Source organism: Lemur catta, chromosome 9 (assembly GCF_020740605.2).
Source record: "Lemur catta isolate mLemCat1 chromosome 9, mLemCat1.pri, whole genome shotgun sequence".
NCBI lineage: Eukaryota > Metazoa > Chordata > Mammalia > Primates > Lemuridae > Lemur > Lemur catta.
In genome coordinates, this window is record NC_059136.1 from 96,490,415 (window position 1) to 96,562,503 (window position 72,089).

The 72,089-nt window shown below is 40.9% G+C and overlaps 1 protein-coding gene across 1 annotated transcript; it reads left to right on the forward strand.

The window, feature by feature from the left end:
* Positions 1 to 27,948: 27,948 nt before the first annotated feature.
* On the forward strand, positions 27,949 to 49,732 carry OPRK1 (opioid receptor kappa 1). Its single transcript, XM_045560439.1, has 3 exons — positions 27,949 to 28,586; positions 43,220 to 43,572; positions 49,116 to 49,732. The coding sequence occupies exons 1-3, from the start codon at positions 28,330 to 28,332 to the stop codon at positions 49,646 to 49,648; spliced, it is 1,143 nt and encodes a 380-aa protein (XP_045416395.1). The 5' UTR covers positions 27,949 to 28,329; the 3' UTR covers positions 49,649 to 49,732.
* The last annotated feature ends 22,357 nt before the right edge of the window (positions 49,733 to 72,089 follow it).

Genomic DNA, 72,089 nt, shown 5'->3' on the forward strand with positions numbered 1-72,089 from the left:
ATATTAGAAATAATGAATTATATAGTTTAAATTTATTTCTATTAAGAAGACATGCATTGTCTTGGGAGCCTGAGTACTCTGGATGGATTGTGCACACTGGTGAAAATCACAGATTACTGCTGAGTCCTTAATTTCACTGTGCCTTCTTGAAAAAGGCAGTGTAGTCACAAAAGGCTGCGTATATAGTTCTGTTTTTATTTTCTTTGTGATTTATTTCTTCTCTGCAATTACTGTATTTATATCATCATTAAATTAAAAAAAATCATAGTCGAGGAAAGAGCACTGTTTAATTTCCTGCATGGGCAGGTGGTATTAAATGCCAAAAATAATTGGCCCTGCAGGAATCAGCTTTAGATTTGAATTTAACATCCCTATCAATTTATTTTCAACTCTGAAAAAGTGGTATATCACCTGCTAATTTTAAATTATGTATGATATCTAATTGGCAGTGAAACTACTGAGTCAAAAGCAGCTAAAATGCAAAAGTGCCAAGAAATTCTAGGAATATTTGGAGACAGAAAAGTGAAAATTATAGATATTCACTGCCTTGGAAAAATTAAAAAATATATATGTATATACATTTACAACATTATTGGCTGTAATGTCACAAAATAATGATACATAAATATAAGTTTTCAATGAGATAGGAAAAAACTACATACTGTATCGACATGCTTGTTTTTTCTATGGCCCTTCCCTTACCCAGGAACTAATTGGTGTGCTTTAGTTATTGGCCCTGAATGCCATCTTAAAATGGAATTACTCTCTCGTTATGATTGATTCCTATGCCAGAAATACTGAAATTAAAAACAAGACATTATTGCTGAAAGGAAGCAATCAGCAAAACCCCTAAATTCCCACCCCCCAACACACACACACACACACACACACACACACACACACACACACACAGAGGGGGAGGGATGGAGAATGCATTCCAACTGTGGTCACTTGGACTGCCCCCTCCCCCAAAAGGAAACAAAGCAGCAAAGCCTAGGACGAGGGCTTGCGTCCTGGGTAACGTGGGAACAAGCCTGAGATGGAGATTTGCGCTGAGCGGTTTGTCATGAGCTCTCAGTGTCGACACAGCAAAAGAAGTGGGAGAAGCGGATTTGGACAAAGGGAGCAGTTGACCTGTGATGTGACGCCGCAGGGCGCCCGCCAAGCCACGGTGAGCTCGGACTGCCAGCTGGCCTTGCAGAGTCGCCCCAAGCTGAGGCCAGGCGCTGGCCAGGCCTTTGTACACCCGCCAGCACTGACCAGGCACTGGCAGCCTCTGGCCCCAGGATGGTGGCATAGACTTGAGTGACTCCGCTTCTTCAGTCAACAGCAATTCTCAGACAGCCACCAACAAGCAGCACTTCCAATATCTGAGGAAAGAGGCTTTCAGCTCAAAGGAGGGCTGGGTGGGGTTCCTGCATCCCCAGCGGGGAGGAAGGCAGACGATTTCAGAAAGTGATCCACAAGGGAAAGGATGGGTGAGAGACTGGGGAGAATGAAAGGGAGAGGAGGAGGAAGTCAGCTGCAGGAGGCAGAGTTCCTAGCTGAGCTGGTTACTGCTGAGAACAAGGACTCCTACTGAGAACCCTCCAAGCACTTTGGGGAATGCACAGCACCGTCCCTCCTCCCCATCCTTTGTCCCTCAGAGGCATGGAAGGAGGAGCTCTTAAGGATGGCCTTGCCCAGTGGATGAGGGCTGCTCCGGGGCTGATGCCCTCATACTTCTGGGGATGTGGTTGTGACAGAACAGCTGAGCAGGTGCCTGCAGGGCTCCCCTTGATAGTAGTGAAATGATTAGGGCCGGAGGCAAGAGTTCCGTGGTTAATGGACGTGAGGTGCTCTGAGGCTGTATCTGATGGCAGCTGGTGGCCAGAGCAGGGACCGCAGCAAGGCCAGGATGAGACAGTATCAGACAGAGAGTAAATCATGGTAGCTTTGTCCTTTTTATGCTAAATAACTGCCTAACAGAAGACTTGTAGTCTTTCTTGCTTATCTGGCAAACTCATAACCAGGAATCAATATTTATTGGCTTTACATCCACCTGCCTTTTGCCACATATATTACCACCAGAAATAATCTAGCATATTTGAGCCAGCTGGATAGAAGTTTTTGGAACTATGTTGCATTATGATCTAAGAACTTTAACTCCCCCCCTATAAAACAAAAGAGATTTAACATGAAGTATTAAGGTTTTTGTATTGTTAGTTGTAATGAGGAGGTTGGTAAGTAAATATTCTTTCATTTATTCAGCATCCTCAGGGAAGTATGTAGGGTATATACATCAAATTTCCAAGTAACTAAAATTTATAGAATTTTAGAAAAGGATGGCATATTAGAGAACATGGAACAAAATTCGCTTTATTGACAGTTGAGTGAATTGATGCTAAAATAGAATAAATCCCTTTGACAATGGCACACCCATCACTGGTGACGGGATGAAGAGTAGAATCCAGGCTTTACGACTATGGTTCAGTGTTCCTCCCACCAAAGTCTTCATTTCCTCCTATGCTACATTTCCCCGAATTTTTACTCTGAATCCTAAGTGCATTATTTACTTTCTTAACTTTTAAAGCAGAGCATACCAAACATAATTTACTAATTATATGAAATATTTTAACTGCAAGAGGATGAACTGAGCATAAGCTGGTCTTCATTTTCTCAACCAAATAACAGAAACAATGCTTGTTTTGTAGAAAGTAAATACAAAGCTTTGCTCGAAAACAAAACAGGATTCTTCAGGAGTTTGTAACTATGAGTAATCTCTGAAAGACTGACGCTGGTGGAAGTGGCTGAAAGAGGGAACCAGCAGCTCTGGATTGAAAAGTACTTTTAATTTTTTCCTTCTGGAGTCTTTGTAACCCTGAAAATGCCCTTACATATGCTTGAAATTTCAATTATGTTACCTTTGTGCTCCAGAAAATTACAAGCCAAAGATTAAATTTAAATACCCCCAGAATTATAGTGTCCTAGATATCTTAGGGAAAAAATAGGGTGAAAATACTCTGATTTTAGCCTCCTTTAGGGTTACCCTCAATTACATTCTGCTGGGCAGGCTCTCACAGTCAAAATGACAAAACATACCCGCTGGGGAAAATGGCAGAGTGAGAATCTTAGGAACAAAGACAATGGAATTATAAGATACAGACCATGAAAATAAAGCAATTCTTAAAAACTTTAATAAAGCAAAGGAGAAAATAAAAATATTAGTAAGAAATAAGACATCAAATAAGAAAAGACCAATCTAAAAATGATAGAATAGAAACTTTAGAAATGAAAAACTTAATGAAATCAAAATGTTAGTAGATGGTTTAGACAGCAGATCAGATACAGCTTAGAGAGAATTAGTAAACTAGAAAAGTAATTTGAAAGTACTTAGAATATAACACTAAGAGATGAGAAAATGGAAAATATGTCAGAGACGAGAGATCGAGGAGAATAGGAAAAGGTGGTTTAACAAACACTCATCAACATTCCAGAAAGAAAGAATAGAGACAGCGGAGAAGAGGGGATAGTTAAGGAAAGCACAGCTGAGAAGTTTAAAACTTTTATGGGAGCTATGCAAACTCATATTCAAGAAGGACACAGAATTTTCTAAGATGGATAATTTTTTTAAAAAGAAAATACTGAAATAATTGAAAGGACAAAGTCAAAGATCTTACAAGCAGATGAAAAGCTATACTGCCTGCAAAGGAAGGTCAATTAGACCAGAGCTGACTTCATTATAAGACAATGGACACATTTATAGCCCTGACTCAAGCCATGTACCAAAAACATTTGTATTCCCTTAATATTTTGAAATAATAATTTTAAAAAAGACAATTGAAGCCAGAAACAAGTGTAATAACATCCACAGAGGACTGAGGGAAATAATTGTGACTGTAAAATTATTTGGTCAGCCTAACTTTCATCACAAAATAAGGGCAAGATAAAGACATTTTCAAACAAACAAAACCAAGGGTGTTCCCAACCACCATGCCCTCACTGAGAGAAATGTTGAAGGCACTTGAAAAAGACAATTATGCACAATAGAAATCCTGGGGTGCAAAAAGAAAGTGTTCAAACCCATAAATGATTAAAAAAAGAAAGCAGCAGTGCTAATTTTGGGGGGTGAAAGTACAGCTAAAATGCTGGGAGTAATGTTACCTAAGTTATAAAGGAGTGGTTGGAATGAATGCACCTTCGGGGTCCTGTGTGATGTGGGAGAGAGCAGAGTGGTGGATTCACTTCAGAATTCACAAGTTTGTAGATTTTAATCTAGTGTTTACTCCCAGGCCTCCCCTGGTCTGAACCCAGCAAGGCTGCTCCCTGGGTGCCCTGCTTTTCGGATTGCTGTTGGCCCGCTCCAGGCGGCCCTGGAGGTGAAAGGGGAGTGAGGTAGACTCATTTTTACCCCTGGCTCCCTCCCTGCTGGCTCACCACAGGTGGTCTGCTTTGCTTTTGCAAACACAGCTTCTGTTGGACATCCTCTTTTAAGCTCTTAGAGCTCCATCTACCCTTTGTGGTTTGGAAACTGTTCTTCTAGCCTTGCCCTTTCAAACCCAAGTGTGATAATGACCTCTTGCTGTTCCTCACAAAACCCAGCTAAACCCTGAGTGTACCTTAGGGAAGATCCCTTTATTAAAATGGACTCATGTACTCTATTAATTTCCTGCCAGCTTGTTAACCTTTATAGAGACTTGTTAACATTCTAAGGACATCAACTAGTAAACAACAAAACTGGGTATAACTCCTGAAACAGTAAAGGTTGGGAAATGAAAAGTTAAAAACCAAGTCAGTCTAAAAGAAGGGAGAAAGAAGAAGAAAAATAGTATAGGAAAAGCTGGAAATATAGAAACAAGTAAAATAATAGATACATTCAAATAGATGAATAATCACGATAATAGAAAGGGACCAATCTCAACAATGAGGAGAAACAGAATGTCATATTGGATATAAAAACAGGATCCAACTCTTATTATATCCTTACAAGGATCTAGAGATACAAGGGTATCTCTTCTAACTATTTTGAAAAATACAATAAATTATTAACTATTGTCACCCTATTGTGCTACTGAGCACTAGATCTTATTCCTTCTGTCTAATTGTATGTTTGTACCCATTAACTAACCCCTCTTCATACCCCTCCCAACACCCTTCCCAGCCTCTGGTAACCACAAACTACTCTCTACCTCCATGAGGTCCACTTTTTAAACTCCTGCATATGAGTGAGAATATGTTATATTTGTCTTTCTGTGCCTGGCTTATTTCACTTAACATTATGACTTCAAGTTCTATCCATGTTGCCGCAAATGACAGAATTTTATTCTTCTTAAGGCTGAATAAGAGTCCATTGTGTATATATACAGCACATTTTCTTTATCTATTCATCTGTTGTTGGACACTTAGGTTGATTCCATATTTTGGCTACTGTGAAAAGTGCTGCAATAAACATGAGAGTGCAGTTATCTCTTTGATATACTGGTTTATTTCCTTATTCTATACCTAGCAGTGGGATTGCTGGATCATATGGTAGTTATGATATAGGAGCCTCCACACTGTTTTCCATAGTGGCAGTACTACTTTACATTCCCACCAATGGTGTGTAAGTGTTTCCCTTTCTCCACATCCTCACCAGCATTTGTTATGTTCTGTTGTTTTGACAATAGTCATTTTAACTGGGGGCTGGGTGAGACGATAACTCATTGTGGATTTGATTTGCACTTCTCTGATGATTAGTGATGTTGAGCTTTTATTCATATGCCTGTTGACTATTTGTATGTCTTCTGTTGAGAAATGTCTATTCAGATCTTTGGCCCATTTTTAAATAGTATTTTTTGTTTTTGCTATTCAGTTCTTCGAGTTTCTTATGTTTCTTGTTATTAATCACTTGTCAAGTGTTTTCTCCCATTCTATAGCATGTCTCTTCAATTTGTTGATTGTTTCCTTTGCTGTGCAGAAGTTTTTTAGCTTGATGTTATTACATTTTTTTCAATTTTTGCTTTGCTTGCCTGTGCTATTGAAGTTTTACTCAAGAAATTTTTTCCCAGACTAATGCCCAGAATTGTTTCCTCAATATTGTCTTCTAGTAGTTTCATAGTTTCAGGACTTAAATTTAAGTCTTAAATCTGTTTTGAGTTGATTTTTGTATATGACAAGAGATAGGGGTCTAGTTTCTTTCTCATATCTATGGATATCCAGATTTTCCAGCACCATTTATTAAAGAGACTGTCCTTTTCCCGGTGTATGTTCTTGGAGCCCTTGTTGAAAATGAGTTGGCTGTAAATGCATGGATTTATTTCTGGGTTTTCTGTTTTGTTCCATTGGTTTATGTGTCTGTTTTTATGCCAGTGCTATGCTGTTTTGGTTATTATACCTTTGTGGTATATTCTGGAAAAATTAGAGTTCAAGCTTAGTCAGGGTGGAGAGAACTTTGTGAGAGATATTCACCCCAGGCCTTCAGTCGAGACCCTAGAAAGACCACAACTTAGGAGAAAAGTTCACACACTAGGAGTTAGGGGTACGCCTTAGGAATAAACACAAAACCACCTTCAGCCTTCCTTAGCCTGATGGTATATATGGGATCTGTCCATAATTAACCTGCCTGTGAGAACAAAGTTCAACATTCTTTAGAGGAGGATAACATAATCCACAGCTTCTACGTGTATCATCTGCAATATCCAGCCTTCACTTACTAGATATGTAAATAAGCAGGAAATGCTGACCAACAGTCAATAATCAATAGATAAGTCTGTCAGTAGAAGGATACCAAAGATGATCTTGATTTTGGACAGAATAGACAAGGCTCTAATATAACTACTATTAATATGTCAAAGAAAATAGAGGAAAAACTAGACAAAAATGGATTTTAAAAAGGAGCATTTTAACAACAAATTAGAATCTACAAAAAGAATCCAATGAGCATCCTAGAACTGACAAATTTATATCTGAAATAAGAACTCACTGAATGGATTCCACTACTAATGCTCAGGAGAAGATAGCATTAGTAGTCAGGAAGACAGGTATATTGAATACGTCCGAAAGGAAGCAAAAAGAGAAAAGAGCACAGAAAGAACAGGACAGAGCATGCAAGAGATGTGGAACACAGGCAAAGGTGTAATATCCATGTCGTTGGAGTAACATCTGTGTAGACCAGAAGGAGAGAGAGGAAAAATGGGGCAGAAGGAAATTTGAAGAAATAATGGCTGAAAAATTTGCAAATCTAATGAAAGTCCTGCTAATGACAGGAAGGCCTGAAAACAACAGGAAGAAGACTCTGGGCAGCCAGTCGCTAATGTATTTTACATGTGATAAACGCCCAATGTCCCTTCAACTAGTGCTCTACAATGTACGCATAGAAAGACACTCAGATATGGGGGTATCTATTCCAAAGGTGCTCCATGTATCCCTCAAACAAGAGGGTTTTATGTTGAATTTTTCATATAAGCCAACCATGCCCCTTCCAGGGTGACACAGGGTCTATCTACGCTTTCTGTTTTGGTGATCTTACCTAACCCTATGGCTTTACATTACCACTGAAATGTTAGTGCCTCCTAAATTTATATCTCTAGCTTTATTTTCAGTGATTTAGTACGATTCTATTTCCAATGGAATGAATACTTTCATTTGGATGTTGAAGAATAATCCATAAGTTAGCATGCCCACAGCAGCCTTAGTGATATTCAGACCTTGAAGCTTTGTGAGATCCCATCTTCCCCATCTTAGTGAATGGCACCCCCATCTTTGCAGTTATTCAAAGCAAAATGCTAGGACCTACTCTCGTTCTCTTCCTTTCCCTCATTCCCCACGTTCATTCCATAAGCATTCTGAAAGTTCTAATCGTGTTCAGATTCACCCCTTTCTCCCTGTTTCCATCATGACCCCATAGTCCATCCACACACTATCTTCTTTTGCAGACCACTAATAGGCCTTCTGAATTCACTTTGCTGCATTCACTCTTGTCCCCCGACCTCTGTAATATTATATTTAGCGAATACAGCAGTATGAGCAATATTTTTGGAATAACAAATAAGATCTTGTTACTTCTTGATTAACTTTTCTTATTGCTCTCAGGACAAGATACCTTAACAAACCCTCTGAGGCCTATGTCATCGGCCCCTCCTTCCTCCCCAGATTGTTCTGTCCCCATTCTCTCCTCCAGCCACGGTGCTCCAGCCGCTCCGCCGTGCTGCTGCTTTCTGTTACTTGGAGTGATGAGGCTGCCAGCCTGCCCACAGCGGGCCCTGCCTGCCTTTCAGACCTCAGTTCACATGTGAGGACCTCAGCGAGGCTTTCGCCCAACAGCCCTTCTCATCACGCACCTTGTTTCTTTTTGTAGTTGTGTGTTTATTTGTGTGGTTTTTTTTTTTTATCATCTGTCTTCCTCATTAGCAGGTGAGCTTTCTGAGGCAGGAGATGTTGTTTTTCCTCCGAGGGCCTAGAATTGTGCCTGCATGTAGTATGTGCTTAATTTATCAGTGGAACAAATGTACAGACGGAGAGAAATGCCAAACTCCACAGAAGACCTCTTTTCAAAGTAGTGCTTTAGGAGCTAACATTTGCTAGTTTTCTCAGCTGCATTCCATGCCTCCCATACATGTGTTTCCATGCTCCCAGGGGCTCAACCAACAGGGTCCCGGAGAAGCTTGGGTGCAAGAGGGGTGAAGAGGCCCTGTCCCCACAGCAGAAGGAACACACATATTTCCAAAATGCTATCATTGCTGGACACATATGGGGAATCTTCTTTTATAAAACTCATCAGGTGTTGCCACAGATACAGTGAAAAGGGAAGCCTCACACACTGTTCATGGGAATGTAAATTAGTACAACTTCTATGGCAAACAGTATGGAGATTCCTCAAAGAACTAAAAGTGGACCTATCGTTCAATCCAGCAATCCCACTACTGGGTATCTACCCAAAGGAAAAGAAATCATTATACCAAAAAGACACCTGTACCCAAATGTTTACTGCAGCACAATTTACAATTGCAAAGATATGGAATCAACCTAAGTGTCTACCTACCGATCAGTTGATAAGGAAAATGCAATATATATATACACCATGGAATACTACTCAGACATAAGAAAGAATGAAATTATGTCTTTTGCAGAAACTTGGATGGAACTGGAGGCCATTATTCTAGGTGATGTAACTCAGGAATGGAAAACCAGCACCACTTGTTCTCACTTTTAAGTGGGAGCCAAGCTATGGGTGCAGGGTGTACAGAGTGGCATAATGAACATCGGAGACTCAGAATAGGGGAGGTTGGAAGGGCAGAGGGATGAAAAGTTACCTGTTGGGTAACAGTGTACAATGCACGTTATTCAGGTGACAGGTACACCAAAGCCTGGACTTCAGCACTATACAAATTCATACATGTAACCAAAACCCACTTGTACGCCTAAATCTATTGAAATTTTAAAAATACATTAAAAACTTTTTAAAAATCACCTTCTGTTAAAAAAAAAAGTCACCATAACACGCTTATGAACCATCCTATCTTTGTGTTGCTATAACAAAATACTACAAAATGGGTAATTTATAAACAATGGGAATTTATTTCTCACAGTTCTGGAGCCTGGAAGTTCAAGATCAAGGCAGCAGCAGGTCTGGTGTCTGATGAGTGCCTGTTCTGCCTGTTTCCAAGATCACACCTTGTTGCTGTGTCTTCACATAGTGGAAGGCAGAGGGCACGAGGAAAAGGGCCTCAGCTAGCTCCCTCAAGCCCTACTGTAAGTCACTAATCCATTCATGAGGGGCCACCATGACTTAACCACTTCCCATTAAGTTTCAATGTGAATTTTGAAGGGGACATATTCAAAGCATAGCACATCCAAAACATCAGTCTGATTAGTTTGACTCACCATACAAACCAGAGGAGCCTTCTCCAGGAAACTATGCACTTCACCACAAGAGGCTTCTCAGGGATCAGAGACAGCGAAAGTCACACTGAAATACTTGCTGGAAAACATTAATTTACATGCAAGACAATTCTTGGAATTGAATTCTTGGGTGCGTAATGAAATAATTCCCTTCACAAAAAAATCTATTTAGTCATCAGATCAAAGTCGGATGGTATAGTATTGTTTGTAATGTCTATAAAAATGTAAATCAAGCAATTGCTGACTTGATTTCTTACCTGTCCATCCACTGTGTGTCATAAACAAATTAAAATGCAATCCTTTGATTTAGAGACAAGCAGAGCCATTTTTGTGGAGGAAGTCCCTGAATTTTGAAGTGAAGCATTTTTCTCTAAATTCCGCCATCTGGGAAGGCCTTTCAAAACCTTGTTTTCTAACATATGCATCAATGAAATATAATACTTACATTGGATAATAAAATGTATTTATTTATTTGTATTTTATATCAATCTACACAATATAGCAGGAGGTTGTGTGTGTGTCGAAATTTCTTTTCCAGTATTTCTCTCCTACTTTTGAGTCTCACACAAGGCTAGTCACAGTCTAACCACAGAGAAATTGCTGCTGAGAGAAAGATGGGAGCAAAAAAGTGGATTTAATCCTTATGATGAAAAGGTATTTTAAATATATTGCATTTGTGATACTATATAGCTAAATGACATCTCTGAAGTACCCTACCCTGCTTGATTCGGGTTCGAATGTGAGGAGGCGGGGGGATGGTGAGAAGATAAGGGAATTAAATATGATTTCTTATTAGACCTAAAGGATTACATCTCTTTTCCTTTCCATCGTTACTTTTGTCACATGACAAATTTATTAGTTCTTTTCTTGATGTAACCTAGTCATTTAAATTACACGTCTAGAATGGCATATCCATGATTCCAAAATGCAAAAAGGCTCTGAAAACCTATTTCTTTCCCCAGAAATTTGCAGCAAATTCATAGGGAGCCAAAATCTGGTCTGAAGTAATGTGAGTCTTTATTCTACTTTGGTGGGATATTGATGTTTGATTATAAGAATAATGAATGCATTGATTACCATTAACACTGGATTGCAAGAGTGTTGCCCCAGAGCTCCCTGAGGAAGTGGTGTACAACATGATGTATGCACTGTATTATTTTTCTAAGATCTGAAAAGTGTTGAATGAGAAAATGTGAAAGCTCGAAGGTTTTGTGTATGGGATAGTGGACCTATAATTATAAAATCTGGTCTTACAGTGGTAGATGCTTTATATTACAAAATTGAAGAGGGATTGTGGAGGAACAATATTATGGGATGTTTTTTCTTTTGTAACAATAAAAGCACCGATGTAATATATATTGTAAGAGGTACCTAATAGAATTATTTTCACAACCTGATCTGCCATTGAAAGAAATAATTGGACAAAGTTAGACTGACACAGAAAAAAATGGTTACATTTAAATGTACTTTTGGTGCTTCTGGTGACCTGAATTTCTGTTATATTTGCAAGTTTAAATAAAGTTTCTTAAAGACTACAATTTGTCAACTGCAGCTTGCTTCCTGGGCCTAAATATTTACCATGAGCAGAACCCAGTGTTTAGGATGGAAAATGTTTTCTTACTTAATATAGGTAATTATTTTTTAAAAGCTATTGTCAGAGATACAACTGTTGTAGTTTGATTGCAATATCAAAATGGAGTGTCAATCATCCAGCCAGGTTACAAGAAACTTTGTGGAGTGGAATTATGGTCATGATCCACAGTCTGGTCTTCAGATTTGAGAGTCCAGAAACATTCTCCCGGACTCAGTCTTAAGGACTTATTCATAATCATTAAGCTCCAAAGACACTGGTCAATAAAAAATTAAATTTACTGTTATATAATGAGATATTCAATTGTAATATATGTGGTAATTGTCTTCTTAAAGTGATCAGTGACTTTTTTCCTACAGGAAAGGATATGGGGAAGTGAAATCAATGAAAAGGTTGCTCAGTGCATGTAGAATCAGTTCAAAGGGCGTGTCTGCATGCGCTCTGAAGTCTGATGCATTCGTATCCGAAACAGGGACAAACTCCCATCCTGACAGAGCACTGAGTTAGCCAGTTAATGTACACAGACACTTGGAATGTCCTGCCTCTCTTTATTCCTTGTTTTTATATTATTCCATACAAACTACGTCCTTTTGAGCGTTTCTTCCTCTAACTATTGGAGATAGCTGCACTCTCAGGCCACACAGATTGCTGTATTCATGATATCGGGTCACAGTCTGAAATCTCGGTTCTTGGTGTGCTCACGGGGAAGAATGGCCAGACACATCAAAGTAAGTTAGCATGGGGTGAAATTTATTGAGGGGGAGCAAGACAGAATTATAGAGCAAGAGCAAGATACAGGTTTACAAAGCAAGATACATACACCATAAATGACGACTGGACCCATTGTAGCAAAAAAGAAAGAGCAAACAAGGGCTTGGTTATGGCCTGGGTCTTGTTTCGTAGTGTCCAGATTGGGACCTCCCTCGTGGCTCAGACATCTCCATGAAACCACTTTGATTGAACAGCTGGGAGTTGTATGACCTGAGTCTTACTGCGCATGCAGATCTCCCATGAACATCTCTGAGGGCCCAGTGGGGGTAGGGGTGAACAACAACAGCACCCACTTTCATCCCTGGGAGACCTGGAATCCCTTGCTATGTAACTAACAATAAGATACGGTATTTTTTTCTTCTTCCTGGAAAGACACTGAAGACATTCTGTCTCTTTTCATTAAAGTATTTTTTTCTCTTTAAGCACCTTTATTGAGCTGTAATTCACACAACATAAAATTCAACCACTTAATAGTAAAAACACAACTTTTTAAGTATATTTACTGAGTTGTGCTATCATCACCACAATTTAATTAAATTTTCATCACTCCAGAAGGACACCCTATACCATTGATGGTCATCCATTATTACCCCTTCTCAAGACTAGGAAATCATGAATGTACTTACTGTCTCTAGATTTTGCCTGTTCTGGACATTTCGTATAGATGGAATCATGCAATATGTAGTCTTTTATAATGGTTTTTTTTCACTTACCATGATGTTTTCAAGGCTCATCTGTAGAGTACCGTGTATTAATTAATTCACATTCTACATTCTTTTCTTTCTTTTTATGGCTGAATAGTATTCCACTGTGTGAATATACAACGTATTATTCATCCACTCATTTGTCAAAGGACATTTCAGTTGCCTCCACTCATTGGCTATTATGAATAATACTGCTATGAATACTTGAATACTTGTGTGCAAATTTTTGCATGGATATATGTTTTCATTTCTTTTGGATATAGCTAGCAGTGGAATTTCTGGATCATATGGTAACTCCATGCTTACTATTTTGAGAATTTCCAAACTGGTGTCCAAAGTGTATGCATTATTTTGCATTTCCATAGTAATGTATGAGGCTTACAGTTTCTCTGCATCTTTTCCAGCTTCTATTGTCTATATTTTTTATTATAACCATTGTAGTTGGTGTAAAGTATTATCTTATCATGGTTTTGACGTGCATTTCCCTAATGACTAATGATTATGAGCATCTTTTCATGTGTTTCTTGGTCATTTGTGTAATTTTCTTTGGAGATCTGCCTGTTTAGATTCTATACCCATTTTAAAACTGGGTTATTTTAAAAAATTATGATTGATTTCTAAGTATTCTTTATATATCCTGCATATGTGCCTTATTATATATATTTGCAAGTAGTTTCTCCATTTTGGGGGGTTTTCTTTTCACTTTCTTGATGGCATCATTTGCAGCACAAATGTTTTTAAATTTGATGAAGTCCATTTAAATTATTTTTTCTTCCATTACTTGTGCTTTTGGTTTCATATCTAAGAAACCACTGCCTCACTCAAGGTCATGAAGATGTACTTCTATGTTTTCTTCTATCACTTTCGTATTTTTAGTTCTTACATTTGGCTCTATGATCTATTTTGAGTTAATTTCTTTGTAAAAGATACGAAGTAGAAGTCTAACTTCATTCTTTGGCATGTAGACATACAGTCTTCCTGGTACCATTTGTTGAAAAGACTATTCTTTCTCCTTTGACTAGTATTGGCAACTTTATGTGGAAAATGAATTCACTATAGGTATATTGCTTTAGTTCTGGACTTGCAATTCTATTCTATTCGTCCATATTCTTGTGCCAGTAGTACACTGCCTTAATTATTGAAGCTTTGTAATAAGCTTTGACACTGGGAAGTGTGAGTTTTCCAACTTTATCTTTTTTCAGATTGTTTTGGCTCTTGAATCCATTGCATTTCTGTATGAATTTTAGGGTCAGCTTATGGATTTCAGAAAAAATGTCAGCTGGACTTTTGATAGGAATTGATCAGTGTCTGGAATATTATCATCTTAGTAATATTAGGTCTTCTGATCCATGAATGTGGGATATCTTTACATTTATTCATATATTCTTTAATTCTTTCAACAATGTTTCCTAGTTTCATTGTACAAGTTTAGCACTTTTTAAATAAAATTTATTCTGAATTTTTAAGTTCTTTTTGATGCTATTGTAAATGGAAATGTTCTTATTTTCATTTTTGGATTGTTCATTGCTAGTGTACAGAAATGCAACTGGTTTTTTTTTAGATTGACTTTGTACCCCGCAACTTCACTGAACTCATTTACTAGTTCCAATAGTTTTTTAATGGATTTCACAGAGTTTTTGATATTCTTCAGTGCATAGAGATAGTTTTACTTCTTCCTTTACAATCTGGGAGGATTTTATTTGATTTTCTTGCTTTATTTGATTTTTTTTATTTCAGCTCATTATGGGGGTACAAAAGTTCAGGTTATATATATTGCCCATGCCCCCATCCCCCCGAGTCTGAGCTTCAAGCATGTCCATTCCCCAGACAGTGCGCATCACACTCATCAAGTAGGTATACACCCATCCCCTCCCCCCAGGCCCCACCTCTGTCTGATACCCAATTGGTGTTATTCCCAAATGTGCACTTAGGTGATGATCAGGGAAACCAGTTTGCTGGTGAGTACATGTGGTGCTTATTTTTCCATTTTTGGGATACTTCACTTAATAGAATGGGTTCCAACTCTCTCCAGGAGAACCAAAGAGATGCCATATCACCGTTATTTCTTATAGCTGAGTAATACTCCATGGTATACATATACCACATTTTGCTAATCCATTCATGAATTGATGGGCATTTGGGTTATTTCCACATCTTTGCAATTGTGAATTGTGCTGCTATAAACATTTGGGTGCAGGTGTCTTTTTTATAGAATGACTTTTGTTCTTCTGGGTAGTCCCTGGCTAAACCCTTCAGTGCAATGTTGAATAGATGCTGGCGAGGATGTATCTCCTGTCATGTCTTGATCTTAAGTCACAAGTGTTTGCTCTTCCACTATTGTTTGATTTCGGTTGTCAATTTTTTATTAATGAGCTGTATCACTTGTGAAGTTCTATCCTTTGTTGGTTGGCTTTATTGTGATAGGGTTTGGATTTTGTCAATTTTTTTTTCTGTCTCTTTTGACATAATAATATAATTTTGGTTATCTATTCTACTCATATGGTATATTACATTGACTGATTTTTGAAAATTATTTAATAAACCAACTTTACATCCCTGGAATAAATCCCACTGGGTCATGGTATATAATTTTCTTATATGTTACTGGATTTAGTTTGTAATGTTTTGTTGAGAATTTTTTATGTGCATTGATAACGGATAGGAGTTTGTAGTTTTTCTTTGTTATAATGTTTTTATCTACTTTGATATTAGTCAACATTGGCCTCATAGAATGGGTTGGGAAGTGTTTTCCCCCTCTTCTATTTTTTGGAAGAATTGGTATTAAATTTTTTTAATGTTTCTTACATTTCTTGGCAGTGGAAGGAGGAAAGAAACATGCTAATTTTTATGTTACTTATATAAGCAACTGTATTAATTTCTATTGCTACTATAACAAACTACCACAAACTTAGTGACTGAAAACCACACGAATTTATTCTCTTACAGTCCTGCAGGCCAGATGTCCAAAATCAGTTCTACTGGGCTAAGGTCAAGGTGTTGTCTGGGCCACTTCCTTCAGGGGGTTTCTGAGGGCAGAATTCATCTTCTTGCCTTTTCCAATTAAAGTGGCCACTTGCATTCCTTGGTTGGTGGCCCCTTCTTCCGCCTTCGAAGTGAGCCCCTCCAGTCTCTGCTTCTGTCATCACATCACCTTCTCTGAGGCTGCCTCTTGCCTCCCTCTGGTGAGGGCCCTTGTGATTACACAGGGCCCACCTGGACAGCCCAGGATGCTCTCATCGTCGCATGACCCTTACCTTAACCTAGCTACAAAGTAAGTACCTTTTGCCATTAAAGGTAATATTCGTAGAGTCTGGAGATTAGGAGATGGGCATATTTGGGGGGGCCATTATTCAGTTTGCAATAGTAACTAGTACATATTTTCTTAAGAAACAGATGATTAAAGTGATTTTATGTAATTGTAATTATGAAGATAACCACTTTACTTTTATAACACAGTTTTATGGACTGAATTGCTTCCCCACAGATTCATAGGCTAAATCTCTAGCCCTCAATATGACTGTATTTGGAGATCTTTAAGGAAGTAATTACAATTAAATGAGGTCATAATGGTGGGGCCTTGATCCAATAGGACTGGGGTCCTCACAAGAAGAGGAGGAATCACCAGAACTCTCCCTTTCTCCTCATACTCACAGAGAGAAGACCAGGTGAGGACAAAGCAAGAAGGCAGCCATCTAAGGGTGAAGGAGAGAGGCCTCATCAGAACCCGAATATGCTGCACTTTGATCTTGGACTTCCAGCCTCCAGAATTGTGAATAAATAAATTCCTGCTGTTTAAGCCACCAAGTCTGTGGTACTTTGCTATGGCAGTCCTAGCAGGCTAATACAAACAAATTCATCCTAAATATCACGGGAAGTACATGCAAAAACAAGGAAAAAATAGCAGCTAATATTATAAAAAGTAGCCCCCAAAATACATCAAAAACCCCTACAAAACCTAGAAAACTTTGTGCAAAATAATAGAAGAGAATTAGGTCAAAATATAATTGCAAAATCAATAAATACAAATGGGCTTAATTCACTTTAAAATGCAAAAATATTTTCAAATTCAATTACAAAGCAAATCTCAATTCTGTGCTACATATAAGAGACATTCCTAAGTGAAGTGATTCAGAAAAGTTGGAAATAAAATGTTGAAACATTACACTAGACAAATATAAAGAAAAAGAAAGCAGAGGTAGTGACTTTGTGCCAACACAAAGGATTGAATTTTTCAACTCAGTTCCATGACCCAAACCTACCCGACATCAAACTTCATTAGTAATTTCCAAGTGCGACAGCAGTGGAGTGTCCAGCACATTCAGCCTGCTCCTCAAGTTTCCTCGCACACTGGGCATACTCACTGGCCTATCTCATAAGATGATATTTCTAAGTGGGTGTTTGATCACCATACTACATAGCAGGGAGCACTTAGGTTATGAAATGCCTTCATTTAACTCAGATTTATGAACTTCTGTACTATTTTCCAGGGAGACATGGTTTATACATCCAAAGATTCTCAAGTTGTTTACCATAAAGAATCCTAGACCAGGAACACCCTGCTAAAAGCATTCCATGAATAAGGACTGTCCTCCTAGCTATTTCCATTAGTTTATTTTTTTAAGGCATCTTTTGTGGCATGTTTATAAGGTGATTGGACTGGGTTGCCTGCCTCCTTTATTTCCAAGGAGTTACCCCCACATCCTTAACTGAAGGGAAATGAATTGCCAACCAGCTGCTTGAATTCATCCCTCCCAGATGTTAATATTGGATAAGATACAATGTGAGCCACCAAGAACTAAATTAATGTTCATAAGTGAAATCTGCAATGAAAGCATATCAGTTATGAGTAGTAATGCATCAAAGAACATGGCAATAACATTCCTGAAACAGAAATTACAGAAGATACAAAAAATATACTTGTGGTAAGGGAATTCAAATCACCTCTTCTTATATGATACATCAAGTGGATGGTAAATAAATGTCATAAATGTCTAAAATAACATGATTAATAAAGTACATATGATTAATAGTTACCAAACATTATATCCTTAAGTTGGAGAAAATATCTTTTCTTTCAAAAGTTCATGGATCATTCTATCTTTTACCTTTTATCCAGCTACAGAAGTAAATTTCAATATACTCCAAAAAGAAAAAAAGAAAAAAAATGTTCAGGCAACATCTGGATCAAAGTGCCATAAAAATAAAAATGAACTTAAAAAAAATCAGAAAACAGAAAGCTTCTTTGTTATGAACATTTACCAAAAAAAATCTTACTTAACTCATGGATCAAAAAGGAAATACAAACCAAAACTGGAGAATTTTCTGAAAGCAAGAAAAAGAAAACATTATATTTAAAGATTTTTGGAATAAAATAAAATCAGAACTCAGAGGAAAATTTACAGCCTTAAATACTTTTATCTATTAAAAAAAGGAAGAAATAAATTATCCTCCTAATGGAAAAGTCAGAAGAACAAGAACAGATGAAACAAAACAGAGAAAGAAATTAGTAACGCTTATAGCAGAAATTATGAAATTTAAAAAAGGAAATACAATAGACTAAATTTAAATCAGATTCTATGAAACAATGGCAAGAAATAATAAAATAGGTAAAACACTAGCTAACCTATTTTTAAAAAGGGGAGAAGTTTAAAATATCAAAATTAAGTAATAATAAGGAGGGAAATAAGAAATTATAGGAAGATATAATTTACCAAAACTGCCACCAGAAAAGATTTCCCTATTTTTCCATTTTCTTCTGATTTTCTTTCCATTTACATTCTGGCAAATAGAAGGGCAGATTCTTATTAAACTTATGCAAAAACTATACGGCCATAAAACAGAAGGAGATTCAGTATCATAGTCCATTTGTATTGCTATAAAGGAATACCTGGGGATGGGCAATTTATAAAGAAAAGAGGTTTATTTGGCTTACAGTTCTGCAGGCTGTACAAAAAGCATGGTACCAGCATCTGCTTCTGGCGAGGACCTCAAGCTGTTTCCACTCATGGGTGAAGGTGAAGGGGAACAGACATCACATGGCAAGAGAGAAAGGAAGAGAGAGAGGAGGGAGATGCCAGACTTTTTTTTAACCAGGTCTCATGTGAACTAATAGAGCAAGAACTCTCATTATTGTGAGGGTGGCACCAAGACATTCATGAGGGATCTGCCCCCATGACCCAAACATCTCCCACTAGGCCCCACCTCCAACATTGGATTTGGAGGGGACAAACATCCAAACCATATCACTCAGTAAGAGAAGTGAATTCTGTGAAGAGGGAGAATCAGATGTCAATTAAAAATGTTATATTTCAGTTTACAAAAGTGGAGTCTACTAAATTTTTACAGGTTATAAATAGCTTAAAGACATCTAATTCATGATACATAGATAAATGTTTAACTACCAGCTCTCTAGAAGAAAGAAAACCCTGACTGATAGCATTTGCCCATTTCTGTGGTGTAAATGCTCCCCTCTGAAGGCTGACTCAGCAGCTAATGGGGTGCCACTGCGCGTGGAGCTGGGAGCCAGCGGGCAGTGTGTGGCTCACCGCTATAGCTTCTCCCAGATACCTAGCAGTTGTATAACAGATAACTTCCAAGCACAGATCAGAGTAAGACACATAAAATAAGTAGGAAGTGATTCATTTATTTGAGTATTTATTACCTTTACTTACAGCATAATTTAATTAAAGTTTACATAATTTAATTTTTAGTAGTATCTGCTTTTAACAACCAAATGGAAAGATTCCCGAAATTTTAACAGCTGATTTTAGAACACCACTCCATGTACCCTTTGATCAAATCATACCCTCTGGGAATTTATCTTACAGATACACCTGCCATCTTGCACAATGACACATACACACAATTGCAGCATGGGTTGTAATAGCAGGAGATGAAAACAATCCAAGTTTCTACCTGTGAAGGACTGGCTACATAAACCCATACATTCCCCAAAGTGCAGTGCTCTGAAGAAATTAAAATAAATTGTTTAAAAGAATAAGAAGATTCTGTCTCAGTATAGAAATATCTTCAGCATATACAACTACATGAAAAACACATGATGGGGAACAATGAATATTTTTGTGTAAAACATGTAGAGAAAGTAATTTAATTGTATTTGCATGAAGAAACACTATATATATATATATATATATATATATATATGAAGTATTAAAAGTAGTTTACTTATAAGAGGGATAGCAAGGGAGGATGAGGATAGAATTGGAAAGAGCAAAGCTCCTCAATACTTTTGTAAATAGTTTTCATTTTTGGTTCATGTGAATGTATTAGCAAAGTACTTAACAGTATTTTTAAACTTGATAAATTGTACTATATAATTTTAAGTGTTACTTTTGCATGTGCTGTATAATCCTGTTCATATCAATTAATCTTCCCCAAATAAAAAATATTTGCAGTATTCACTTATTTAATATATTTTTAAAATTGTGGAATCCGTCAGTCTTTCCTTCTACTTGCTTTAGTTATCTAAATATACCCCTTTTAGGGAAGTTTAACATAGTAACATTAATATAATGTTTCAAAATCATTTCCGTTGTGACCATTTGTTCCTGTTTCAAAGCATATATTAGTTAGCTCTTGCACAGTGAAGACAATGGAGCCACAGTTCGTGCTTCAGTATTAAAGCAAGCACTTGACATTCTGCTCACATTTTAATTTTATTCTCATGACTCATCTCTGCTTTCATTCAAACTAAAATTTCTGTGCAACCTGGGAAGGTGAAATGATCACTGAATTGGAATCAAAAGAACAATTTTATTCCTAGTTCTTCCATTTATTAAATGATCATGGTTACATAGCTTAACCTCTTCGAGCCTGCTTTTTTAATTATAAAATAGGGATAGTCAGGTCTTTCCTGCATAAAATACAAGGAAGTTATCACGACCAAATGAGATATTATTATGGGAAGTGCTTTGATGAAAGCAAAGGCTTGTACAAATTTATTTAATATGATATTATTAAGCCAATGATCACAGAAATGTAGTGTATAACATACTATGTTTATAACAGTTTTGATTTTGAAATATCAAAAACTTGATACCTTTGAAATAAAGCTGGATTCAAATTTTACCGTTATTGACAGTACTTATGTTAGGTGTGTCTTTGGTTATGTTTACTCTTTACCAAGAGTAATATTTATAGCACCTACTCCCTCTGCTGTTCAAATGTCCATGCTTTCACATTCTGTGCAACTGGGCAGTGGGGAGATGTAAACAGAAATAAAATCAAACAGAAGTCACCTCTATATTACCTGAAATGTGCTTGCAATTACCTCTTTCTTAGGGTAGATTATTCAAACATTCTCTATTCTTTTTTTAATTTGGTAGTTTGTAGGACTCTGCTTTGATCTTCTTTTTAAATATCACTCTTTGGGTGCAGCCTAAAGCTTTTAATTCTAATAGCACATGCTATGAAATGCTAGAAATTGAAGGAGATCTTTTTCTTATAAGACAAAGGAGTCAGTCAGAGATGGTATTATTAGATGTCATGAGCTATTGTGGCTTCTCTACTTGGGGGATTTTTGTTTCTAGACTCTGAGTGCTAACTGAATAATTGTGAAATTTATTGCAAAACAAGTAACATTTGGGGCAAGCTTTGCCTTCAGATACAAAACTTATTCTGAGTATGAATGCCTTTGGAGTCATGAACTCCTAAGTTTTGTTAAACTCAGTGAGTTTACTGATCTTAACAAATGTGCACAATGCTGTGTAGGACTCAAAAGAATCCACCAACGTTTTTTCTCTGGATTTATTATCCTTTGAGTCCTATCATGTTGGTCATAACTTTGCTTTAAGATGTGTGTAAGAAAAAGAAAAAGAAAATGCCGTCAAAGTTGGTAAATCAAATGTAACTATTCTCTCAAGGTAATGCTACTTTTCAAACACATGCTAATATTCTATGGCATCTTCTCTGGACCATTCATCCTCTTTTGCTTCTTTACTGTGAAATGTAACACATAATTTGCCATTATTTTTTATTCATCCAGTCAATATATGCTTTGCAGATGCCAGAGACTGTACTGGGGATATGAGTAATAATACCAATATGAATATTTATTAAGTCAAATGTTCTCTCTCTCTCTCTCTCTCTCTCTCTCTGCATATGGGACAGTGGGCTTAGTGAGGTTGAGAGTCATGGCAGAAAACTAGTGTGACCAGACCAGGTTCCCGGTGACTAGACATTCTGGGCTTGGTACAAAGACCCACCAATCGCAGGGAGAAGTTTGTCTTCCCTCTGCAGGAGCTGACAGCACCGTACACGCTGGCTCATCCGTGCGTTTTCACGCCAAGGACCAGGTGAGCGGGGAGGAAGTGTTAGGGACCACGGATTGCCCAGGCTGCGCTCTATAGACTCAGCACAGCCTCTCTAGGGCCATGCGACGGCAAGGCAGAAAGTGGCCATTCAGGGACTGGGGAGTCACTTAGCTCCAGGGGAACCAGTTATCCTCCAGACTAGCAGTCAAGCCGCCCCTCCACTGGCAGCGCTTCTCTGCATTCGCCTTAAATGTCCTTGCTTGCTGGGTGTGCATCAGTAATTATGATAATTCCCGAAGATGAAAACCTCCTGGGCTTCTTGCTCTGCTTGAGACTCCTATCTTTATACATAAACTGAAATTGTAAGACATGCATATGAACTCTGAGCAACACTTTCACTTAAAGAATGTGCTCATGCCTGTAAAATGGCTTTCTGATTTAGTTCTCAGACGAACTAAAGTGGGTACACCTCCATTCCAAGCCAGGGTTAGTATTTTCCAGTAGAGCGGGGGCAGTGATGATGGCAGTGGAGAAGCATCCTCCTGTCCTCCAGACCCACGCACGGTGGACAATATTAGAGCTGGAGGGAGGGGATCAGCCAACGTTTGTGAAAATATCCCTGGAGGGTCCCATTCTCCCTACCACGCTCTGCGAAGGCAAATGAGCACACACACTGGGGAAGAGAGCGGAATTCCCAGAAACAGTCTCAGCACGATTAATGCAAGGTACTGATAGGGGCTTGGGTAAGGTACCCTACTGGCATTAACAGAAAACATAAGCAAACAAAGAGGAAAAAAAAAATGAAAGAATCCTTTGGAGTTCTGTGTCTGCAAAAGGATTTAAACAAATAAAATGATTTGAGATATTCTATTACTGGGAACTTCATAAAAGTTTTCAACTTTCTACAAACAATGTAGAGAGTCTAGTTAGCTCAGACACAAGTGGCTTTGCCATCTGTGACCCCATGGCCTGGCAGCATTGGATCAGCTGACCATTGGATCAGGAGCCTTCTCTCTCCACAATGGCCAATACAGGTGCCCTTTGGCCAATGTCTGGTGTAGTCATGACCTATAGTGTGTGGAGCTGACTATGTTTTCATCTCAGTGGAAACGCTAAATTTCAGTGATTAAAGGCAGAGTAACGTCACATAAGCTGAAAGCCTGGGGGGACTTTGTACACCAGAGGGAGGGCACGTCCCTCCCCAGAGTGTCCAGTTCTCCCGCAGCCAGCCAGGTGGGCTTTTCTGTTCCCAGTTGTGATGTGAAGTGCAGAATGGCCTTGGGCAGGGGGAGAGGCAGGTGTCCCCCACACTGGCCACATGGTGAATCCTCTGTCCCAGTGCAGGAGGAGTTCCTGCAACGGAGACGCTAAAGCCAAGCGGGTCTTCACCCTGTCATTATGTTTTATTTTCTGTTCATTTCTGTTCAAATGCTCAAATCTAAAACATAATTTTGATTATAGGTAGCGCTGGGGTTCCCAGTGACTTTCTCTTTGCTAAATATCTTATTGAAGCTCTCGGCCATGTGGACACTGTTGATCACTTCTCCTTCCCGAAATCTCTCTTCTCTTGGTTTCTCTGACTTTCTTTCTCTTTCTCGCCCTTCATTTACGCCTGTCCTTCACAAGTCGTCTTTGCTGGATCCCTATTGAAGGGCTGAGTTTCCCCAGCATCTTCTCATCAGCTTGATTTTCTTGGCGTGCCCCCCTCTGACGCCCTCACTCCCTCCCACGGCTCTGCCTTTTGTGTCCCCAGCACCTGATGACAGCCCTGCGCGGCGCAGGCGGAGCGACGCCTCACTGGGTCCTCAAGCGCAGCCGTCCAAACCCGACGCATCAGGCGCTTCCCAAAGCTCGCCATGGCTTCTCCCGTGTTTCCTACTTCAGTTAATGGCACCGTCAGTTACCCGGTCACCCAGGCGTATTCCTAAAGTAGTTCTAAACCCTTCTTCCTCCCTAACTTCCATGTTCATTCAAACCGCAAGTCTTGTCAGTTTAATTTCCTAAACGGTTCTTAAAACTACCGTCTCCTCCCCATCTGCTCAGCAACTGCGTCGCTCTCGAGTGGGCTCATCTCTTCTCTGGCTTAGGCCCCCAGGAGGGCTTTATTCGCCACTGTGCTGGGTGCAACGCGCCCTCCGCACATCGCTCGCCCCCACTTGCGCCACAGCGAAGGGTTTTCCTGGTATTCTCTCCCCGGCGGGTCCCTGGCATCGGGTCTGCCCCAGGGCGGGCACACAGCGCAGGTGCCCCCGCCTGAGCCCGCACTGTCTCGCAGGCGCTTCGCGGATGCAAGGCCCGCTTGGATCCTCAGTGCCATTTGCTGACAGATGTAAGTCGTGTCTGGAGGAAGGAAAGCCATTTTTTAAACTTTGCACAAACGTGTTGCATTGGCTATCTGTGTTTATCAAACACTTTCCCTGTGTAACACCTACCAGAGTTGAATGCGATTGTTATTAACTAATTATTATTTAATTATTTATAACATTTTGAAAATTTAGATTTTATACCAGACTATATATCCCCTTTGGGAAGGGATCGCCTCTGTCTGGGTTATTGGTGCACCCTTAGGGCCTGCCTTTTCTGCAGGCACTTGGGGCCATTCAGCCCTATCTGCTGAGCAAAGCGAGCTGGGGCCGCCGCAGGCTGGCAAGGCCCCGAGTGGTAAGCAAACAAAGTTACTCCCTTCAGCTCTGCACTCCTTGCTGGTCTATGTCTGTGTTAAGCCACAAGAAAGCGAGTTAATCACAATTTGCTGATGGGTTATCTAGTCTGTCTGACAGAAATGCCAAAGCCAACCACCACCCAAGATGCTTTGTAGAATTAACTAATAAAAATTCCCACATTTTTGTCTTTAAAAGTGTTTACTTGTACGTAGTTATAAGCATAGTGTTTGTATTGAGTAGAATGGCCAAGTCTAACCACATGTGCTCTATAGCAGTGTATAATGGAGTATAGCATTTTAGCAGTTTATTTTTTCTCTCTATTTTATGACCTTTTATCTAATATTATGATAAAATCTCGTAGTCCCCAGAGCCTGACTCCACGACGCAGCTGAGCTCACTGCATTCAGCGACTTCGGTGGGTTCCCCTGGCAACCGGAGCCGCCTGGAGGCTTCTCAATGCTCTGCTCATTTTGGCTTCACTTTATTTTGGCCACTAATTTGGTAAAAAAGAAAAAAAAATAGGAGTGCTCAAATGAAACCAAACTACTTTTTATCATAATTGATATTGTTCCACCTTCAAAAGACTGTCTCAACTAGTAGAGGTTTGTTTTTAAGGTTTTTTTTAATCAATGATGAGATTTAGAACATTGCATTATAGCTTAGAAGTCCCAGGCTGAGTTCTGCACACTCCTTTAGTTATAAAAGGATATCCCAGAAAAATCCTTTCACACTCACTATAAATGTATGAGAAAGGGAGAGCAGGATTCAAATTGTTGGAATTGTACCAACTTGGTAACTTCCTTAAATTTTTTTTCCTCTTTAAAATTTTAACTAAATATTTTCAAGTAATAACTTTTCCTTTCCTGTTTTTCGTTTTTATTTTTTTAACAGTATATGACTTTCAGTCTTTCTTGTTTTTCTGTCTTTGCTAATATCCCCTCCCAAATTTGTTTTTTCTTGGGGGAAGAGTGATGCTGCATTTGTCTCCTTACATGAAACAGTTCACTCCATAGGTATATGGCAAGAGCCAGAACACCTGTGTTGGAACCCAGCACTGACATTACAACTGAGTGAGCCACCTGTGCACTAAATAAAGCAAACAACCAATGCAGTAAATGAGTGCAAAAGGAGGCTAGATAGGTAATGTAGATGCTTTCAAAAGCATGTGACACAAAGGCAGTTTTATCTTTAATGCATGAAATTATAGATAAATAGGTAACAGACAAAAAGATAGATGGATAATTCAGGACTTCCCACCTATTTTCCTTTGATACACTATTTTTACTTTCTTTTTAACTCTGATGCTGCTCAGTTTTTGATAATTTCAAGCAGAACATCTTTGCTGGCTGGTTTAGGGGTGGCATGGGATTACTCTGGCAGGAAGTAAGCCTCCAGACATGTGGAGAAGATTGTCTGCCTTCTTCCTTATGGAGAGGGTACCCTCAGACACACGGAAGTCCCAGTAGGTCCAGTGCTTTATGAAAGCGTCATGACCTTCTGATGAAAGTTTGCAATCAGACTTAAAAGTAATATGAGATTTGATAATATTATTTTCAAAACTCAGAGTTGAAGGGATTCATATCACACTGCTCAAGAGTTGTGCATTTCTAGGCCGTGGGAAGACCCTGGTGGCCATAACTCCCTTTGGGGTCATGGTGTCTTGAAAGAGGTAGGAACCGTCTTCTGCCTTCAGCTGATGGATGAAGGGGCTATTGTCAGCCGTTAGTGTGCCCAGGTGTGGCACAGATGTGCGCTGTGGGAAGCAGTGAGAACCCGTGTTTGTCAGTCTGGGGTGAGGAACCTATGGGCGGAATGCAGGTGCCCAACCTTGGTCTCCTCCAGTCCTGCCTCCAGTACCCAGTGGAAAACGGGAACTTCCCCACTCTCTTTCAGAATCTTCACCTCAGTGGTTGAGCCCTTGCTCCCCTCCTCTACCCTACCTTTGTGCCTTGTCCCTAAGGTCCCTTTGCCCGAGGCCTTCTTTCACCCAGCAGAATCTGACAGCTATCCTTGGACTGCCAGAGTTTTGCAAAATGGTGGTGACTCAATTTCTTTACAGGGGTTCAGATTCTTGGCGGTGTGATAGAGGAGGTGCTATGGTGAGGGAGAAGTGAGGAGAAGGTGATGGCTGCAAGGATTAATGTAAAGCAAAGAGACACTGTCACCTCCCAGGACAGGACTGAGGCCTGGGTAAGGAGAGTGTTTTGCTCGAATACCAGGAAATTCAGGCAATGCATGTAAGGTGCAGTTTGCATGCAGCTTGTCATCCCAGTTAGAACAGACTGAACGGGAGAGAATGCACAGAAATATTCTATTTACATATCTGAAATCATTAATATTTTATGACGTGGTCTTGTTCTAACTGAATCATTTTGCTACTTTATTTGGATGGGTCAATCAGATAGAAAAAACTACTATGGTTTTTCTCCTCACCCGAGAGAAGACATATCCTGCAAACTCCCCAGATAAGAAGTTCTAGACATTATGAATAATCCAGATGCATACTTGCACTAAGTAGGCACCCCCTTCCTTATTACTAAATCTCAATGTCTCAGTCTTAGGCCCCTGGGAAGGCTGCAGGACCACCCTGGCGGAGCAGCCTGCGGCTCCGGGCAGGGAGTGCACCTGGTGAGCCGCCCGGAGGTGGGGGGTGCTGGCGGAGGCGCGGGGCTGGGGGCTGGAGGATGGGGGGCTGGAGGACTGTGGAGCTGGGGGCCTGCAGGGCCGTCTCTGGATGGGCGGGGCGGCAATGGGCGGGCCTGGGGCGGGCGCGCCGGCGGAGCTCTCCGCCCGCGGACCCCTGCGCCCGGCAGCGTCTCAGCTGTGTCCCGCCTCGCTGAGCCGCCACCAGCAGTGGGAGCCGCGCTCTGAGCTGCAGACACCGCGCTCGGCTGAACAGACGCCCTGGGGCCAGAGCGCGGGGCCGGCACGAGAGCTGGCGACTCCGGGCTGCAGGTGCGCGGCGACCCCGAGGCTGAGAGGGACCAGGACGTGAGGTTCAGCGCTAACCAGGGCGCCCCCTGTTTCACCCCGCCTATCTCTGGGAGCCAAAGGTGAGCTTTAGGCTTTCGAGGCTCAGTTCTAGCTAGGCTCCGAGCTGCGGGGCGGGGGACTTGTTCCGGGGTGGGGGGGGTCAGATCGGCAATCTGGGGACAGTTCCACTAGGGGACGGTGCCTAGGAATGCGTGAGGGGGCATCTTCGGAGCTGCGGGAGAAGGAGCAAGTGCTCTTCGACTCCGTCCAGCACCCAGCGGAGCATCTGCTGGCCGGGATGGCAGTGAGACGTCTGTCCTCCCTGGTCCGCCTTCAGGGACGTGCAGCCCGGGTGGGCGTCCGAGTGCCTTAGGGGGTCCCCAGAGCAGCCGGCCAGGGGCGGGCAAACTTTGCCTCTCCGCGTCTAGCCTGTTTTCTCGCTCCCGCAGCCCCGCAGGTGCCGCCTCTCCTCGCCTTCCCGCCGCAGCCGCCCCACCATGGACTCCCCGGTCCAGATCTTCCGCGGGGAGCCGGGCCCCACCTGCGCCCCGAGCGCCTGCCAGCTCCCCAACAGCAGCGCCTGGTTCCCGGGCTGGGCCGAGCCGGACGGCAACGCCAGCGCCGCCTCGGAGGACGCGCAGCTGGAGCCCGCGCACATCTCCCCGGCCATCCCGGTCATCATCACGGCGGTCTACTCCGTGGTGTTCGTCGTGGGCTTGGTGGGCAACTCGCTGGTCATGTTCGTGATCATCCGGTGAGCGCGGGGTCAGGGCGCCGCAGAGGCAGGGCGGGGCGGGGCGGGGCGGGAGCGCCGGGCCGCCACCAGGATGGGCGGAGGGGCAGCCAGCCAGCTGGTGGGCACTCTATTCTGTGAGGGGTTCCGCAGACAGTCCGAGGGTCTCCTTTTAGAAGAGGTGATGGATTTCCTGGGAGAGTTTTTGGTGGAGGAATAGGGCCAATCCTAGTGACCAGAGGCGTGTTGAAGATTTAAGAGCGACCTCCCCAGCCCACCCCAGCGCCCCTTGCCCCTGCTGAAAACTCTGTATGGGCAGAGCAAGGACCAGGGTGCTGACAACAAGGTCAGTGTCTCTTGGTAAAGGAACGAGCCCATCGCCCGGCCTTTTGCCTGGTTGCCTGCACCAGTTTGGAGCACTTTGTTTTGTCGTTTGCAAATACTTCTTAGATAAATTTCAGGTCCACCGAACGCACTGAAGATAATTCCGAATTTCCTGTGACTCATCAGATTGGTGTTATAGCTTATGAAACAAAAGCTAATCCACTCTTTAGGGTTGTTAATATCCATATATGAGCCTTTTGAGCACTGAAATGTCATTCCATTTGTTTAGGGTGTGGGTGATAGCCATCTAATATTTACCCTCTAAAGTATGCGCCGTGGAGGTTTTCAAAAATTGCTTTGCTGGTTCCCCAACCCGGTGAGAAATTAAAGGTTTTATCTTATTATTCTTTCTTGGAATTTTCTTAAAGTCAACTTTCAACAATAAATATCCAAATATCCACATATATGCTAATTTTCTGGTGAGTGAAATGATTCTTATTTTTAAAAGAAAGAAAGAAAAGAAAAGAAAAACACAACTTGGTTCTGCATGCCCTTTAAGATATATGGATTTCACTCTTTGGGAGCTTTAAGCTGTGGAAATTTCCCTCTGAGAGTGAATAAGCAGCTTACATTCCTTTGAGAAGTCCCTATGCAGTAAAGGAAGGTGCAAGTCACCCTGATTAGGGACTTTGAAAGGATGAAAAACTTTTTTATTTAGCTCGATTAGCTTGACTTTAGTTTTAAAACAGGCCCGTTATTTATTATGAACTTCACAAACAATATCATGAACAGTAGCATGAATTTTTCTCTTGGGAAGTCACATAATAAAAATACCTCTTCATCTTATCTTTTTTTTTTTTGGCTTGAGAATGTCAGGTCTTTTAGCTTCATCTATGCTCTGAATTTAAAAACCATCATTTAAGCCTCCAAATATATGTTATAAAGCTCATTTCACCTATGATTAGTGTTTGTAGCTTGGTACCCTTGGTTTCACCATTGCTTATTGCATTTCACAGGAATTCCATTGGTGATGAGTAAAGGCTAGGAAGAGGGAATATTTTAAAAGTGACTTATTTATCCAAGTCATTAGTACTCTCAGGACTGGTCTCAGACAAAGAAAAGTCAACTGTATTCTAAATTATAATTAAAATTTTAGGAGATCAGAAGCCCTTTTTAAAAATAAGACATTGGTATACAAAAAGAGAACTCTAAGAAAAAAAATTCAGCTCTGTTTCTACTCTTACCATATTTAGATGCTTAAGTAAAACATCTTGTTATTTGAACGAGCACCTGAAGTCTTGAATTTGAAAAGAGCTTTGTAGTTGCTCTACAACTTTTAGCAGACTAGGATTAGAAAGAATCCTAAAATAGCATTTCGGTGCTATGTGAAAAGATAACTCCATAGGGAAGAGTAGACACATTATAAAGAAAAAAGAATTCTTGTAGATGAGCTAGGACTTTTAATGGATGGATTTTCTAAAGATATCCAGCACTACGATGTGTTGGATGGGGACAAGTTCAGCTGAAAATAAAAGAAGTTAGATAGGTCACATGACAATGTCATCCGTTTTGCCAGCCCGTTCTCAACTTAGATGTTAAGTTTGATGATACACGAAAAGTGAAGAGCTTTCCTGCCATCCTGGAATGCCAACCTACCAAAATCTGGCCAGTTCGCTGAAGGCTGGAAACTTAAATTTTAAGGTCTTCACAGTGAATATCTAGTGAACCTAGTTACCCTAAGTCTATAGTTAAGAGGGTAGAGGAGTATTCGTGATTTGTTCACATTGATAGATAGTCAGGAATTGAAAAATAAAACTTTGTGAAGAAAAGTTAATGGATTTAGGTTTGTTTAGCTCAGGCGAAGAAGGGACTGAAGATTAAAGAGGGCAGCACAGGATGGGCCGCGGTTTGCATGTCAGAGCCACGTGCAGAGCGGGAGCCAGCCGGCCACACACAGCTGTCTGACGAGCTGGGGGCTGGCCAACTTTGCTTGAGGACAGCTTTTGAGAAGGACACTCTTTTGAAATATTATACACGGAAAAGGGTCCTAGCATAGTTCCATCTTGTAGAAAATCATTCTAGAGATGGAATTTAGGTGCTCAGATGGTGCATCTAGGTGGGCCAGCTCAGGCCTAGGGAGAAAGAGGAAAAAGCTTTGACTACTTTCAGGCCTGCCTTACAAATAGCTTTTTCCACCTTGGGTGCCTGCAATGCTGCCCAGTATCTTCTGAAGATATTTGAAGTTTCAAGAGTTCTCATCATTACATGAGTACCAACTGCCGTAACCCCCTGACATGAGGGCACGTTAACCTTTCACCGTGAAGATCTTACAATTTAAGTGCCCCAGCCGCCCCTCTCACCAGGCTTGGGGGTCTGTGGCCTTGGGTGTGGCCATGGGTGTTATACACAGGATCCTAATCCCATGGTCTCTTGGCTTCCTCCTGTGCTGGCCGCCCTCGATGAACACTGTGATGCCCGCATCCCAGCCTTGCCGGGCAGCCCTGCCTCCTACGTCTTAGACGTCCGTCCTCCCACGCTCACCACATCCTCCCCCACACACAGCTCGGTCCTCCCTTAACAAAGATGACTAACATTTACTGAGCGCTTAATATGTGGCAAACAGGTAAAGCTACCTACTTCATGTGAATCATTGAATCTTCACAACCATAGCTATATTATTACCATCCCATTTAACAGATGAGGAAATTAAAGCAAAGAAGGAATAAATAAACTAAGGTCACACATTGGGACCAGAATGGCCCGGCAGCCTGACCACAGACCCTGTGCTCTTACACTCTCTTGTGTGTCCTGCCACACCACTTCCGCAGACATCTGGATCCCTTTTCCCTGGAGATCCTTCATTTTACCCAGACTGTCTCTTTTTCTCTTCCCCAGCCTAGACTCCATGAGCTGTCCCTTCAGCCTCCGTCCTGACAATGCACTCAACTGTCCTGCCTTCTTGTACTTCTGCCACTGTCTGCCACCAAAGCCTTAACCCTTGATTGAACCAGTAACCTACCTTCCTTATTCCTGTACCCAGCTAGCTGAATGCTGTTGGATAAGATCAATTTTATCTTTGTCAAGCCAAAGTCACTGCCTGCAAGGTTATCAGACCCCAATTCTGCCTACAAGTTTTTCTATGTCCCTATCCTATTTTCCAGAAAGAGCCAATTTTTCTCCCATTTCTCACTAAAAAAAAAGAATTTTAATCTGCACCAATTCCCAGCCCCCCCACATGACCATGTTCTCTTCATGTGCAGTTAATGGTCTTACCCAGTACTTCGCTGGGATGCTGGAATCCAGGCCCTGGAATGCCCTTTCTCTCTACACATGCACATCAGTCGCCGCCCTGCCCTCATCCTGTTCCATCTCAGGGGAAGAGTCTCCTTCCTTCTCTCCAAGGTCAATCCCTGCTCTTGGTTTCATATCTCATTACCTCCTGGGGTGGTTGCCATCTCGGCTGTCTCCTTTCTACCTGGTTGCAATCTCTCCCTCTCCACTGGCTCTTCAGTGCATGGACATTTGTCATCTTACATTATAATCAACGACCCAATATCCACCAACCTTCCATTTTACTGAGTTCCCTTAGCCAATGCCCTTTCATCTTCCTGTCCATCGTGGGTAGATACATTTCTTGGAGGAATAATCCTTCGTCCTTGTTCCCTTGTCTCCCACCTGTTCCTCTGCCCCATGCACTTGGGCTCCCTCCCTGAGGCTGCCTTCCCAAAGCCACAGTGCTCAAGCTTCACACGCTCCTTTCAGGCCGCTGTCGCTTGGCTTCTGTGGAGGGTTTGGCCGGCTTGACCCGTCATAGGCCCCTGACTTTCTCAGACAGCACCCTCTCCTCAGCTTCCCCTGCATCCTCGGGGTTTCTCTTTAGTCCCCTTTGCAGATTCCTCTTCCTCTGGTGTCTCCTAAATGATCGTGTTTTCCAGAGTCTTCTCAGCTCTCTTCTGTCCTCACTTTGTGTGTTCTCTGTGTTGGTCAAGGTCCAACCAGAGAGGCAGCCCAGTAGCGGATGTCCATGCTGAGAGGCTTCTCGCAAGGAATTGGCTACGTGGTGGGGGCTGCTGGGCAGGGAGTCAGCAAGGGCAAGCCACTGCCCCAGTGGCATGTCTTCCTCCCCAGGAAGCCCCCACTCTGCTCTTACGGCCTGCCATTGACTGGACCAGGCCCACCCAGCCTGTCTAGGATGGTCTCCCTTGCTTAAAGTCAACTGATGTGGACTTTAATCACATCTACAAAACAGCTTCCCAGCAGCACCTAGATGAGTGTATCCTGGGGACTGTATCCGGGCCAGCGTGTCACATCACACTCACCATGACACTCCCTTTCAATGGCTTCATCCATTCTCATGGCCATAACTGTCATACACATTCTGACAAATCCTGAATCTTTCTCTCTCTCTCCCAGGTCTCCATCCCCATCGACAGACTCAGTTAGCCTCCTTCCTCCCAGATTATCTCACCGGCACCTCAGGTTTCTAAAGCTTCTGTGTGCACTGGTTTTCTGGGGCTGCCCTAACAAAGCACCACAGACTGGGTGGCTTAAATGACAGAAATTTATTATCTCACAGTTCTGGAGGCCAGAAGTACAAGATCAAGGCATCGGCAGGACTGGATTCCTCTGAGGCCCCTCTCCTTGGCTTGCAGATGGCATCTTCTCCCTGTGCCCTCACGTAGCCTTCTCTGTACACATGTGTCCTAATCTACTCTCCTTATAAGGACACCAGGCATGTCAGATTAGGCCCCCCCGTATGATCTTATTTTACCTTAATGATTAGCATCTCTTTAAAGGCCCTATCTCCCAGTGCAGTTGGCCCTCCCTATATTTGGGTTCCACATCCATGGGTTCAACCAACTATGGAAGGAAAATATTCCAAAAAAATCTGTAGTGAACGTGTAAAGACTTTTTTCTTGTCATTATTCCCTAAACAATATAGTATGACAATTTACAAAGCATTTACATTGTCTTAGAATTATAAGTAATCTAGTGATGATTTAAAGTATACAGAGGATGCACGTAAGTTATATGCAAATTCTACACCACTTTATATCAAGGACTTGGGCATCTATGGACTTGGTATCCATGGGGGGTCCCAGAACCAATCCCTTTGGATCCTGAGGGATGTGTACTGTCACATTCTGAGTTACTGGGGGGTGAGGTCAACACATGGATGTCGCGGGAACATAGTTCGACCCACAACACTGCCCACCCTCTTTCTATTCTCTTTAAGAGAACACTCTCCTCAAGCTTCAATTTTCACAATAATTATGTATATTTCTCTTTTTGTTTAAAGAAAAGTTTTGGCCGGGCGCGGTGGCTCACGTCTGTAATCCTAGCTCTGGGAGGCCGAGGCGGGTGGATCGCTTGAGGTCAGGAGTTCGAGACCAGCCTGAGCAAGAGTGAGACCCCGTCTCTACTAAAAATAGAGAGAAATTATCTGGCCAACTAAAAATATATATACAAAAAAATTAGCCAGGCATGGTGGCGCATGCCTGTAGTCCCAGCTACTCGGGAGGCTGAGGCAGTAGGATTGCTTAAGCCCAGGAGTCTGAGGTTGGTGTGAGCTAGGCTGATGCCACGGCACTCACTCTAGCCCGGGCAACAAAGTGAGACTCTGTCTCAAAAAAAAAAAAAAAAAAAAAAGAAAAGTTTTACTCCTATAAATGTGTACTTCTCTGTAAATTAATTGTAAAGATAAAGAAACAGTCATTAAGAAAAAATAGCAAGAATGAGAAAATTTTTTGATGCTTGGTTTTGAGTTTTGTTTCTTCCTTTTCTCTTTAGCTTTTATTAATTTGTTCCTACCACAATCTCTCCTGACTTGCCCTGAGACTGGAAGACTTTTGCCCTGACAGTGTTGAAATTTCGCAAAAGGATTAACTTTATAAAGGGATTAGAAGAAAACAAAACCACAAAAATATGATGGAAATTGTTACATTTCCTGAAGTCAGATTTCTTCACCAAAGGCAGCCAACTCAGCCATGCTTGCTAGGCACAGAGCTTGATCCTCATGAAGATGCCTGTTTTCTTGCTCATAAATAGGGGGACACAGCATTTCTTCCCCAAGCCACTGAACAGAAGTCTCCTGCTTCACCCTGCTTGGACCATCTTAGGTTATGTGGCATGTGCTGACTCCTTCAGGTCACCCCTGAGCCAGTCGGGGCCCCATGGTTGAACTTGTCTCAGTTTCATTAAAATTGTGTGGCTGTCCTGGAATTGGAGACGTGTGAGAAGGAATGGAGTGACACTATCAGAGTGCCTGTCTCTTCCATCTCAGATTTCTTATTCCTCCTCCAAATACCCATTATAGTCACTGCCGTTGTACGTACATACGTATTCCATATTCCCACAAGTGTCAACATGGCCTACCTGAGGTAGTATCCCCAAATCACATGTGGGAAGCATTAAAAACAGGCAGAGGTACAATGTGCTACTTGTAGAGTGTAACATTTGCTGCTCCCTATGGGACATCAGCCTTAGCCTTTGATTAAAATTGTATATTCTAATTTTTCTTGAATGCTATCTTTGAATCAACATACAATATTTCCTTTAATACAAACATAGCAGAAATAACTTCATAAATTATTTTCAAGAGCCTATCTTTCATTTCTCAAAGTAATTTGTATATATCCGACAACCTCTTAAAAAAGAGAATTGGTTTCACTGAAACTGCTTATATGGATTAGCTAAAATCATTTTCTTCCCTGAGGGCTGTGCGATTGCAGATGGAGTCCAAAGCCTTGTGGACCCATTTCAGGGATAAGAGACTAAACAGCTGAACAGCTGAAGAAAGAAAAAGGGAGAAGAAGGAGAGGGGGAGAGAGAGAGAATGAAAGAGAGGAAAAAAGCAAACCAAGAAAGAAAACCAACTTAATGATCAGGTATAGAGCTCCTAAACTTTTAATAGACTCCAGGCAAAACTGTGTAGCTATCAAAACCATTTCTTGATTGTGTTGACTTTAAAGTTTTTCCAGGTGGCTGTCTCAGACTTGGTTCAGGAGGAATCTGGTTGTCACTAGGAAGGAACAGCTTCTCTCCATGAGTGACTCAGCTCTATCTCTTGAGCAGGACAATCTTCACGTGAACTGTGCGGCTGCTGCCTCCTTCATTCCAGATTAACTTTCGGATGCACTTAATTGCTGTTGCCCCAGGAGGCTCTGTGCTCAGCTAAAACCTCAAGTTGTATGGCTAGAGGACAGATGCCTTCCTAAGGTTTGGCTTACGCGGCTTCAGTGGTGCAGGTAATACAGGCTTAGAACTGTGTTAGCAAGAGACAATTTTAGAGGAACATTTATTTTTTCTTCAACAGAAAAATCAGCCAGTAGTTCCCCTTCCTTTCTGTGGAGGGGATGCTAGTTTTTGTCTTCTATAAGGACTTACGTAAGACCTGTGTAAGAAGAATAGGTTTTAGGAGTGAGGATAATATTGTAAAAGGATTGTGGTAGCTTTGTTTGTTCGTTTGTTGAACACTTACCCTCTCGACTGGCCTAGCAAGCTGAAATGCCAACGGAAGGCAAGAAAAGCGTGAGAGATTCCAAAGCAATTGGTCCGCAGCTGGGCAGGGGGGCCTTCGGATGCAGAATGGCCAGAGTTATGGTGCGGGTAGAGATCAGCTGTAGCAATAGGAACAATTGTCAGAGCTCCTGTTGAGTATTAGCTTATTTAAATTCACAGCAAACCTATGAAGTAAGGATTGTTATAGCTTGTTTTCTGATGAGGAAATAAACTGCAAAGGTTTGAGTAACTGTCCAAGGACACACATTTGCTGCATGATACCAATACCAGAGCCTCAGTCTGTGTAGCTCCGAAACCTCTCTCAGCTCTCTCTGCTCTCTGCTGCCCACCCAGTGGAGGAGTCTCTTCATCTGACAGCAGACAAGCAGGAGGGGCATTCCTTGCCCATCCTCTGTGGCTTGACTCCAGCTAGGTCAGTTTTCTATATAAAAATAGAAAAAATAAATTTAAGTATGCAGATACTTCTAGGCATACAGGTAGCTGTGCACTAGGAAACAGCACGCCAGTTGTTGGCAATGTGTGGTTTTCTTCTGGGTGCTATTGGGCATGATAAGCACTCACCCTGCGTGTGCAGCTGAATGCACTAGAACCTTCATTCTGGGAGTTGGGGGCGGGGCGGGGCGCGTCACCACACCACCGTGTCTAGGAAGAGGGAAAGCTGAGCAGTTCCTGCAGCGCTGGCTACTCCCGTAAAGTCGTTACTTCGACACTCCTCTTCTTTCCTTGCTGCTGCCTTCCAGGGACAGCCCGCCAGGGCACAGTGGGGCTGCACGCCGGCCGTCCTGGCTATGCGTAGCTGCCCACGTGGTGACTGAGGTGCAGCAGCATGGAACAGGGGCGCACGTACCTCCTCTGTTCTCTTTACAGCTTTTGTTCTTTGCATGTGGAAGAGTAATTCTGGAGAACTGCAATGGCCTGGCTCCTATGTGATTGTGCTACCTTCAAAATACTATAGACTGGGCTGGGCCTGGTGGCTCATGCCCATGATCCCAACACTTTGGGAGGCCAAGGTGGAAGGATCACTGGAGACCAGCTTGGGCAACATAGCGAGACCCCATCTCTACAAAAAAATAAAAATATTAGTGGAGCATGGTGGCACGCCTGTAGTCCTTAGCTACCTGGGAGGCTGAGGCAGGAGGATGCCTGAGCCCAGGAAGTAGTTCAAGGCTACAGTGAGCTATGACTGAGGGAATTATTAAACCAGATCATTTGACAAACAACGACTGAATTTCCCTTCTCTTTTAAAGTTAACAAACTACTGGCCTTTAGTAAAGAAACGCAATTTCAGTAGTAAATAATCCAGAAGGCCATACAGCATCTTAATTTCATTGAGGTGAACTGAAGATATCTGGAGAATTTAATGAAACAAATCAATTATGTTTTCAAATAGCTTCTGCTGAGGAGTCACATCAGTACAATCATCTTTCCTCAGTATTTTATTTATTTTGTAAATAGACTTTTTAAAAAGCAGTTTTAGGCTCACAGAAAAACTGAACAGAAAGCACAGAGTTCCCACATGCCCACCCGCCCCACACGATGTAGCTTTCCCCATTATCCACATCGTCAGAGTGGCCCGTGGGATGTCACCGATGGCCTGCAATGGCACAACGTCGTCACCAGAGTCCATGGTTAGCATCAGGTTCATTCTTTTCCCCTCAAGCTTTATTGAGGTATAATTGACAAATAAAACTTATAGATATTCAAGGTATACAACATAATAATTTGACAAACCACTAGCTTGTGGTTTTAGGCAAGTCACCTACTTCCTCGTAACTCAGTTTCCTCACCCCCAAAAAATGGGCCTATAGAAAAACGCCAGCACGTAACATACATGACGATGTTTTGTCCATCGAGGGGCAGGATTCAGTGTTTTTACAGTATTCCCTCTGGGCCGTGCCCTGTTTCCTCGTGTTAAATGTTTCTGCCCTCACGATGCATACTTGACCACACCCTTCAGGATGCTGCTCCATCGTAGCTGCAGGTAGCAGCAGAATTTATTTCTCTGATAAAATACCTAACTCCTTAAGAAACTTTGGAATAAGGCAGCCCTGAGTTCCTGTATTTATAACATGTAGATTCTGAGAACCCCTGAGAAACATGGAGAATATTTCTAAGACTTTTTCTTAGACTTTTCCTCTTCAAAAAAATGGGGGCAGCAGGACCTTACGGGGCTGTACTATGACGTGACAGGGCTGGAGACTGGCATTCCCTTCGTGTTTGTCAAGTATCACGGCCAGTGCTAAGTAATTTTATGCATGCCTCATTTTAATCATCATGATGACTTTCTCAGATAATATGAAGTTCCTAAAACAGTGTCTGTCACATAATAAGTTATCAATAAACCCTTAAAAGGACTTTTCCTTCTGTGGCTCAGGGTCCTCTGTGGCCTGACACCCCTGTTCCCACCCCAGCCAGCCCCCCACGACTTCTTGGCAGGAGCCCTGAGCCAGGAAATCCGTTTGCTCACTGACCCCTGCACAGGACGCTAGCTATGAAGCTTCTCTCTGTCCAAATCTTCCTCGGAGCCCAAGGTCCTGCAAATTCTCTCTTAAGCCCTGATGCCTTCACTGCAGACTGACCTTTCCCCCGTGTACGTCTATAGTTCACGTTATATTGGACTCAGTGAGTTTAAAAGATCCTCAGGGCCACAGTCTGTTTATTGAGTTTTTCAGTCATCCTCCAAGTGCAGCATACTGCTGCTGCCTATGCGGTAGGTGCTTCAAGATGTGTGGAAGAAATGAAGGGATGAGGACAGGGGAAGCAGCGTGCACGTAACCGGAGAGGGGAGAGAGGGGGTGTGTTTGTCAACACAGGGACAATTGGGGTCAAGGTGCAAAATAACTGAAATCAATCATACAAAAAGTGGGCTGGTGTTTAAAGGTATATGGCAATGAGTCATCAGAATTAAAGGTTTATTGTACTGTTGTCATGAAGGTGAAAAGTCTTCCTGATTAAACAAACATCACTGAAATTTAAAAAACAGAAAAGAAACTTAGGCAATGCCTCAATAGCAAGGGGCACTAATCATCCGATGATCAGTGTATTATCTGAGCACAGCAGGCATGCGGAAAGGACAAGAAGCCCTGAGACCGCTGTGTCACCAGGTCAGTGTCCCTCCCGCCTGTGCCTCATTTCTAGCCTGGCCAGTGTCACGTTCTCCCAGAAACCCTGCCTGGTGACATTTGTTCCTGACATCTCAACAGATAACTTTGTTCCCCTCTCCATCGCACAACACCTGCGTGTGAAGCCGCCCCTCACTCCTCTGTAAAGAGACGTACAGAGGATGGTCTTGAATTAGGGTGTCCCCGGAGCATTTCTAACTCTCTGGAGCACCCTCCACCCTGCCGCCTGGCCCGAGTGTCCTGGCTGACCCATTTCCCTGACTGCTCCTCCCATCCATTCTACGCACTGTGCTGTTGTTTCCAGGTTCAAAACGTTGTCAGGTTTAGCAAGGACAGCCCACAGACTTTGCTCTTTTCGTGCCATATGCTCCCGTGGTGTGTACGTGCAAGAGTGCAGCTACTCACAGCCAGCCCACCTCCAGCTTTTCCACACAAGCCAAAACTTCCCACCCACATGGTGCCATTTTGCCTGCAATGCTTGTGAATTTTTGCAAGGCAGTGTGGGTGAAATGGAAAATAATTTCGTATCCTGTCATAATGAGAAAGCTTGCTTGTTTTTTCACCAGTGGACATACAATGAATGAAAGGACTAGGGAATGTTCTGCTGTAGTTAAATACAGACAATACCCCAGTGCTCAACTGCGCTGCCTCTGAGGGTAAGGGCCTTGCTTTGTATTCACACATCTGCAGAATCCAGTGGAGCCTAGTGCATGAAAGACTATCAGCAAATACACATTGAACTCACAGTTTATTTTTTAAATTATACCTGTGAGCTCTCCCCTTCCAGCGTTGTTGGTTTGTAAGCATGTATCTTCTAGAACCTGAGGAGAAGGGGAAGAGGCCCCCACCTTGCTCACACCCTCCTGCTGAGGCCCCACCTCTGCCCTCACTGGACAAATCACTTAACCTACCTGGGTTCAACTCTGTGCAGCTACGTGAGAGAGCAGACGGAAGTCTCCCGGGTAAACTAGACGGGCAGTAGTTGTGAGAATCAAGTAAGATACATGGAAGTCAAAATACTGGACTTTGTAAATTATAAAGTGCTAGGGAATTGCAAGAATGCAGGAATGGAGATCAAACCCCAGGGTTTGAATTTCCACTTACGCCTTTTGTAACTATAGCACTTTGAGAATTTTAAAGAAAATCCTGTGATTCTTAGTTGCCTCATCTGTAGACCAGGAATACCAACGCCCACCACGTGGAGGTGCTGTGAGGACTAAATGAGACCAAGCGCGTGGAAGTGGCGGCAGAGGGTCGGACACCGGAAGCTCTTAGAAATATGTGGTTATTGTGATTATCGCCCGTGCTTACCTCTCATTATTCTGAGTTCTGATGACAGGATTGGAATTCTTTATAAGTTCAAGCCTTACGTAATTTCATACATTTGTTGGTTATAAATATTTTGGAAAGCTAAAAGCAAGCTATCACTCTACACCGTATGATTACTTAAAGGTGCATATTATATTTTATGGTAATTTATATATCATTCCAATTCCTGTTCTTCCAGCATGTAAGGTACCAGACTTCATTTGTGTTTGCATCTTTTATATTCAAGCTGAATTGCACAAATATGACCATGGGTGTCACCTAGAAACTACATGCCTCTCTGCTTCCTGTGGTAGCTGGTGGCTTCTGCCCACGTAAGAGGGAAAGAGGAGTCGAGGAACAGAAAATAGACACACATTTCTCTGTGCTTGGTGCATTTCATTCGTTATCTTAGGGATTCTATGACATAAACATAATATTTTCCATTTTATAGTTGGGGAAACTGGGGCTCAGGGTGGTTAGTGACCTCTCTGGAGTATAGTTGGAGAGAAAAATAAAAACTCAAACTCAGGTTTGTCTGATTTCATAAGGCAGAGGTCTGACTTCATAAAGAAAGGGGAGTATCAGGGCCACAGAATGCAAGAGGGGGCTTCAAAGATATTGCCTGCCAGAATCTTTGCTATTATCAGGGATTTTTTTCTTTTTGGTGGGGGCTGGGAAGTTGGAAGAGTAGAAGATAGGTTTGTAAGGTGCATTGTTTTCGAACATAAAACCATATTTTAAAGAAAATATCTAAATAGATAGCATTTCAGTCTTTTTCATTAGAAACGTTTGGCTCACTCTCAGTCACCATACTTGCTTAGTTATCTGTGTTTTTATAAAGCCTATGCTATGAGTATTTAAACGGACATATTTAATCACTTTCTTAAACTTATGGGTCATTTAATAATGTTTGAGTAAAAAGTATAAAGGAAAAGCATATTTTAAATAAACTGTCACTCTCCAGATTAAATCACTCTTTAGCTAACAGAACATCAGAATGGAAACAAACAGATGCCAAGTCTAGTACCCATTTTTGCAATGTCTTCCCATCTAAACCCAAACCCACCCACTGCCTATGGAGACGAGAAGGGGAGACACAGCAGTGGGCTGAGGGTGAGGTGTGGTTGGTGCGGCAGGTCATATTATAGCCCTTGTCTCATGTCCTGCTAGTTGAGTCAGGCTTTATCATTCTTACCTAGCAGGAACTGAAACTCAGGTAAGTCATATACCAGGTTCAGACTGAGACTATCCGATTCACGGCAGACCACGCTGCCTCCAAGAGGAGCCAGGGCTGTTCTGTTGCTGAACGTTAAGAGACGTGTCTCATGTGGAAATTTATGTATTGAACGGGGCATGCGTGAACTGTGACGAGGTCTGCAAGTCTGAGGTGTGTAGAAGTAATTAACACATAGATTTTCCCAACATATTGTAGCTTGTGGCCTCTGAAAACCTGGTGGTATAGTTTGGAACGTTTAATGCTCTACAGATTTTTGAGGAAGCATTCTCTAAGCAAAAAAACCCTCTTAATTCAATTTTAGTTGAAAATGAAATTGTTCTAAACTTCGTGTTACGATTAAAGAATAATTCAGGCTTAAAGGCAATCTTTCTGACCTACCTTGAGAATTACTGTTCCCTTCATTGGAAGATGAGACAAACTATGTGCTTGAAAAATCTCTCAAGATTAAAGAAAGACAGAATTCTTTCTCACCTACTGTGCCAGACTATGCTTAGTGCTATGACATGTGTAAGAGAACTCACCTGCTTTGTTTATATAATCAATTGAAAATGACAAATTACTGGTGCCCTGGCAAATAAACATCAGCAAACCTAACTGTGTTTTAGCCAATGCAACTGGACATATTTCAAAATTGAAAACAATTTTGTGTTTTCAAATGACGTTATTATTACAATGATTGAGTTCTCAAAATATCAATAGCTATGCGGTGAAAATGTCTATTTTTGTTTTACACAAATGAAAGAAAAAAATTTTTTAAATATGTAAAGCCAGACAACTCTAGATAAACATGAAATGAATTGTCAGCCACAAAATAAAGACCTGTATTACATGCAATACTACTGAAAAGATGTATAGGTATATTCACCTTTTTATCTATCTCTGCTATCTTCTTTCTATTTTTTATTTAAATTTTTTTGAACAAAGCACTAGAATAAAAGCTCAATAAGGTCAGAAATCTTTGTCCATTTTTCCTATTACCCCTGATGGCTAGAATCTTCCTTTTGTGTATTGGGCACTCAATGAATACAAAAAGAACAAGTGAATGAAGAAGCAAAATCGATAATCCAAAGTCTGTCACAACACATTTACTTGGTGGATTTGTCTTGAAGATGGAGAGAAATGCTATGTTTCTTGTCTTTTAGGTACACAAAGATGAAGACAGCAACCAATATTTATATATTTAACCTGGCTTTGGCAGATGCTTTAGTTACGACCACCATGCCCTTCCAGAGCACCGTCTACTTGATGAATTCCTGGCCTTTCGGGGCTGTGCTGTGCAAGATAGTCATTTCCATCGACTACTACAACATGTTCACCAGCATCTTCACCCTGACCATGATGAGCGTGGACCGCTACATCGCTGTGTGCCACCCGGTGAAGGCTCTGGACTTCCGCACGCCCCTGAAGGCAAAGATCATCAATATCTGTATTTGGCTCCTGTCCTCCTCTGTGGGCATATCTGCAATCGTCCTCGGGGGCACCAAAGTTAGGGAAGGTAAGAGTGTCATTTTCATTCCATTTATAAAAATGTGACTTCTAACTGTACAAACTTTTAATTCAGGGGCGAGTAGGACACATATCTAGTGGCAAAGCCAAAAGACAACAAAAATACAGTGCCTACATCCATGGAAAATGAGAAATAAAACAATTTAGCGTTCCTTTCCAGCTCTGAACACAGGTATCCCATGGTCTGTCTCCTGCTCTAGAAGTGCTTATCAGAATGTAGAGGGGTGGGCACGAAGACAGAAACCACAGGCACGTGGATTTTTGAAATACAGCCTGGCAACCCCAGGACACACCTTCTCGCGCCTTTTCTTTTTCCCTAACTTTCCCTAACGAAGGACTCAAATCAGTAGAGACATGCTGGCTCTTTGCACTTTTCCCCTTGAAGGATAAGCTCCACCTCACTATCTTAACATCTCCATTTGGCCGTAGGCCACTCAGATCGGCTTCCCAGATGGACAGTACTTGCCGATGAGCAGAACCATTATTAGATTTTGGACATATTAGTTTTTCCCCATGTAAACCCTGACTTATTAGGGAGGGTGGTGGTGCCTTTGAGTACAGATAAGTGACTATGTGTAGCAAGGACTTTCCAGTCACAGTGAAAGGCAGGCACTAAAATCATGGCTTATCTGGTGTATGGTACATGGGCTTTGTTTATTTGTTTTTAGACTTAATTCAGGTTTTAGTTTACAGTTGTAGGTTCACAGCAAAATTGAGCAGGAAGTACAGAGAGTTCCCATCTACCCCTGCCCCCACATGTGCACAGCCTCCCCCACTATCCGCATCCCCACAGAGTGGTCCGTTTGTTACACTCAGTGAACCCACGTTGACGCGTCATTATCACCCAGAGTCCATCGTTTACTTGAGAGCTCACTCTTGGGGTTTGCACATCCTGTGGGTTTGGAGAAATGTGTAATGACATCTACCCATTGTGTTAATGAAGCATGATCTTTTGCCTCTGAAACTATAAAATGAATTTCTAGCATAGCCACGGCAGGTGTCAAGCTGTAATATTTGGTCAATTTTAAGAAATGCCCAACTTTCTCTATCAGATAAACATTTTAAAATATGATTAATCACCTGCAGGATTTTGTTCCTTCGTGCTTACAACACATAGAAATAAAGTGCAAGAGGCCCAGTGTGGTGGCTCACGCCTGTAATCCTAGCACTCTGGGGGGCCGAGGCGGGTGGATTGCTCGAGGTCAGGAGTTCGAGACCAGCCTGAGCAAGAGCAAGACCCTGTCTCTACTAAAAATAGAAAGAAATTATCTGGCCAACTAAAATATATATGGAAAAAATTAGCCGGGCATGGTGGTGCATACCTGTAGTCCCAGCTACTCAGGAGGCTGAGGCAGTAGGATCGCTTAAGCCCAGGAGTTTGAGGTTGCTGTGAGCTAGGCTGATGCCACGGCACTCACTCTAGCCCAGGCAACAGAGCGAGACTCTGTCTCAAAAAAAAAAAGAAAAAAGAAAGTGCAAGAAACTCTTCTAAGGCTTGGGTGTTTGTGCATAACAACTCAAATTCAAAAACAGATGCTGAGTTGACACCTCGAAGGTGAGAAGAACGGGCTAAATAATATGGGAAGATAAAACATTTTTCCCAGGGCAAATAAAGAACTGATTTTTATATTTCATGTTACACTTCTAGATTTAACCACCACATTCCTTCTAATCATTGTCAGAAAATGTCATCCTAGAAGAAATAGATTTCAGTTAGGGATTTGAATGGGGAAATGAAGATGTGGCTTTTCTTGGAAGGAGTTTCTGTAGGTGAATGTGTGAAGATGCAATGGAAGAAAAGATCCACCAAGTGTCAGCAGAAGGTTAATTTGTGCAGCAAAAAAAGGGAAAAAATTAAAATAGTCTTACAGGAAGGCTCGGTTCTTCCTTTATGTTTTTTTTTTTTAATTTGCAAAAGCAGGTTTTGTTTATATGATGAAAGATTGTCTTCATTGCCTAGTGCATTCATTTTGGAGTGTTGCACCACACTGCATGTTAAGGTTGTTGGATGACGAAGGGGAATATTTTAGATAATCTCTGTGCACTGAATCGGAGCTGAATAGCATTGGTGGTTCATAGTCTCGTGTGTGGAGAACGTACATCAGGCTAGATTGCATTAGATCACATCCACCTGGACAAACCCTGTCTCAGCTAACGCTTCCAAGTTGACGGTATTTCTTTTTGGTTAAGAGCACAGATTCTTAAAACTGCAGCCTACGTAGGATAGATACGGTCCTGACTTCACCACTTATGGGCAGTGTCACTTCGGAGATGTTAGGCGGGGAACCTGGGGCTGTAAGGCCACACATGGCCTTCGCATTTCTCCGTAAGTGTGGCTGTTTGACTGAATCCAAGTTTTACAGAGCAAATCCTTTCATTAAAAGGTGCGCAGCAGAGAAAGATGAAGCTTTTCTTGCCTCTCCTTTGGTGCTTAAAGAAGAAGACTCTTGAAATCAGAAGGCTGCAGTTTCCCCACCCTCCTTGGCTGTTTCCGGATCTAAGGGGTCACAGTGTGGGAAGCTGGCGAAGCAGCGCCTGGTGTCAGTAAGCGCTCGGCAGATGCCAGCCAGCGCTTTGTCACAGGTCACAGCTGCTGCTGTGTCTACCATCATCTATCTGGTGTTCATCCAGTATTGAGGTCTCTTGTATACAGCAAATTTTCACTTTATGGACATGAAATATTGAATCTAATATTTTACATACAGCAGTATATGTGTGTGTGTGTGTTATTTATTTTGGAGAATTCATAGTCTGCCTATTGCTATTATTATAGTAGCTAAGAATTATTATAATAGCTACAGAAACAGTTATTCTTACCAAAATGAATACACAGAAGAAAAGCTTTAGTTTAGCTGTTAGAACTAACTCTGTAATTATGACAGCCATGAGATGTTGGAACATGAGTCAGCAGGAGCTGTGGCCTTCTGATATCCATATAAAAGGAAAAGAAAGACTACTTTTTGAACTGAGGCAATTGTCTGGATAATTCAACCTGAAAACGCCTCCTTTGTCCTGGAAAGGAGCAAGCCATAAAAACAGCACGCCTGGACTGGGATTTCCTGCTGAGTGTCTCTGCACGCTCCTTCCTTGGCAGTGGTACAAAGGCAGCTTCTCTGACTTTTCTGGAGGATTTTTCTAACTTTGTAGTTGGATGTTTGTTTCCCAAAGTCTTGTGAAAGTAGCTGTTGTTGGTTATTTCACCCATTCATCAGATATTTATTGGGCTCCTACTACATGCAAGACAATTTGTTCAAGAGAAAGCTGATGCTCAGAGTTGAATATATGTGTCCAAATTAAACATTAGCCTTGTGTTGCCTTTGCGAATAGTCTTCATAGTAATAGTACTTTGCACAATGACTTTTTAAAGAATCAAAAATTACAATTTACTCCTCAAAGATTTGATCTGGTATTTAATTGATAAAAGGAAGGTCTCTGAGATATTCAGCTTTAATAATTGTTCAAATGATTACATCCATTGTATTTTAACATATGTATAATTGGAATTCTAATAAGATGCATTTTGTTATACTAAGGGATATTTGATTAAGATCACATTAAAATGTTTTAGAAAACATTATTAATACAGCCCTTTCACTATTTAAAAATGTTCTTGGGCTATTTTTGAAGCAGATTTTTCCAACGTCAGAAGAAAATATTTTTATCGCAAAAATTATAGTCTTGCTCATGACTACTTTATCCGTGAGGAAGCATCAGGGCAAAGAGAGTTCTGTTCTGTACTGAGTGACTGCTCAGGGGCAGGGGGAGAAAGTGAGCTGATTGGTTTGTGGGGCAAAGAGAGCTCATGAGTCCTCATGGAAGTAGTTTAAAAGGTACTGATCCTGGGTCCCTGCTCTTTCTAGAATTAAGGTCACTCCAAGAAAACATTACTCAGCAAAGAGAAGCACAGCAAATAAAGAAATTTTCTAAGTTCTCAAATAAAGATATTTGCTTTGTCTGAGATACATAGGAATGTTGGTATAAATGAAAAAACTGTGCCTGATTTACTCAAAATTCCCCTAATGATAATGATGATTCTCTTCCTCTTTCTTCTTTTCTTTTTTTTTTCCATATATGCTATGTGTTTTATTTTATTTATTTTTTTTTATTTCAGCTTATTATGGGGGTACAAAAGTTCAGGTTATATATATTGCCCATGTCCCGCCCATCCCCCTGAGTCAGAGTTTCAAGTGTGTCCATTCCCCAGACAGTGCGTATTGCACTCATCATGTAGTTATACACCCATCCCCTCCCCCCACGCCCCATCCCCTCGAGTCATAACATTCAAGCATGACCATTCCCCAGATGGTGTGCAATGCACTCATCATGTAGGTATACACCCATCCCCTCCCCCCACCCCTACCTCAGTCCGATACCCAATTGGTGTGATTCCCAAATGTGCACTTAGGTGATGATCAGGGAAACCAATTTGCTGGTGAGTACATGTGGTGCTTGTTTTTCCATTCTTGGGATACTTCACGTAATAGAATGGGTTCCAACTCTCTCCAGGAGAACAAAAGGGATTCTATATCAACGTTATTTCTTATAGCTGAGTAATACTCCATGGTATACATATACCACAATTTACTAATCCACTCATGAATTGATGGGCATTTGGGTTGTTTCCACATCTTTGCAATTGTGAATTGTGCTGCTATAAACATTTGGGTACAGGTGTCTTTTTTATAGAATGACTTTTGTTCCTTTGGGTAGATGCCCAATAATGGGATTGCTGGATCGAATGGTAGGTCTACTTCAATCTGTTTAAGGTATCTCCATAATGTTTTCCACAGGGGTTGCACTAGTTTGCAGTCCCACCAGCAGTGTATGACTATACTTTCAGGGATCATTTCTATAGTCTGTCACTCTTTCTTCTTTTCTTCCTCCTCTTCTCCTCCTCCAAAAGTTTTACTCATGTTTTAGTAATGCCCTTAATTATAGTGGGCACCTTTGGGTCCATTAAATCACAGTACCTGGTTCAAATTTAGACAAATTTCATATCCATTTTTTTTGACCCACGTAACGATTTCTTGTAAACCAGTTAATGTTTTTCAGAGAAGTTGGCTTTTGCTAAATTCAATGACTAGATTTGAAATATTTAGTCATTTACTACAAATAGACATTAACTTTTACTGCCAGAGCCTTAAGTCTGGGAGAATTTTTAACACATGGAAATACAAATAAGCACCCATGCTGTAAAATAACAACTTAGCTCTTCTGAAAACCATCAATGTCAAATCAGCTTCCACATCTAGGTAAGTAATATTGCTAGATAATCTTACTTATTCTACACTATTGTGTATGTTACCAATAAATGGAGACTTTCTAGCATCCTTTTTCTTATGCACAAAGACAGGATGGTTAATATAATGTAAGGGCACTCATGCTTAATTTAGTGGTCTACTTCAGGTAATAGCATCTCTCCATCACTGAGCCATTGCAATCAAAGGTCTTAAAGTTCACATTTAAAACACTTTGCAGCCATGGCCATAGCAATAATAGGTTTCCTTTTTATGGTCTTGTTCACTGCTGCAGACGGGGAGGTCATCGAGTGTTCCTTGCAGTTCCCAGATGATGACTATTCCTGGTGGGACCTGTTCATGAAGATCTGCGTCTTTGTCTTTGCCTTTGTGATTCCCGTCCTCATCATCATCGTCTGCTACACCCTGATGATCCTGCGCCTCAAGAGTGTCCGGCTCCTTTCTGGCTCTCGGGAGAAAGACCGCAATCTCCGCCGGATCACCAGGCTGGTGCTGGTGGTGGTGGCGGTCTTCATCGTCTGCTGGACCCCCATCCACATCTTCATCCTGGTGGAGGCTCTGGGAAGCACCTCCCACAGCACGGCTGCCCTCTCCAGCTACTACTTCTGCATCGCCTTGGGGTACACCAACAGCAGCCTGAACCCCATTCTCTACGCCTTCCTTGATGAAAACTTCAAGCGGTGTTTCAGGGACTTCTGCTTTCCCATCAAGATGAGGATGGAGAGACAGAGCACCAGCAGAGTCAGGAACACGGTTCAGGATCCTGCCTACATGAGGGACGTGGATGGGATGAATAAGCCAGTATGACTAGTCGTGGAGATGTCTTCTTACAATTCTTCAGGAAGAGAAGAGTTCAACGATCTAGGTCTAACTCAGATTACTACTGCAGTCTGAGATGAAAAGAGAGAATTTTTAATAAACTTTTTGAAATCTTGTGTTCTGCAGTCCTAAGATGCAGACTGCATTAGCGATCCAGGTCAGTGCAAACATGAAGGCCGCAGGGAAGGAGGGCAGAAGGTCCCAGCAACAAACGTGACTCTTCTCTAGGGCACAGAAGCCAGGCTGACTCTTGGTTCCTCCGATGAACAAAGAAACAGGCCTTTTTCTTCTGGTGACATAGATTTAGGTCAGCACCCATCTCTTGTGGCCTTCGAATGCAGTGTGGTTTCAAAAGCTCTATTTAAGAGAAAAAGAAAAGGAAAAAAACATTGGTTTCAGAGCTCAGTGGGCATCCAATCCAGATGTTAACAATGATAGCAACAACCTCGAAAAGAACCACACCCAACGCACTCTATGCTGCGTGGACGTGCATTTCGTGGGTGATGTGGTGAGAACTGCAGCTGAAGTGTGACTTGGACCCACACCTGAGGCATCTGACGTTCATGTATAGTAGAACATTATCTCGATATTTATGAAATTACTTAAACATGTAAAAGGTCATTTTTAACATAGTTTAATTTCTTAAAAACTTGTTGTTGTTTTTTCTTAGCATGCTATTCAGGTAAATAATCTTATGACAAAGCATGTCCTGATGTCAAGAAACATAAAGTGGTTTGAATACTACTGAGAAAATATATAGCTTTAGCTGTAAATAATGGTATATGTGCAAATAAGGAATGGATTTGCCTTCTAGCCAGGAAATTCCTGAGGGTGCACTAATGATATCCCGGAGTTATTAAGAGCTGAGGCTGAGACTTTTCGCTGGAAGTTGGTCATGGTAGGATCTCTTTCCGACTCCCCGGACCCCATTTAGTCCTTTGTCCTTTAACAGTGCTCATAACCCATGTGTTAATGAATCAAAAACCTTTAACTCGCTCCCAGGTTGTATCGTTGGCAGAATTTAGTTTGGTTGTAGCATCTCTTTATAGCTGTTACCAGATTCTCTGTATTTATGGGAAGGAAGGTGTTTTGCTTATGGAGATCTCAAGATACTACTCTGTGGCTTTCAGCAGAAAGTAGAACTTTTCCTAAATGTGTGCTGAATGAGAACATTATGTTCCTCAGGGTTCCTGGACACACCTTGCACTGTGTTCTGTGAAGAACATACCTGCTGAGGATAATGCCATGAGCAACACATTTAGGATAATTTTGCTAAAGCTTCCAGATGACATAGAAGTTCCCTCTTTTCCCCTGAAATTTATGATTTCAGAGGTAATGGCTTTTTCTGTAATTTTCCTGGGAAGAAAAAAGGGATAATTTAGAAATGACACCATCTCTAGGCTTATATCTTATTAGGGCAGCACCCTCTGCAATTTAATAGAAAAATCACATGTAAAGCCCTGTATAACTGTAGACACCACTACACCTGTAAGTTCTGTTCACCATGCATTTTCTCTCTAGTGCACAGCCTCTCTCCTTTGGGAAATAAAAACTCACATTGAAATTTTTACATGTGGTTTCACAATTTTACTCTTATCACATTTGTGTCTATTCCAGATTGTCATGGCACCTAACACCAGTGACTGAAGGCAGCAGGGCAGGGATTTTTCCTGGTGAAAATGAAGCACTCAATTCAGTATTTCTTAAATTTCATTGAAACTCTTAGATGTCCTTGTATTATTATAACTGAATATAGCTAGGATTGGCTTAAATACTTAAAAACTCTTTAGTTAAAAATCTTGGTTATTATATAGGAAAGATGTCTTTATAGAGAGTAGCTTCAGAAACAGACTCCACTAAAATAAGAAATATAAAAACCTCTTTATAGAGCAGCAAAATCCAGGAAATTTTCCTCTTAGCTTCTTAGTGCAAAATACAACAGAAATGCAATCGTGGAATGAAATCCAAGCAGTGTGTTCTCTTTAAACCAGCACTCCTGTGCTTCCGCAGCATTAACCGCTATTAACGGAGTCTGAACTGTTTGCCTGATTTCTCCTTCGTCTCTGCATCCGGAAGTTTGTGCACAAAGAGAAAGAGAAGTAACACCCGAGAAGGGTTGTTCCTTCCAAGCTTCTCCGTTTTTGTTAACACCGGCTTCCCCAAACTGAAATAGGAGAAGATGGAAATGTCATTTCAGGACACTGCTTTACAGGAGTGGTAATGTGAATCCCATGTTTCTTTGTCAAAGTGTATATGTTCACATGCATGCATGTGTCCTGCCGTGAAGCAGTGATCATATTGCCATGCGCTCCTCATCCCAGACAATGCATTTGTCCGAGACCCACTACCTCTGAGATGCTGCCCACCTTCTGATGCTCTTTTCTCCAACCTCAACAGGAAGGCACTGTCTGCTGTGTCTCTCTGAGACCAGAACTGCCTGTGTCTGACCTTGAGATGGGCTCTCCACATGAACTCTATCTGCCCACCCTGGTAACAACTTCTAAGAGAATGGACCTAGTCGGGGGTCAGAGAAAGTGCAGAGAAATGAACCAGTCATGCAGGGTGAGGAGGAAACCTGTAACTCGGAACTGGAGGACAATGGAAACACTCATAGTGTCTCAGACTACTTATGAATCTGAGTGTCCCTGAGAGTTTAAATCAAAATGCCAGGCTTAATCTTAAAAAGAAAACATAATTTTGAAAAAAAATCAAGAAATATTCACATATATCTTCAGAAGATGGTTCCATCCTGTGATATATTACTGAGAAATAAAAGTCCTTAAACTTGCATAACTATTATCAGACAATTTATAGATGTTTCTGGCTTTAAATTGGAGCATTGTGAAGGAAAACTGTGACAAGGTTGTATGTCCTTTCAATGAGATTTATTTCCTAACCAAGAGTTGTTTGGATGATTCAGCATAAATATGAGAATCCCATCCAAAATGGGCATAAACTCATTTGCCCTAAGGCAATTTTCTTCTCTGAAACAAAAGTATATTCACATATCTTTACTATAATGTATATTATTATTTATATCTCATACTTTTAAAGATGATAATTATGCATTGTACATATGATTGTGTGCCTTGCAATAAAATCAAAATTGTACTTGCTAAAAATCACAACAGTCAATTGTGGTAAATCATTTATTCTATAATTACTTCAATGATTCTGCACTTCTGCAAGAACAATGTTAACTGTTTCTCAGAACTGTAAGAGTTGCTCTAACTTGAAAATGATAGGGCAATGTTAGTTGCTCTCATCCATGAAAATATTGTTAATGATTATTGGAAAGAAACAAAACATGTGGGAATCTAAACTATGATCTTAAATTCCTAGACCTGGGAATCACTTAGAAAAATTCACCTGTTTTCACAGTAATGATGTCCGGATCCCAGAATCAATGTTATATACTGCCCTCCCAATGAAAATACACTTTTTCACTGTGAAAAACATGAAAAATTCAAAATCAAACTGTCCCACCAATAAAAGCATAAAGAAATCAAATTCGACCCAGAAATACAAGCAGCCTTCTGCCCTGCTGCCAATACAATAGAACCATACCACTGCCAGGAATGATCTGTTTCTAAACCCCGTAGTATTTTACATACAAAAAAAGAACAACTTAAAAACAAGTATCTTGACAAAAGAAAGACCTATAAGTAGAAGCAAAACTTAGAGCAGGGAAGTAAAAAGAAACTCATCTTGTTAATTGGGAAAAACACACTAGTAGGTCCTATTCTCATTTTAAAACTGAGCAAATTTATTATTACTGTTTATCTTTGATGGATAACTCAATTTCATAAGTGATTAGAGTGCGAGTGTAGTATGGGTTTCTACTTCCATTTCTGGTGGATTTTTCAGTGTGTTTAATAAAAGAGAGAAAAAAATAAATTAGAAAAAGTCTAAGGAAATAAGAGAGCAAATAGTTTTTCATCTGAAACAAGATACTTTCCTCAGGCTGGATGCTGTGTACTTGGGTATATAAATTTCTGAGTATGTGGAATGTGATTAGAAACTTGCTTTCTAAGATAATTATGAATATATTTGGAGAGAAAACTCAATATGCAGCAAGTTTTGGCATTACAATATCTTCTCTCTATAATTAATTTGCAGCACTATACATTCTTGCTGATGGTCCCCATGTTTGTAAGAACTAGTGATAACAACATAAAACAAACAAACAGACATTATAGATTAATTGTTTTTCAGTAACTGGTGCTTAAGAGAATATCCAATCATATTTATGCCAAGAACTATGCTAGATTTTGGATGGGCAAAGATAAACAAGTATACTTTTTAAAAAATGCTTTACTAGTGAATTTATTAGTGGTTTAAGGGGCCAAATACACATTTGATGCTTACAGTCTAAGAAAGACAAGCAATTAAGCAAGTAACTGAAATTTATTGCAGTGGGAGTGCAAACTAGTAGAATGCAACCTACTCTAAAAGGGCTATTTACCCACTTACCTAGATATGTTTTAAAAATTGCTTTATCTCTGTCATTATGTTATACTTGAAACTAACAGAAATGTTAAAGTAACAGTTATTTCAATATTTACAGATAATCAAAATGACAACTACTAGTAAATAATATGTGATTATTTGACTTTGAATTGGTGAAGGAACCAGTATGTTGGAAGACAAACAATTTAGCAACAACACAGTCCTGAAATTATACTAGAAGATGAGACATTGATAATTATGAGCTATGTTATAAGGGGCATGTCAGACACAGACTGAACTATAGGATCAAGTGTAGTTGCTTTTAATATCTTGTTAATGGAACTAGGAAGGAAAGAGTTAAGATAGCTGGTCTGCAACCAATTCATTTGCTTTGTGGGGGAGCCTCCCCACCCAGGTGACTGTATAATCCCCTTGTCGTCTGGACCTCTGATAAATACTGATTTTTGTAGGGACCTTATCTACAGAATGTCCTTAGCAGGATGTTCCTCGCTAGAGAAGTACTTGTAATAAACCTGTAATCTATATAGGTTTATGTTTGGGGGGTGGGGCATAAAAATGGATGTGTTTCATAACTTAGGTGTTCTTACTGTCTGAGGCAACCTGCAACTTCCTTAGAAACCTCAACTATTATTTAGGGAAAAGAGCCCATGTCTGATGTGGGAAGGAAGGACTAGGAACCACCCTTGTTGTCCCAGATGTCTCTCACTTCACCTCAACTGAGGACTTTCTGTATCTTTGAAATTATCAATAAAACTTGATATTTCCATGTCATAATGTACCTCAACCAGAAACTCGAGTTAAAAATATGTTGTTCAAGCCTGAGAATTATTTATTAGAGAAAAGTATCAGTTAAGTTTTGATTTAAAAAAGAACAGTGCTTTTACTGCTAATACCAATAATTATAAAACCTTATATTAATATTTATTGCTATACTAAGTGTTTTCTCTCACAGTAATACTCTCAATAGTCCTATGAGTTAGTTGTATGAAACTTGGATATGTCAAGTAAGTTTACCAATGCCACATAGTTAGTAAGCTGCAGAGGTGGAAAAAATGTAATTATTACATGTGAAATGATGGAAGTTCTTGGGGTCAGTGTTCACGGAGGCTAGTGAATTATAATGGACAAGGTTGGTCGGATAAAAACCAGTATAGGCTGGGAGGGGTGACTCAGAGCTATAATCCTAGCACTCTAGGAGGCTGACATAGGAGAATCACTTGAGGCCAGGAGTTCAAGACCAGCCTGAGCAAGAGTGAGACTCCATCTCTACAAAAAATTGAAAAATAGAAAAATTAGCTGAGTGTGGGGGCATGTGACTATAGTCCCAACTACTCTACTCAGGAGGGTGAGGTGGGAGGATCACTTGAGACCAGAAGTTTGAGGTTGCAGTGAGCTATGATGACGCCACTGCACTCTAACCAGGGTGGCAGAGCAAGATCCTGTCACGGGGAAAAAAAAAAATAAACTAAACAGAGCAACATAGTCTTGGGAATTAGACTGCTTGCTTTCAAATCTCACCTCCAGCTGGGATTTGTGTGGTCTTGTGCAAGATACAATCTTTTCTGTACCACAGTCTCCTCACAAAATAGTGACCAAAAAAATCCATAGAGTTACTACATTCAGACAACTATAGTAAGACTCAGTAAGTGTTAGTTAATACAGTTGTTATCATTTTCAATTAACCTCACCACAAAAGCATTGGTTTCAATTATTTACATAGTTCTTTCAATTGTAAAACAGTAAGACTCTAGATTCCCTGTGGGCTGCTTCACGTTGTCACCTGACACGTCACGGACTCATGAGATCTAGCAGGTAGTGTGGACACAACCCATTTCTCCTGCCATCTCCCTCCCGTCAGTAGTTGCGAAATAAAATCCGGACATCCCTATGTGCTGGGAAGAGGGCCTGAGTATCCAGCATGATGAAACACAGCTGTTTGGTCTTCCTGCATAATGTGAGAAACCTAATCCAAGGGCTTTGTTTCCTTTTCCAGACCTAAAAGTCTTTCATTCCTGGCGAGAGGTTGCCTTATCAGCATTGGTTGATCCCCCCGGAAGGGAAAAGGACTGGGCCGATTACTTTCCCACCAGCTGAGGGGCGCAGAGACTCTGGTCCAGAAGGCACAGGGTTCGGCTGCCACTCAGACAGCCGCAGTCTCAGACGCTGCACAGGAATTCAGTGCTCCAGTGAGGATGTCAGGGCTCTGTTTCTCCTTCATTTCTTTGTTCCAGTGTCGTCTTTGTTGCCTTCATTTTTCAGGCCCTCCCTCTCTCTCTCTCTAAATGTGCTACTGGCAGCTTCAGGCTCACATCGTAAACGTAATTCATAATAATTGTGGAACAGAGACTTTTTCTTTCCCAGAACCCATGTATCCAAGAAGGAGAGTTTAACTGTCCTGTCCCCGCACCAGTCACCATTGTTGGGGGCCGCAGGGCTCAGTTACGTGTTCCCCCAGCCCGCTGTGTGTGCGCGCGTGATTCAGCAGGGAGGAGTCGGGAAGGGCTAGTTTTCCTTGAGCTCCATAGAATGGGTTCCCACTGGGAAGGGGGATCCTATTACCAAAGAAAGGAACGGGGTGCTGGACAAGGGCTATCTACCACAGTATTCTTCTAGTCAAGTTTTCACCCTTTCCTCAACGGCTTTACAGGAAGGAAGGGGAAGAATGTGGTGGGAATAGAAAAATGGAGACAGCAGCCTTGAACGGAGTGTACTTGTAAAAAGTATGTGTGGGTGGAGGTGGAGCATGAGCTAAGATGTGGGAAGAGCAGACAATGAGAACAGTAGCATCATCAGCACAGGCTGCCAAAGGAGGGAGGGACGTGGGGTTCACACCACCTGTGCCACTTCTCCCCTTCCGTGCTGGGAACTGGGCTCCACAGTCACATGTTGCCAAGAAGAAAACCCACACTGAAAAAATTTATATTCCTGAGCATGGATTTTAAATAGCAATAAATATCCAAATTTACACAGTTTGTATTAATAAAAAGGAATAGAATATTCTTAAAATTAGTAAAATTTAACACATATGCCACAAAGTAAGTAATACTTTCGAAGAGTTCTAACACTGACAACATTTTGTAAATAATACAAAGTGACATCTGTTATTAATAAAAATAAATGAGTATTTTATTATAAATTTTATTATAAATAAAAACCCTAAAAATGGCAGCGCTACCACAAAACACAATGTACAGTGATTGCTTACCTCTGTTGACTAAATTAATGCTTTCCCTATGCCTTCCATAAAGATGGGCTCTTAAAACTCAAGGGACTTTGTCCTACAGTGCCTATCTGGAACCTAAGTTTATACTGTAACTATCAGGTCCACATTAGACACCATTTTGAGGTGCATAGACCCAGACATCTCATTGGCATGGAGAAGAGATTATGATGCAGGCACAGGCAGGGGAAAAGACACAACATAATGTGTCTTCAGCTCACACATGGAAGAAGATTCCACCATTCTCCCTGCAACTCCCATGCTAGCTGGAGCACACGTCAATTGGAGTGAAAATTAAGAGTGTTTGTAGTCTCTGAGGTAAACTGAGGAGTTGTATACCCCTACATATTGAATATGTTTGCTTTTAGTGATGACTTTTTTTGGTAAGCCAGGGGATATTTTCCCACTGTTTTCATTTTGGAGTTCTCCCTTGATGAACACACTACGGTATGATGACCTTCTCAAGGCCCTTTGCCAGCTGTGCTTCCTTCATTCTGTTTAAGACGATGCTTTCCCCCAACTTTATTTTCAAATTTTAAAATAGATCTAAGCTTTTCTCTAGGTCATATTTTGAAATCATTCCTCTGCTCGTAAGCACTTGTTTCTAAGGACTTGTTAAGAATGGAGGGTATTTCCATTTAGATCAATACTCAGGTAAAATTTAACTGCTTTAAGGAAAATCTCTTCAGATTAGGTCATTGAAATATTAGTTCAAACATGATTAAGGACTTTAACAATATCCCCTACCCCGCTACAAAAGAAATCACACTTATTTTGGCAGGGAATAAAAAATTTGCAAGTCAACATTGTCTTTACTACTGAGTTGTTTTGGTGGAGTTTTCGGATATTGTTAGGCTTTTGTGTTTTGTGATTCAGCTGCCAGTTGAGCTGCATCTCTCCCTGAGCAGGCTTTACTACTGTCTTTCTCACCACTATCACGGAGCAGATCAACCGGTAAAGTAACAACTGTCTTACATCGCACGTTCTACATCATAGTAATACGGAGGAGCAAAGACCAGTCATAAAGAATGGATATACAATCAACTTTCACTGGCCTCTCAAATTAAATATGAGAAATTTGACTGACAAACAGTCCCAGATCATTGATTCCTTTCATACTTACTTCTACCACTGGGAAATCACACAGCTTATAAAATAATAAAAATATGTTTTTAAGATCTGACTCACAGTGGCAGACTGTCTGTTCCAAAATGGGACACTATCTTTCATTCTAAGTGCTCTTCATACAACATGACCTTGGCATGCCTCTCATCTAGTGCCAGGTCTGTGCCCCTCCCTGGAACCTGGAGAGACCGGTGTTACTGTCTCAATGCACAAGTATGTGACTTTTAAGACTAAATCAAAGTTTTGAACTAAAATAAAATCCTAAGCCCACTGACTGAATGTACTGGACCCTCTCTTGGCCAAGGGGGCCTCAGAGAAACCTTAAAACTGAGTTCCCAGCCATGACGGATGAGAGGTCAGAAACGCCTCAGTATACTCCGCACCCCTAACGGCCATCAGACTTTTTCCTTTAAGGGCTAAACAGAAACTAATCTCCTGATCTACTCCTCCTTAGCTGAGGTTTCGGCACTACAGCTAACCAGCATTCTTTCCCCATAAGAGACCAGCATCCATGGGGTGGTTTGAACCAGTCCGCAGAGCCAGCGCAGAGGGCTTTTGCGTCCTTGCTTCACCTTTGACACCAGAGGGCGCCACTTTCCGAACACGGACCCCACACAGGGGCATAAAGCTGCATTGTGTGGATTGTGCATGCGCAGGTTTCTCCTTTCATAAATGTGCACGACTTCTCCTACAGCTTGTTAAATATGTATCTTTGGACACCTCACGGAGCATCAATTCCTGTTCCCACTGTCTGTCACCTGAAGCACTTGATTCTGGCTTCTGGCGGGGCTCTGCTTCCCAGCCTGCCGGGAAGGCCACCCACTGGCTGCAACCCTTTATGAGAAATAAAGCTCTCCTTTCCAAATTTATGAACCTCACCGTTTTCTTCATTTAACATAATACATCCTGTACTTCTGCCTTTCTCTCTTGCGATGCTTGCCCTTGGAACCAGCTGCCGTCTTGTGAGAAAACTAAACAAGCCCTTGCAGAGAGGTCGCACGTCAGGCCCAGCTGGGGACCCAACCGACAGTGGCGCCAACCGCTGAGGAAGGGAGTGGAAGCGCCTCCCTACCTTTCCAGCCCCTGGCCTCCGGAGCCTCCCCAGCTGGGAACCCAGACATTGTGAAGCAGAGAAAGCCACCCTTGTTGTCGCCAAACTCCTCACCCACAGAATGGTGAGCACGGCGAAATGCTTGCTTTATGCCCCCACGTTCCGCGGCTGTTGGCTGCGTAGCAATAGTAACGGGACGCGCGCAGACAGAGGCGGTCAGGTTTGACCCCGTTCCGCCACTCCACACCTCCCTGTCCATACTGCATGTGGGAAAAACTACTCCCCTGCGTGATAAGGAGGAATCACCCCAAACAGAGTTAGCCTTTCATCCAACCGTTGTTAGCTCACCAATTCACATCCTTTTAAAGGAATAGTAACATACTAATATAAACGCTAAGGCCTCTAAGAAAATCATCTAAAAACCCATTCCTCTAGCTGCTGCTGGACCGCAGAGAGCAGACAAGGAACACAACTGAAAACACAGCTGTGTGGTAGCAAATAGTAATGCAATGAATTCATTAACAATGAAATTAAGCAATGAATGGGGATGTTTTAAAAGGACACAGAAAACAAATTTCTCTTAGATATGAATGATTTTCCCATCCTAATAGTTTGTAGTAAAAAGTAAATTTATCGTTGCTTATTATCTCAGATTCCTAAATGTTACTGTATCAAATTTATACAAACCTTATCACTAACAACATTGTGGGAACGTCGAAAACCATGGTTTTGGGAGCCAAGGAAATTTGGATTTGAATCACCTCCACTGACAGCTTTTATGACTTTAAATATGCTGTTTAACAGTTTTCTGTCCCAGTTTCTTTGTGTACTAAAAAGGAAAGATAAAAATACTTACCTTGATAATCTGTTACCATATTAGATTGTTTGAAATTTTGGGTTAGAAATCAGAAATACAAACAGATATGTACTTTTTTGGTACTATGTTAAAATATATTTCCCAAGACAAATTATGTAAAGTTTAATAAGCTGAACAAAGCATGAAAGATCCCATAATTATTTGTTCACAGAGTAATAGCAATTTGTTCTATTTGAATTAATGGCAGATGGGGATATTAGATTATATGACTAGATACAGAAGCAAGTTCATTAAAGCTTTACAGAATTGGAAAACCAGCAGGGTTTAATGTCTGCTTTATAAAACTCCCATTTTTGGAGAATAGTTTAGAGTGACTTTCCTTAAACACTGATAATAGATTTTCAGGCAAAAATAAAAGGCACAGTGGAAGACGGGAAGGAAGAAATTTCTATTTCTATTATTCTCCATAAAAGAGAGGCTATAACTGACTTAAATGCATAGGATCATTTATTTTATTGTCCAACATATGTATAAATCACAGACATGTATACACTCAAACCATAATCCCCGCGTGGAAGCACAAACTACCCAAATCTTTCCACACTATGCCACTCTTGGCAAAGAGCATGGGAGGACGGCGTCCCCAGCAGAGGCCACAGGTCTGCACAAATGCAGGCAGCCTGGCGCTGCAGAGTTCTCAGAGCTCCCGTGGAAGCAGAGGCATCGCAGGTGGCTTCCCCCTCCCCAGCTCCAGCTGCAGGGGCTGTGGAAGAGGCCACAGGCCACAGCGTGGTGGAGCCGTAGCGGCTCCTGGTCAGGGAGAGACCCTGGAATCCTGGAACAGATCCTAGCTCACAGCAGCCATTTTTTCAGGGTGACCAAGTGTGCACCATAAACCCCGGGGAGGAGCAACGCAATGCGATAGATTATGCAGAAAAAAACATTCTAAAAATCAACAACTGATTTGGAAATGATTAAAGTGACCTGAGTTTATGTCACTTGGAAAGCAGTTTTATCACACACACACACACACACACACACACACACACACACACAGTTTTATTCATTTAGAAAATAAAAAATATTGTTTTTAGTTTTTTGCTTTGGAGTTTGCATATTGATTTACATTGCTTTAATTTTATTAAATGTTTCTCAATAACACTCGCATATGGTATGTATGTATGGATGGATATCTATACACAAACACACATGCACACACACACAGAAAACAAACAGCCTTCTTAAAACAAGAATACTAATAATGCCATCTGATTGGTAACAGTGTCCGCTGGGCAGATAGATAATTGTCAAGGTTAATTTGAATAGTGAGGCATCTAATAAAGTGTTTTATAGTTGCTTGTCTATACCAACTGAATGCTTGGTTTACTGAGTCCCTCTTTCAAATGGGACTGAAATTACTATTGACGCTTAAATTACTATTGGCTCTTACTGAGAAACTTAAGTCCCCCTGCTGATCATTGCTTAATTGTGCAAATCTTAACCTTATTGATCATTCCAACAGGAAATACTTTGTTTATCCTTAATTGTGCTTGTGGTACCTTTCTGTTTCATTCACACAATGCTTGTATTAAACTGTCTCTTTCTGGAAACATTTGGGAACACATTATAATTCCCTCCCATCAGCCACCTCTGTACAATTAAAAGTCCTCTGAGTGCAGATGCAGAGTCTTCCACTTAATTCTTATTTCCTTAAGGCCCAGGAGTGCTTGCATACTTCAGGATCAATTAAATATTTGAATAGATGTATAAATGTTTCAACTTTCTAAATATAAGCTAAAGAACCCTTGATCATATGGAGTGCTCTTTCCTTCACAGAATGAGCAGTGGATTAGGAACAGAGAGCTCAGGCTCTGTGCTTAACTAGCTGCGAGTCTTGGTCTTTAACTTCCACAGCATTTGTCTTTCCTCTGTAAAATTCTTCTAGACATTGGCCTAGGCCTAGGCAAAGAATTTACAACTAAGACCCCAAAGGCAATTACAACAACAACAAAATATATGGGAATTAATTAAATTTAAAGCCTTCTGCACAGCAAAGGAAATAATCAACAGAGCAAATAAACAATCTACAGAATGGGAAAAAATATTTTCAAATTAGACATCTGATACAGGGCTAACATCCAGAATCTACAAAGAAGTCAAACAAATCAGCAAAAAGAAAACAAACAACTCCATTAAAAAGTGAGCAAAAGACATGAACAGAAGCTTTTCAAAAGAAGATAAACAAAAGGCCAACAAACATATGAAAAAATGCTCAATATCACTAATCATCAGGGAAATGAAAATTAAAACCACAATGAGATATCACCTTACCCCTGTCAGAATGTTCATTATTAAAAAGTCAAAAAACAATAGATGCTGATGTGGCTGCAGAGAGAAAGAAATGCTTATCCAATGCTGGTGGGACTGCAAATTAGTACAACCTCTATGGAAGACAGTATGGAGATTTTTGAAAGAACTTAAAGTAGACTTACCATTTGGATCCAGCAATCCCCCTACTGGGTATCTACCCAGAGGAATGGAAGTCATTTTATCAAAAAGATACCTGCACTCAGATGTTTATTGCAGCACAATTCACAATTGCAAAGATGTGGAATCATGACTCAGTTCATGAGTTGATTAATAAAATGTGGTATATTTATACTATGGAGTACTATTCAACCATAAAAAGAAATGAATTAATGTATTTTGCAGCAATTTGGATGGAACTGGAGACCATTATCCTAAGTGAAGTATCTCAAGAGTGGAAAAATAAATACCACATGTACTCTCTCATAATTTGGAACCAGTTGATGGGCATACATGGGCACAGAAAGAAGTAAAAATCATTGGAAATAAAGAAGAGTGGGGAAGGGAGGGGTAAAACCCTGCCTAACAGGTACAATGAACACTATCCAAGTGATGGGCATGCTTATAGCCCTTACTTAAGCATCACAAAAGCCATCCATGTAACAAAACATTTGTAGCCCTTCAATATTTTGAAATAAAAAAACACACAAAGGTGTAAAAAATAATCATGAATGTTTTATTCTGTGAGTAGGCCTAATTTTTCCCTGTGCCTTTATTTGTCTCTCATTTACCGTGGCCAGATTGGGAGCAGGGAGGTGTCATGAGGTTTTCGTTCCTGGAGGCATCCGTCCTTGTGCGACAGGTGTTTTGGTTGTAGGAAATGGTGTTACAACTCTGAGTGGGAGAACCAGAAGTTGTCCTGCTGGGCACCTCTGAGTGATTTCCTGAAATGAAAAACAAACAAAAAATGCTGAAAGTCTCACTTTTTATAAAGCTTTGGTAATTGAGAGTGAAAAATTAAAGTATATATATTGGGCTGAATTGTTGTCGCCCCATTCATATGTTGAAGTCCTAGTGCCCAGTACCTCAGAATGTGGCCTTATTTGGAAATAGGGTCTTTGAAGAGGTAATTAAAGTTAAAATGAGTTCATTAGGGTGGGTCTCAGCCTAATATGACTGGCGTCCTTATGAAAAGAGCATGTTAGGACACAGATACACACCGACGAAAGACCACTTGAAGACAGTCATCTACAAGCCAAGGAGAGAGGCCTCAGAAGAAACCAACCATACTGAGACCTTGATCACAGACTTCCAGCCTGCAGAACTATGAGAAAATGAATTTTTGTTGTTTAAACCACCCAGACTGTGGTACTTTGCTGTGGCAGCCAGAGCAAACTAATGAATCTCAAAATCTTTAATATGTAGACAACATTCTTTAATTCGAATTTAAACAATACTATGCAAACTAAGAGATTTTTAGAAAATTCCAAATTTCCTCAGGTTTCTTTCCAACAAAATGTCTCAATTTTAAGAGTCAGATTGTATTTTGCCTAAGATTTCATAAACCATTGGGCTAATGTCACATAACTACATAATATTGCAATTTCTGGCATGAACACATCCCACTGGATGCCAGAGATAGGCCAAGTAATATTTCCTGAAACGCTGAAAAAGAAAAATGCTTAATAGCTGTTAGCATGAAAGATAACGATATATTTGAGGTCTCTAAGGTGGTCATCACAGAGGTCAACACCTATTTCCCTGTGTGAATTTATTGTTAATCTCAAATGAGCTGGTTGAGATAAAGTATTAATTCACTAAAAAGAATACTCTGGAGGAAGAAGGTGCTGATATGGTATGTCTTTGTTTATTTTCATGACCCCCATCTATGTTTTGCATTTTGTCATTATTAACCACTGCTATAGAATGAAGCAAACGCTATTTTCTTATAATATCATAAAACATTGGTACTAGATGTGATTTTAAAAATGATCTCTCTCCTTTCTTACAAAGCTAAATATCCTGTTACCATGCAATCCAGCAACTGTGCTCCCAGGTATTTACCCAACTGGATTAAAACATGCCCACACAAAAGCCTGCACATGAATGTTCACAGCGGATTTATTTATACTTTGATGAAAACTAGAACAACCTAGATCTCCTTCAATAGGTAACTGGATAAACTGTTTATCAATATAATGGAATACTATTCAGTGATTTAAAAAAAAGAGCTATCAAACCACTAAAACACATGGATGAGCCTTAAATGTATATTTTTAAGTGAAAGACTACATATTGTATGATTCTAATTTTATGACATTCTGAAAAATGCAAAAACTATAGGGACAATAAAAAGATCAGTGGTAGTCAGACGTTCATGGGAAGGGAGAAAAGGTTTAATAGGTGAAGCACGAGGGATTTTTAGGACACTGAAGTAATTTCTTTGATACTGTAATGATGAATACATGACATTATGACCCATGTATGTCAGAATTGAGCAATTAAGTAAATGGATGGCAGATGGTGTATGACTTCGTGTTTATCTTAATATAGATACAGATGATTACATAGAGAAAAATTTGTGGATATGTGTGTATACATGAATTATTATATTTATATGTATTTTCTTGCTCTGTCAACTGAAAGAGTTAAAAAGAAAAGACATCTCAGTAGCAGTGAGCACACTAGTGCCCAGACCATGATTTCTAACACCATTCTCCAATACAGGTCACCAGTGATGCTTCGAGGACTGAGGCAAGTAACATACAAGATTGTCCTAAAACATATTGTAGTGCCAGAAATTGAGGATGTGCTCAAAAGAAATAAATAAACCCATAATTCTGGGGAGATGTCAAAGGGACCCAAGGGCCAACTGAAGGATATCCCAATGGCCAAAGCTAAAACAATTTGAGCAACAAAACAAATAAAGTAGAATTAGATTATAACCCAAAGTGTAATATAAATATTTATGAGTCTATAAGGCCATAAAAATAACTGAATACATAAATAAATGGGGAGAAGAGACAAATTCCAAATATATTATGTAGCTATTCCTCGCTCAAGCAGGTATTGAATGATTCCCTACTCCCTATGTACAGGCTGTGCAAAGTGACTGCCTTCCAAAGAGTATAGTGTGGAAGGGGCACGGTGGGGAATAACTCTGCAGTGGAGAAAACTGACAAATACTACTCAGCCTAGTGATCAAGGTCAATGCTAAGAGTGGTAAGTCATGATGACAGTATGTACCCTTGATATTATGTGATCAAATGACACTTTGCATTGGTCTTACTCCCCCCCCAAAAAACCCACAACTCAAGTTTTCATCATGATGAAAACATCAGACATATCCCCATAGAAGAATATTCTACAAAATACCCAAATAGTACTCCTCAGAACTGTCAGGATCATCAAAAATAAGGAAAGTCTGAGAAACTGTCACAGTCAAGAGGGGCCTAAAGAGACAGGATGACTAAATGTAGCGTGGTACCTGGATGGAACACTGGAACAGAAAAAAGAACATTAGGTGAAAACTAAGAAAATTTGAATAAATCATGGGCTTTAGTGAATACTTATGTATCAATATTGATGCACTAATTGTAACATGTATCCGTACCAATGTAAGATGCTAATAATAGGGGAAACAGAGTGGAAAGTACATGGGAAATCTCTGTACTATCTTCTCAATTTTATAATAGGTCTAAATTTGTTCTAAAAATAAAGTCTATTTTTTTAAAAAAGATCCTTCAAGTGTTCTTATATATTTTGCTCTGTTTTTTTTTTTTTTTTTTGCCATTATTTTTTCTCTTTGCCTTGTAGTTTGGGAAGTTGCTGTTGACATTTCTGCAAGCTCACTGCTTCTTTCCTCAGCCATGTCAAGTCATCCTTCATTTCTGTTACGATGTTTTTGATTTCTAACATTTAAGTCTGATTCTTTCTTACAGTTTCCACCTCTCTGTTTACATTTCCCATTTGCTTTTGCATGTTATCCACTTTTCCATTAAAGCTCTTAACATATTAATCATAGTTACTTCAAATTTCTAGCTTGATAATTCTAAAATCTCTTCCATATCTGGGTCTGGTTCTGATGCCTGATTTGCCTCTTCCGTCTGTGTTTTTGTCTTTTAGTATGCCTGGTGGTTTTGTGTTGAGAGCCAGCCATAATGTACTAAAAGGAACTGAGGTACATACACTTCTATTATATGATTCTATATTTATCTGGCAAGGAGTTAAACTGTGTTTACCGTTGCTATAGCTATAGGTGTCAGAGGCTAAAATTTCTTCTGGTGCCCTGTCTTAGTCTCCCCTGTTTTCTTTAGGTTTTCCTAGAGACTCCTTTTAAAATAGTCTGACCCTTGCTGTTTGTTTTTTGTTTTCGTTTTAGCTCCACTCCTCTGTTACTATAAAGAAGTGGCATTCTATTGACATGGTGGTAAGGTGTAGGGGAGGAAGCTTGTGCTATAGTTCTATGATTAAGGCTTGGTCTTTCAATGTGTGTATGTCCCTGGGCTGTGACTTTCACAAATGCTTCTCAGTCTTTTTTTTTCACCCCCTTAGCTGGGATAGGAGGGCTCCAGAGGGCTGAGATTGGGTGTTTCCTTTCCCTCTTGTTGGTTAGGCTCTGGTAACATGGGTTCCTTGAGGATTTGCCCATATTAATGAGAACAGAATGCTCTGAGTATATTTCAAAATGATTATTTTCCTCTCTCCCTGCTCAAAGCAGGCAGGGATTATTTTATGATCTTCACCTTGAGAATCTGGTAGGTTCTTGGAGGTAAAACTCACAAATGTGTCCCCACCGCCACAGAGCCTGGGCCCTCAGGGTTCTATTGAGCTCGTCCACACTCAGCCTCCAGGAATTGATTGGTCCATCACCCTTTAAGTGTTCCTACCAGCTGGGGCTTCTATTCGCAGTAAGCTGTGCTTCTCTGCACCCTCCTCTCTCCAGGTTTAGGGCCAGTAATTTGCCTTGTCACCTCAATTTTCTCATGGATTTAAGAAGAATCATTGATTTTCAGTTTTTTTCAGCTTTCTTCTTGTTGTAAGGATGGGAGTGATAACTTCTAAAGTTCTTTATGTGTCAGACTAGAAACCAGCAGTCTCCAGAAACAAAATAAAGTTGTGCTACTTTGCTCATTTGGTGCACTGAATGCAAGGACCTGCAATTTCTTGGAGATGGAGAATGGTTCTTAGTTCTCCTGAAGGCAGTTTGGCCAAAGACCAGGTGAAATTTGGATGTAAACTCAATGCAGTGATATGTTGATACCATCCACCTTCTGATGTTTTATTCTGTTACTCTAAACTTTGAGCAAAGAGCCAACACAGAGCTTCAAGAAACTAAGCAGGTAAATAGCAAACTTCAGGTAGAAACATGATAAATAAATGGGTGATTTTTCTTACAGGAGTGACCAACTTTCTCTCTAGAAATACACATATTGTGAAAGACTAAGGAGTATCAAATTCAGAAAGCAGACTATGCATGACAGATCAAATAGTAAAGATACTTGTATTTTCTGAGCAATGGAGATGCCCATCAGCCTTACAATGTACTGGTTCAGATGCCTACAAAATTGGAATCCTCTGTGTCACTGGAGGAAAACATGGTGCCTGCTCTCCTGACTGTGTCATTTAAAACTGGTTCCAAGTCTTGGCCAAAGGTCAAGAAAACTCTGTCTATATAGTGCCAGAAAGAAAGTGAAAAAAATTTTCTTATACTGGACAAATAATCTTTTTGTCACTGTTATCAGAAGCTGTTATGGAAGAAACTCTTATGGAAGCTACTTGTGCCAAGAGAACACACAAGATTACTTACCAGAGGGATAGCTGCCTGGCATCCTAGTTCTACATCACTGGGCTTAAAGGTCTGGACAACATATTAACACTTATCTCAGATTCACTCCAGGCTTTCATATTGTAGGCATTTGGAAACAGAAGTCAAATGAAATGTCTCCCAGGCTATGATAACCTTTACATTAAACTTTTCCTTCAGAAAAGTGGTTTCCAAACCAATATGCCATATATAAGCAATGAAAAATACAGTACTTACTGAGTTTCATTTTGAATACTATATAGTTTTTGGCTAGGGGGGTGGGTAACACTGTATAAGCTTCGGATTTTCATGGATTGAGTCTAAATACCAAAGTCCTAATTATAATCACCATGGTGAGAACTGCTGCTCAGTATCACCTTTGTTTCCATTCTACGGGAGATGAAATTGAGGCTTCAGAAGGTTACACAATCTGTGCAAGCTCATGCGTGTGACAGGTGGCATGTCAGTCTCATGCTTTGCAGCCTGGTACTAAATTTTTGTGCAAAGAAATGCCTCTATTTTTTGAGACTTTAATCAATGAGAGTGACCTCAGATCAAGAGTCTCACGGGTACCGTCTGAGAAGACACTGATGGTCACACTGGAAGAAGAGGCCCTGGGGACCTGGGCCCTGTCACACTCTCTGTCTGCTCTTCACCATAAAAAGGCTCTTGCTCCTTGAGGTATAATAAAGGAGAATGACGAATGGCTGACAGTGACCAGCCACTATCTGTAGCTGTGATCTCAGAGGAAAGAAATACTTGTTCCTTTTTCTCTTTAGGAGGAAGGCTGGAGGACAAGAAGAAAGCTCCATAGTGAATTTCACATTAATGTGGTTTTAAATGTTTAGTAATAAAGCCTTAAAAATATTATCTTTTTAATAGATAATGTTCCCTGTACTAGTTTCCCAGGGCTGTCATAACAAAGCCACACATGTGGGGCATCTTACAGCGACAGAAATTTTTATCTCACAGTTTTGGAGACTGGAAGTCCAAATGCAGGTGTCAGTGGGGCCATGCTCCTCCAGAGGCTCTTGGGAAGGATTCTTTCTCGCCTCTTCCCAGCTTCTGGTGGTTGCTGGTGGCCCCTGGTGATCCTTAAATTGAAGACACATCACTCCAATCTCTTCCTCTGTCATCATAGGGCCTTCTCCCTGTCATCTACTTAGTCTCTCTTTTCTCTTCATATAAGGTTACCAGACATACTAGAGTTAGGGCCCTCTGTAATCCAGTGCAACCTCATCTTAACTAGACAACATTTGCAAACACCCTATATCCAAATAAGGTCACCTTCTGAGGTTATAGGTGGATATGAGTTTTAGGAAGGCACATTATTTGGAAGTTGGGTAGTTGACTATTCAAGCTCCTTGGAAATCCTGTGGTAGAACACAGCCAAGAAACCGGGGGCCACTTTTTCCTTGTTACCACGACTGACAGCACAGCCCTGAGGGCCACACATGAGCATATGTGCTGGTCTCTGGGAACTCAGCTGACAAACGTTTGCAGCCCAAACCCCAGCATCTGATACGGATGGAAGAAGCTGAAAGCAGTGTGACAAAATGCCACTGGTTCACTCTCACTAGAGTTTGGGAAAGTTTTTAAAGATTAAGTGTAAAGAGTATGATTGGTTAATTTCAATCATGATGGTAGTTATCTTGAGACAGCTGAAGATTTTATTTTGAAATCTAAGATATTTCAGATAGTTCAGATGCCCAGAGATTTCTAACAATTAATATTTAGAAACAATTGCTACCATTCCATTGCCAGAAGTTTGCTGACTTGCAACCTATGCTATACATACAAAAGTAAAGAATCTGCATGGATTTATTTTCACATTCAGTGACCCAATAAAGCATAAACAAACATGAAAACAGAATGTCCGTGGCTGAATTCCATTTGATTCTGCATTTGATTCACAAGTCTATTTGGTATTGTTGTGTCCCTTGTTATTCTCTTTAGTGTGAACTTGACAGCACCCATAATTGCCTAAATGCAACTCAAAGCTGGCAATTAGGAGCCTGAAGGTTAACACGGGTTCCAAAGGCACTGTGGTAACAGGTCTATATATAAGTTTTTCCGCTTCCTGCATCTGCATATGGAGGATTGTATGTTGTAGTTTAGGCATGTATTTTTTCAGGATGTGGTGAACCCACTGAAACTCAGTTCAGAAAAACAGCAGAGGTTCTCTTCTGACCTTTTTTACACTTCGGGTCTTGTAGGCACCTGCTTCATTACCAGAAGTTTAGTAAATCATTACACATGGTTTATTTCAAAGACTGATCTGGAGTGATAAGCTCCCTTTTCTGCTGTTATCACTGCTGATGAAACATAGCCAGGGGGAGGGGAAGGAAGGGAGCTCAACCTTCTCTATTTTGATGTGAATTCTTGGGGCCAGAGGGAACACAGCTAGAAAGATGCCAGTGATCTCTATGCAATGAACAGGGACACCCCCTCTTCTTTATTATTTAGACTAACAGTGGGCAACAGGATTTCTGCAAAAGTTTGTGATGCTGATATTTATGCCCTCTCTTTCCTTCTCTCCTACCTCCCTCTGCCTTCCCCAGACACCCATACCTGGGAGCTTGCCAGTTGGCAGAAATGGTCTGGCTGACATGGGACAGGGTTGGCTGATCAGCATGCTTGGCCATTATTAAGAAAAATCTGCTACCGAGAACATAAATTTGTATTTTGAAGGATGACTCACTGCCACTGGGTTATACCGCTTGCTTAAAGGAGAAACAAACAACTATCTTACATCTGTATCTGCCAGGAAGGAAAAGGCAGAATAGTGTAATACTCGGGAGCCCAGATGCTGGGGCCAGACTGGCTGGATTGAATCCCAAGGCTCCACTGGTCTGTCTGACTTCCAGACTGTGTCCTCATGTGATAAATAAGGATACTAACAGTACCGATCCTGGAGAGTTGTGCACAAGTTAGAGTGGCACTACTACTATGGTAGATAAAACCACAAACTTCTATGGTTTAACCAGGAGAAGTATATTTCTAGCTCATAAGAAATCCAAAATAGATATTTCTGATTGGCAAGCATTGCTTCTTCAGTGAGTCAGATACTCACTATGTGGGGTTCTACCACCTTCAACAAGATGTATCCAAGTTATGTCTCCATCCAATCTCACATGGGAAAGATTTTCACGGGTTAGTCCTGAAAACAGGTACATCCCTTGCACTCCCATTCCATTGGTCAGATTTAGTCATATGATCACATTTAAGCACATGATTGGTTAGGAAATAGCTGTGCAACCAGGAAGAAGAGGAAGTGGGTTTGGTGGACACCTAGTCTCTCTCCATCACAAGATTTATGCAAAAATAAATGAGGTAACATGTGTAAAGTATTCAGAATAATACCAAGCACCTTAAACACGATACACTCACTTTAAATTTTTTTCCTAACATTTTCTTATGTAAATTCTCAAATATACAAAAAAACTGAGCCAATTTTATAGTGAACACTCACAATGTCTAGCATTCACACTTCATTCTGTTTGCTTTATCATATGCCTACCTATCTACCCCTCTTGCTCTCCATCCATCAGTACACCTCGTTTATTCAAAGTAAGTTGCCCTGGTATATTTCCCCACTAAATACCTCAACATACATATCATCAATTAGAGTTC

Coding starts and splice junctions, on each gene's coding strand:
- OPRK1 (XM_045560439.1), top strand. CDS start 28,330: ATGGACTCCCCGGTCCAGATCTTCCGCGGGGAGCCGGGCCCCACCTGC. Junction 28,587..43,219: donor GTCATGTTCGTGATCATCCG/GTGAGCGCGGGG, acceptor CTTGTCTTTTAG/GTACACAAAGATGAAGACAG. Junction 43,573..49,115: donor GGGCACCAAAGTTAGGGAAG/GTAAGAGTGTCA, acceptor TCACTGCTGCAG/ACGGGGAGGTCATCGAGTGT.